The sequence below is a fragment of the Pongo abelii genome, chromosome 11 (assembly GCF_028885655.2).
Source record: "Pongo abelii isolate AG06213 chromosome 11, NHGRI_mPonAbe1-v2.0_pri, whole genome shotgun sequence".
Classification (NCBI taxonomy): domain Eukaryota; kingdom Metazoa; phylum Chordata; class Mammalia; order Primates; family Hominidae; genus Pongo; species Pongo abelii.
In genome coordinates, this window is record NC_071996.2 from 29,896,240 (window position 1) to 29,968,328 (window position 72,089).

The 72,089-nt window shown below is 42.1% G+C and overlaps 1 long non-coding RNA gene across 3 annotated transcripts; it reads right to left on the minus strand.

Annotated features, from left to right (window-relative positions):
- Nucleotides 1-25,960: 25,960 nt before the first annotated feature.
- Nucleotides 25,961-41,053, minus strand: LOC129057961 (uncharacterized). Of its 3 annotated transcripts, none has more exons than XR_008522732.1 (4): nt 40,633-41,053; nt 36,416-36,630; nt 34,857-34,986; nt 25,961-26,836 (listed from the first exon to the last, which is right to left on the minus strand). It is a non-coding gene; the product is annotated as an uncharacterized LOC129057961 (long non-coding RNA). The 3 variants fall into 3 exon arrangements; XR_008522734.1 differs by having other exon boundaries at nt 34,857-35,209; XR_008522733.2 differs by lacking the exon at nt 36,416-36,630 and having other exon boundaries at nt 25,962-26,836.
- Between the last annotated feature and the right edge of the window lie 31,036 nt (nt 41,054-72,089).

Genomic DNA, 72,089 nt, shown 5'->3' on the forward strand with positions numbered 1-72,089 from the left:
ACCCCACCCACCAACTGTCCCCTAGGAGTCAGACACTGAATGTGCTTATAATGACCCTAAAATCACTGGCTGCAGCCCCAGGAGCTCAGGACTCTAACACTATAATAATCCTGGACCTGTGACTTCCGACCATGATGCTGACTACTGTAAGCTTCTGGCCATGCAACTGGTTTTTGGTAACATCCCAAGATTCAGATCAGCGGGGCTTTTGAAAACCCTAAGTTTTATTCCAAAACCTGTTTGGAGACCTTTCCTGGCCTTTCTTTTTCACTCCGTTCCTTCGCTGGTTGAATTCTACTATCTCCTTCTCTAAATGTGAGACAAACATTTTTACTCTAGGGATACCACTTAGCTTGTAAGGAACAAAAATAAGCTTGCTGCTTTTCTCACCAGCCATTTGCCTCATATTACAGTAAATGCTTTTGAGAATTAGTCAAGATAACAGTTTTCCTTCAGCAATAGCGTTTCCATAGCAGGCCATGCATGAGGTGTGCTCAGCCTTGTGAATTTTCGATCAGTTCTGGGAGTTACACATTTTAACCCAAATAAATATATTTGACTCAGTATCAAATGAAAAAAACATCATCCTTAAGCTTTTCTTCCTTTTCTCTTTTTCTGCAGGAGCAAATTAACTCCACATACATGCCCCATAAATTGGGGCATCAGCTAGAAGCAAAACTCCCAATTCCCTATACCCTAGGTGAATTTAATCTCAGTGAACTCAAATAATTAAACATAAATGGAGGTATTAACTTTGAGGCAAGTAGGAAGTTCAAAAGTATTTAGCCAATCTGGGGATTGCAGATGCAACCTGCACCTGACACCAAGCTGCATAATGTCCCCAAAACCGATTCACTGTGCTCTTCCAATGGGCTGCCCTAAAGCCTGCCTGTCTTTTCCTACCAAGGGTTACAGTGGGCTTCATGGTACCAATGGGCTTAGGGCAAACCCATCCTTGGGACAAGACAAACAAGTCAAAAATCACATCTTTCTTGGAAAGCCCAATTAAGTGAAACTATATTTAGAAACAAATATGCGTTTTCTTCCTCTCACACTTTCAGTTGCTTCTTTACAGCATCAACTACCAGATGATCCTGGATACCACTCACCCATCCATCCTGGCAAGTCCCTGCTAAAAAAGCCTTCAGGATGTCCCAAAACGTATATAGTCAGTCTAGACTAAGATCTTAGCCTGGAATTTGAGCCTTTAGCTGATAATCAACCTTAACACTATAATAAAAGTAGCTGGCACTTACTAAAGCATCTCCTGTGCCAGGCACTTTATGAATATTATCTTATGCAATGTTAACCTTATAGAACCTCAGGAGGAAGGTTTTTTTTGCTCTTTGTTTTCCCAAGGGAGAAACAAATCTAATGCGGTAAATAACCTGACCTGGTGAGTGGCGGGGGCTGAACTTAAACCCAGGCTATCTGACTCCTGAATCTTCCCTCATCACCTTTCGGCTGTTCAGTTGGAGCTTACCGAGGGATAGTTCAGGCTCCAGGCGGAGGAGCGAGAATCAGGACATTCTTTCTTCTCCATCAGCCATGAGTGAGCACAATGCAAGTGAAATGTAGCCTTTCATTTTATCATGCAATGAGCATAATTAGGAAACAATGAGGAATGACAACTAATAATGAACCTCTTTTCTTCCTAATTAAAATTTAACGACTGTATTTCTTCCATTATTGCCCAGAGCAGCAGTGTATGTTGTGTGTTAACAAGATCCTTGCTGGGCTCAAATGGCGGCCTGAGTTCTCATATGGCTTGGCACAGTCCTGCCCACACATGCCAAGAATGTACTTGCTTTGCAGGTGGCTGCCATTCTGCCCTCATGTCCCGGCGGCAAGAGGGAAAATAAACCTGGATGGGTTGAATGGGGTCAGATTGAGGAGAGTTTTCCTGGGAGAAACGATGGGTAAGTATGATAATTCCACAGACACAGGGGGAAAGGACAGGCTTCGGGGACAAAGTTGGGTTCAAATTTCAACTCAGCCAACTGCTTGCCATGTGACCTTGGACAAGCTCATTTGCCTCTAGGAGTCAGTTTCTTCATTGGTGAGTGGGAAGAAAGTGCCCCCAGTGGCACTGTTGCTAGCCTTCAATGATGAGACGTGGGCATCAGACACTCAGCACGGTGAGCAGGGGAGTGTTGTACACATCTGTCATCTGTGGTTGTGCAAAACCTCTGGAACACTCCCTTTGCATTTGGATTGTTCCCTGAATGTGAAACCTACCTCCCCATCAGAGATTCCCCAGAACCATTTTCCAGCTTCCATTGCCATTAGAAGGCAAATGTGATTTAATTTTACTGATCAGATGCCCCTGCGGTAAGCTTTGATTTGGAGCAGTTGTAGGATGGACAAGGTGGGGTGTGGCCCTCTGTTTTGCTGGCAGAGGGTGGCAGCGTGGCTGGAGAGGGGACAGCTAAGGTGCCAACTTCCTGGTGGCTGCAGAGGAGGCAGCTGCTTGGTGGGCCAGTTCTGCAGTGGGCACTGGGAGTTCCTCCTGAACACCCTGCCTAGAATCTATTTCTTCTGTCCTCCCAGTAGTTCTGTGCATTTTCTCTACCCGTAAATATATCACTTTCTGCTAAAACTGGCTAGAGTGTCCTGTGTTACCTGCCATATAGAGCCTGACCCATAGAGGGAGCGAACTGGCCACTTCATCTAAGTGCTGGCAGAGGTAAGTGTTGACACGATGACTGTCAAGAGGCTACTATGATAACCCAAGTAGGAAGGACGAGACCAGGGAACTCCAACAGGTACTTATTTCTAGGAGTCTACAACCTACATGTCCCCTGAATCTCCCTCTACTCTCCATCCTATTGGCAACCCCTTGGGCTGCATCCATAGTCCTTCCCCAAGACGGCCACAGTAGCTCTCGGCGAATCTGTCTGCCTCAGGATCACATCCTCACCAGCAGATGGGGTGAGCTTTCAAAAGCAGCAGTTATCTCACATCCGCTGCTTAAACATTTCCTGGAGTTTCCTTTGTCTTTAGGACAAAGTCAGAATTTCTTATCATGGCCTACTGGAAGCTTCATGATCTGCAGCCTCCTCCCCTCCGTCTCCCCCATCCACCTCCCCTTCTGACACAGTGCCTTAATCCATGCTTCACTTCTAGAAGATCCTTCCCTTCCCCTACCCCACAGGCTTTGAAGATCCTCAGCCAGTACCTCTGCCTTTCCTCTTTTTGTGCCTGGTGAACTCCACTTTGCTTCCTTGGGCAGCCTCCACTGTCCCTGGGCTCGGCTAGGCCTGCCCAAGCACTCAATTCTCCCCTTTCATAGTTCCCAAGCTCCTTTTAGGGAGTGCTTATTCGGCATCTGTCCACAGAAGACTAGCACTCCCTGTCCATTGTGTATGTTGTTCCTGACATGCCCTCAGTCTGGAGGGGAACATGACTCAGTTAGTGCACGTAACGTGATGAGTGCCACTTCAGAGCTAAAATAGTTTGGAAGTGAACGAAACTTCTCCATGCTCATCCTGTACCCATCTACCAATGGAAGGAAAGGACGAGCAACCCTGGGAGTGGCAAAGCTCCAGGTGGAAGAAGCTTGGCTCCCTGAATGCCTGTTTTGAAGCCTGCCTGTCAAATACCTACACTGAATTGATAGGACATAAGCCAAGAATAAACTTGTATTATATTAAAACACTGAGTATTTGGGTAGCCAGCTTTACTCTATCTAACACAGCCCTGCTAGAGTCTTGAGGAGAACATGGAGCCTGTCCTCTGTACAGCTGCATTCTCAGCACTGAGCGCACTTCCTGACCCAGAGTAATGGCCCCATAAGCATGGGTTGCATGAATGACAGAGAAAGAAATCTATAGGCCAAGAGAACAGATAGTACTATAGCTGGGGGATGCAGGCATGGCAGAAACCAAACTAAGTCAAATACCAGGAGGGTTTAAGAAGAGAAAGGGGCACGTCTATTAGTGGGGCCCATCAAAGACAGTGAGAGGACAGCCGTGCTGGTGCATGAAATACAGGGCCAGAGAGGAGACAAGTTATCGCATTTTTCATACAGCCACCACTCACATGTCAAACTCTCATTTCTTTCTCCCAACACAAGTTATATATCCAGGTGGAGTTCCTGGCATGATCCTCCAGAGAGAGAAAAACAGTGCATGTATTTTTCTCTCCATCATAAATACCTGAATGCCTTGATGGCTCAATTGAAAGCACTGAAGTGTAGGGACAATTTCCTCTTTCAATGCCTGTATATACATCTGCTTATGTGTGTATTTATAGTGTGCATATGTATGTGTAGAATGAAGCTCGGCTCAGTAAAACTAAACTGATCTCAAATATACAATGTGATCACGTTTCCTGGAAGGGAAATAATAAACCCTTCTCAGGATTATAAAATTTTGGAGCTGGAAGGAATCTTAGAAACTATCCAGTTCAGACCACTCATTTTACAGTTGGAGAAACTGAGCCCAGGAAAGCCAAAAGCCTTGCTCCAGACTTAGCAGTTGCCTGGTACAGAGTCAGAGCTGGTCTCCAGCTCCCCACTCCAGTGCCCTTTCCACTTTCTTAGGGTGTAAGATTTTATCTGTAGGTAGGGAGGATTAATAAGGCTAGTATTCTTCTGCCTACTGTCGAAGGCATTAGATTTTAAAGGATGGCTCACAAGTGGCCTCAGGACCTGGCCATATAAGGGTCTGTCTCTACTGGTCAGCAGGATGTCCAGCAGCCACTGGTCTTGATCTTGTGTCCATGTCCCAAGTGCCTTTGTTCTAGGTCCTTTCCCTCTGTCCCTCTAAATTGTGCTTAACCCCACTGGTAACTCTCATGGAAGATAATGGTTACCATTTCTTAAGCCCTGTGGTGTGTTCCAGAAACTGTGGCAAGTACTTTACATAAATTGTTGCCCACAGTCCTAACCACAACACTAGCAGGTAGGTGTGCTGTGCCTGGTTCTACAGGTGAGAATACGGAGGCTCAGAGAGTCTAAGTAATTTACACAAGATCACACAGTCAAGTGGACATAGCCAGGATTTGAACTCTGGTATGTCCGGTGGCAGGGCCCATATTTCTACCTTGCCACAGTGACACTGCCTCTCCAATAGAAGAACTGAGAATAAAACGAGGTTGAAAGGATAGATGCAAAAGTCATCCAGGAGATGCCAAGACTAGGAGGTGTGCATTTTGGTGAGATGTCCTCATTCAATGCTGACGACATCAGACACTCACTTCTGCACGTCCCTCCCCAGGTGGTGCATAAGCTCCAGTAGCTGCCTCTCCTACTTTCCTTCCATGTCTCCATCCTGGTGGGACTCTACCATTGGCAGATCCACCAGCCCAGGCTAGCCGCAGAGACCATAATGTTTCCATGTGAAATGCTGAAACTGGGAATTTTTACACGGAGTTTACGGTCAGCAGTTTTCCCTAGAAACCATCTATACATCTGCACCTTCCACTCAGGCCTTTTCTTCTCATCCTTCATGCTACCTGAATGTGAAACGAGGTTGACTCATTTTAATTTCCTGCTACAGAATGCATAGCACAGTGTCTAGGAAGCAAAGAGAGAGTGGCATATACATATACGTCGTACATATATATGAATGTAGATGTAATGTTTTCTCCCTATATATATGTCATCTATATGAAATGAATAATATATATTTAATTATTTATTTCAATGTTGTCCAGAAAAAAAATAATTTTCAAAATACCAGTAGGCTGGAGAAGTCCTTGTTCTCTTCCCACCATGATTTTTAGTCCCAGGCAGCAGGAAATCTTGGGTCAAGTAGGAGCTTTGTCTTCCCAAGGCCCATAAGGCTTACAATTCTGAAGCTTTGGTCTCTTGAGGAATGCTTCCTCTCCTGTGGGCTCCCCATAAACCCAGTGCCTTTGATTAAAGCTGACCTCCTCATCCAGCCTTCTGTACTCCCAACTGACCCAACTTCTCTGGTTTTCCAGATTTTCGATGAGTGATGTTTGCATCTTGCAATCATCTGCACACATGGACTGAGATGTTGGCAGTCTTCCAAATAGCTTTTAGAGATCAGTAGGTTGCAAAAATATCATTTGGCTGGTAAACTGCTCACAGAACAAGCTACATTTCCCAGAGTCCTCTCCTTCAACCCTACTCATCATTATCCACCCCTGCCTCCTTTTCTTTTCTCCACCTCACTAGACACAATGACACCTAGCACCGGCCTGAAGAATGCATCTTTTTCTGCATGAGTATGCAATATACACATACACACACACACACACACACACACACACACACACGCTGATTTCCATGCATTTCTAAGCAGAGGGAGAAGAGCAGAGGCCGCATTCATTTCTGTCTCCTGACCCTCATAGCTTTATTCAGGCCCAGGGAAAACAAAAGAGAGAACATTCAGGAATTTTTTTTAACACTAGTCAAGTGTTTGTGGACTCCACAGCTGCACATGTCACTGGTGAGAACACGCATTGGGATCCTCAGAAGGTTGTTAGGAAGAATGAATGAACGATCACATAGAAAGCAGCCAGCACACATGGTGCTGCCTAGATGCTTGCTCCTCCAGGCATGCTGCTGATGCACAACAAGCGGGCTCTGGACCCTAAGTCTGACTTGCCCAGAAAGCACATAATACAGGCAGATTATCCCCATGCAGGAGAAATATCTCAGTGACAGGAGCTCCACAGCTCATACCCAGAAAGCACCTTTAATGCCTCATGCTTATACAAACAGCCACCATTTATTAAGTGATATCCACTCATGCAAGTTAAGGTGCCAGGAGCTTTGTGCGCATTATTTCTCAGCTTCCCAACCCTCTAAAGTTGCATTATTGTCCTTATATCATATTAGTAGTGAGGAAACTCAGGCTCAAAGAGGTTAAAAAAACTAAGTAGTCAGGATCTTGAAGGTGGGATTCAAATCTAGGTGATTGGGCTCCCAAATCCCATTCTTTCCCTTACACCATGTACATCACTGCCCTCCCCTCAATGACAATGCTGAACATCATAGCTGAAATCTAACCACTAATAAGGTTAACTACTCTCATTATCTAAAACTAGAGAGAAAAGCCATTCTTTTATGTATTCAACCAATACTGGTTGGACTCTATGGGAATTTAAAGAAAAAGAAGTCCTTTCCCATAAAAAGAGCATCATCATTGAAAAGCATTGTCTGAAATATATGAAAACTAAATAGCCAGTGCTATCATGCCATGGATTGTCATGCTTTCCTAGACTTACATGGGCCCTTACAGCTTATCTCCAAGACCCTGGTTGTAAAGACGAAGAAATTGGGGTCCTGTGTGGGCAAACATTTGCCCTGTTGTGCAGTGTTAAAGCCAGGTTCAAACCATAACTTTGGTATCTAATACTCTATCCCTAGCTCTCTCCAAAGATTTTAAGAAAGGTAGCCTCATAAAGCAGTGGTAGGTGAGTAAGCAGTTCTCCTGCTGAGGGGTAAGTGGCCAGCTAGCTCTGGTTTTTAAGATGGACTGAGGTCCGCTGGCTGCTGTGAGCAGGAGTGCACAATGAGGGCAGAGAGTAGAGTATAGGGTCACACATACCTTATTGACCATAGCACATCCTACTGATGTGGTCAGAGGGGAACCTAGAGGAAAATAAATATTGCTATGTTAGAGAAAAAATTATAAAAACCAGACACCCTACTCACATTATAAATGTCATATCATGTTGGTGCCTAATTAACACTTTGAAGCATTAGCATTGTTTTAATCATTCTTCTATTGGAGAACAAATGTTGCATATATAATTACACTGCTGTATTGTACTGTACAAATAACCATGTAATGACATCGTTGGAATTTCTTGGTTCTTCATGGTAATGCCAAGTATAATTACCATGTAATCTGCCGAGAGCAAACAAGGTTGTAATTACTCCATAATCCAATCTAATTATGGGGCAACTGGATTGTTGTTTGTGTTCAGGAGGAAAATATACATGCAAAGAGGAGAAAAGGAAATACATTCTCCCCAATCGAGGGTATAGTAAGTCAAGGGCTTGAAGATGGTTTTTTAGTAATGCTATCATCTGCTTAGATGATAAAATATTTGCTTATTGGACCGTCAGTGTTTGAGGCCCATCATCTTTAATGCTGACTCTGGATTCACTGGGTGAAGGGCTGCAAGAGCAAGTCAGAGAGGGAACAGAGGTGACAGATGTGGAGAGAGCTTCTGGAGTCAAGTACCTATCCATTGGAATCAGGAGGATGGAGAGAGGCCGGCCCTCATGAAAACCTCTCTTCCACAAGACTGCCCTGTGCCTCTGACACATACCTGGGACAGCAACAGAAAAATGAATATGTTCCTACTCAACTCAGCTAAATTAACCAACCATGCCTTGTTTCTCCTGCTATAGGCCTTTGATGGTGGATACAAGACTGGGTCTGGGCCTTGCAGAAGCAAAGAAGACAGAGAGGAAGAGAATGCAGGAAAATGGGAGCAGGCGTCGGCAAGATGTGCGCTGTGTGTAGGTTGGTGGGAATTTCATTAGTTTCCTAGGGTTGCTGTAACAAAGTGCCACAAACTGGGTGAGTTGAAACAACAGAAGTGTATTGTCACACAGTTCTGGAAGCTACAAATCCAAACTTAAGGCATCTGCAGAGCCACTCTCCCTAAGGAAGCTCTAGTTAAGATATTTCCCTCCCTCTAGCTCGCTTCTGGTGTTTGCTGGCAATTTTTGGCCTTCCTTAACTTGCAGCTGCCTCAGTCCAATCTCGGTCTCTGTCTTCCCATGGCATTCTTCCTGTGTCTCTGTCTCTTCACATGGCATTCTTTTTATAAGGACATAAGTCAGTTTGGATTAGGGGCCCACTGTACTCCAGTATGACCTCATCTTAACTAATAACATCTGCAATGACCCTATTTCCAAATAAGATCACGTTCTGAGGTACGGGGGTTAGAACTTCAACTTATCTTTTAGGAGAGAAGACACAACTCAATGCATAATAGGGACCATTTATTTATACACGTGTTCGGCACGCAGTTATTAAACTTCTGCTATGTGACTTGTATATGATTATTGCCTTGCTTTTCTTTCCTCAATTGAACACTTACTAAATGTGTCACAAGCAGTATCTCATTTAAGTCTTTTACAATTTTATGATGTTGGTGCTACTGTTGTTTTCATTTTACATATAAGGAGGCTGAGGCTTAGACAGGTCTGATAACTGAAGATGTGGCTGGGATCTTAGTCCAGGCTTTCAGACTCTAAGAACTGCACTCTGGCTTCATGCTCAGCTTTGCTGACCCTATGTGTTAGCAGGACACATAGAGACAGGAGCCAGCGGGCCTGAAGAGAGCCCTCTGACTGAGGTCAGTGGAAGGCCACCATCCCAGAGCAGTCCGTAATAGGGCTCAGAAGGGACCACTGTAATGTGGACAAGGAGGTCTCTGAAACTGGGCATCCAGGCAGGAGTTAAGATGGGAAGACGGAGAGTGTGGGTAAGTGTTAGGATGGAAGGACAGGGGATAGGCATAGTTTTAACACGAGGGAGCCCATCCCACCAAATGCTTCCAGGACCATTTGTTGGCTTGCTCCCACCGATGGCAGCTTTCACTGTGCACCATCTTGCAAAGGCTCCTCTACAGATGGGGCACACCATGTCCTTGTCCCTCCACAGATGTGATGCCCAACTGTGGCCCCCTTCTAAGGCAGTCAGGGAGGGGAGGGTCCACCCACCTCACTACCTTTCCCTTCTCACTTTAGGGCCTGCCTGTGAGCCATATGGTCACCTGGCCTCAGAAACTTGCTTCCTTTCTCAAGGTACTGAAAGCTTTCAGAGAAAATTACAGTTACGCAGTCTTAAAACAGACAGTAAATTCTTTATTTAGGGACTAATCTTGTCAGGCTCGTGGACCCTGGTGTTGGCTGCTTTTCTAACCTGACATCAGTTAATCCCCACTGGCCAGAAGTTAATCCCTTCGAGAATGAGATGAAAAGTGGTTTTGGTAGGCAATATTTAAAGGCCTACACACAATAACACACCTCTGCCCTTGCAGTTCCAGAGCTGCCTCTGCATTTCTATTTCTGGAAAGGGTTCAAAAACCTGTTTGTGCGAATGGATGTGAAGGACTTTTTATGGCTGTTCTTGCGAGATAATACTGTTTGTGAATAATGTAGCAGTGTTTATACTTTAAGGCAGAAGGCACAAGGCCTAAGTATGTGTGTTTATCAAATATGGCACAGACGAAGGGCAGACTGCAACCAGTGTGGGGAGTTTGGAGGCTGCAGAAATGCCACAGAGATTCTCTAGTTGTCAAATGTCAGGGGAAGGGGTGAAAACAAGCCTTCATGGGAATCCTCCAGAAAAACTGATATTTGTAATCATCAGTTACTACATTCTGGGCATTGGACCCATTTGAACTGCACTGTGAGGTTTGATGAGAAATATATCCTCTCACCTTCCTCACCCTCATAACAACCCACCATGATATTAACAGCATTATTTCACAGAAAAAGAAACTGAAGCTCAGAGAGGTTAAGTAACTTACTAAAAGTCACACAGTTACTAAATCATAGAGGCTGAGGTGAAAAACCACATGTGATTCTCAGGCACAGGGTCTTCCCTTGGAAACCACAGACTTATAAAGCAAAGACAAATAACTATATATGTCCCAGGCCTGGGATTACTGTCTTTTATTGCCAGGTGGCCTGTGTTTCTTTCACCTGCCAGTGTTTAGCTCAGACCCCTCTGCTTTCAGGAAGATTTTCTGGACTACATAAGACAAAAGAAAAGGCATATAGAATTAAAACGTCAGAGCTCACACAAATCTTATGGCTTATCTTGGTCACTGGTTTCAACTGCGTTTTGAGAAGTCCTAGAGGTTCACTCTGGAGCCACTAGGGAAGGGGGCTAGGAATGAATGAAGGCATACCCAGGGGGTGGGAATTCACACTCCCACACAATGCTACAGCACTTTACATGTTACTTGCTACATATTTACACTTTACATGTTAGACTTCTTTTATTACCTTTTATTTGAAAGAGGGCACTGTAGCTAAGATAAAAATAATGATAATGATAATATACTAAAGCTGGACATGCTCCCTTATTGTACATTATTCTCTTTTTATAGATAGGGAAATAGAAATACAGAGAAGGTAAGTTCCTTACTGAAGGTCACAGAACTAGAACTGGAACCTAGGTCTCTGAGATCTAATCCAATATTATTGCTAATAATCCATTTTTCTTCCTGACTCTTAGATCCAACCAGGTCCTGACACTGTAAAACATTAGCAGATATATGCACATGTATATAGGTATATGACATGAAAAATACATAAGTATGTTGTAGAGTTGTATATATTTAACCAGCTCCTGTGAACTAGACTGTAAATTCATTGAGGGCTTGAACCATATCATTTTTAGAGCTCACGACTCTCATTTTCCATGACTCCTTAGCTATTCTCAAGCGAGAACCATCTCTTGTGAGATGATGAGATGGTGACATTCCTAATGCCTAGCAGAATGCTTGGCATATAATAGATCCTTAATAAATGTTTAGAGACTGAGTAAACAACCCTGAGAACCAGTTTTAAGTCTCTACTTCAGTACCTCCAATGACAATAAACTTATTACCTGTGGAAAAACCCATGCTGTCCTTGAGTACCTCCAGGTGTTACATTGAGTCAAAATTTATCCCCCAGTATATTCAACACTGGTTGGGTCTGGTCTACTGCTTTGGATCCAAGCTGAATTCCCTTCCACTAAAAGCATGGCATGTATTTTGAAAGAGGTATCATGTACCTTCCACACTTAATCCTTTCTCTCTCTCTCTCTCTCACACACACACACACACGTGTGTATGTAACTTATAAATCCTTTATTTGTTTCTCCTTCTGTCATTCTTCATATAGCCATTAGTGTAATGACTAAGTACTCTGTCTATATTCAGATTATCTGGATTCAAATCCCCTTGGATCATGCATGTGCACACACACACACACACACACACACACACACACACCTCCTATTCCTGTTTGTTTCCCCTGGTGAGTTCTGTGATTTGCCCACCCCAAGATTCTGTTTTGCTTAGAGATCCTGTTAAATCCCTAATTCAGGAATATCACAGTAGGTCCTAAAAGAGGCAGTATTTTTCCTGCTTAATGACAACTTCAGAAGTAAGTGATGGAAACATAGCCAGAGTTAATGCACAAATTTTAAAAGATATGATAATATTATCAACTAATTTATGCCAATATATTTGAACAATTGAATAAATGAACACATTTCTAGAAAAATAGGATGTTCCAAATCTAACATATGCAGCATGCTTGAGTAGCCTGATAAAAAGTATAGATATCAAAGCAATGATTAACTACTTCACACACAGTTCCCCACACAGAGAACATCAAAGAGTTTTACTACTATTTACCATGTAAATGCAAAAAAAAAATTATTCTAATGATATACAAGGTCTCCTAGAGAATTTCTCAATTCATTCTATGAGACCACTATTGCCTTGATATAAGGAAAAGGATAATATGAGAAAGAAAAATTACAAGTTTAATTTATAAATATCAATACAAGTATGTTTTTAAAGTATAAACATACCAAATATAATGCTGTATAAAACTGATATGTGGGAGAACATTAGAAACATCCCCTTTAAAATTAGGAACAATACAAGGGTGCCCACTACTAAGTCTATTTCATTTTGATGAAAGACACAGAGAGAGCATATTATAGGACTTGAAATACATTAAGGTTGTGAATAAAAGTGTAAAACTGTCTTTATTTAAAGACATGATTAACTACATAGAAAAATCCTAAGGAATTGGTGCAAAACCTGGAATTAACAAATTAACTTAGGAAGGTTGTGGGAAATAAAGCCAATACACAAAACCAAGTTACATTTCTATATACAATGAACATTTGGAAAATAAAAATTTAAAAATAATACCACTTAAATAGCATAAAAACATACTTAGAAATAAAATCAATAAAAAAGCAAGACCTTTAGACTAAAAACAATTTCTTTTATTGCTGAAAGAAATAAAAGAAGAATATACTATGTTCATGGATTGGACATCTCAATAATGTTAATGTTTTCATTCTCCCTGAATTGATCTATAATGCCAAATGCAAATCAAAATCCCAGCAGGCTTATTTTTAGAAATTGATAAGCTGACTATAAAATTTGTATAAAAATATGAAGGAGCTAGAAATGCCAAAACAATTTTGAAAAAAAGACAAACATTCTATTTTTAATGGACAAAATATTTAAACAGATACTTCCAAAGAAAATACAGAAATGTCCAATGAGTGCATAAAAAGATAATCAACATCATTAGCCATAAGGGAAAAGAAAATTAAAATCATAATTAGACACCATTTCGCATTCACTGGAATGACTAGAAGTAAAAAAGCAAATAAAAGGCAAAAGTAATCTGTAGTGACAGAAAGCAAAATAGTAATTTTAAAGCACTAGGGGTGAGAAGATTGACTTTAAAGGGTCATATAACAACTTTTGGGATGATGAAAATGCTCTATACCCTGATTATGATGGGTAGTTACATGGGTAGTTACCCATCTGTGAAAACTCATCAAACTGTCCACTTAAAGGGATGCATTTTATTGTTTGTAAACTACACTGAATGGTTTAAAAAATGACCATACCAAGAATTGAAGAGGATGTATTATAACTGAAACACTTCATATGTTGCTGGTGGAAATGCAAAATGCCATAACAACTTTGGAAAACCATTTAGTTTATTGTTTGGTTGTTTTTTGTAAAGTTAAACACAGACTTAATTCTCTGATCCAGCAATGCCATTCCCAAGTATTTTCCCACAAGAGTTGAAGATAAATGTCCTCAAAAATATTTACTCCAAATTAGAAACAATCCAAATGATTGTCAACAGATGTACACACAAATTGTAATATATTCATTCAATGGGATACTTCTCAGCAATAAAAATGTGCAAACAGCAAATACACAGAATCATGATTTAATCTCACAATGCTGAGTGAAAGAAGCCAAAAACAAAAGAGTGCATATTATATGATTCCATTTATGTAAAGTTTTAGAACTGGCCAAATATTTATGGTGATAAAAATCAGATTAGTGAATGCCTTAGGCAGGAGCAAAGGATTATTAGATGCAAATGAGCAGGAAACTTCCCAGGGTGATAGGGAATATTCTATATCTTGATTGGAGTGGTGATTATACAGGTATGTTCATTTGTCAAAACTATACATATAAAAGGTGTATGTTATTGTGTGTGAGGTATACCTCAAAGAAAGTTGAATAAAAGTATATTGAAAAGTAGAAAAAATACTATCATTATTTGAAAGTATTAAAAAGAGATCTATGGGCAAATAATTAGAAATAATATAAAATATTTTCAAGTTGACTGGATATTAGATGAGTTTTCAAAAGTTAATTTCATTTCTATACATCAGCAACAAATAATTAAAAAATATAGGGTTTTTTTAAGAAGACCTTTTACAATAACAATGAGACCTTTAAAGTGCCTGGGATTTATCTTTTTTTTTAATTATTATTATTATTATACTTTAAGTTTTAGGGTACATGTGCACAATGTGCAGGTTAGTTACATATGTATACATGTGCCATGCTGGTGTGCTGCACCCATTAACTCGTCATTTAGCATTAGGTATATCTCCTAATGCTATCCCTCCCCCCTTCCCCCACCCCACAACAGTCCCCAGAGTGTGATGTTCCCCCTTCCTGTGTCCATGTGTTCTCATTGTTCAATTCCCATCTATGAGTGAGAACATGCAGTGTTTGGTTTTTTGTCTTTGTGATAGTTTACTGAGAATGATGATTTCCAATTTTATCCATGTCCCTACAAAGGACATGAACTCATCATTTTTTATGGCTGCATAGTATTCCATGGTGTATATGTGCCACATTGTCTTAATCCAGTCTATCATTGTTGGACATTTGGGTTGGTTCCAAGTCTTTGCTATTGTGAATAGTGCCACAATAAACATACGTGTGCATGTGTCTTTATAGCAGCATGATTTATAGTGCTTTGGGTATATACCCAGTAATGGGATGGCTGGGTCAAATGGTATTTCTAGTTCTAGATCCCTGAGGAATCGCCACACTGACTTCCACAATGGTTGAACTAGTTTACAGTCCCACCAACAGTGTGAAAGTGTTCCTATTTCTCTACATCCTCTCCAGCACCTGTTGTTTCCTGACTTTTTAATGATTGCCATTCTAACTGGTGTGAGATGGTATCTCATTGTGGTTTTGATTTGCATTTCTCTGATGGCCAGTGATGATGAGCATTTTTTCATGTGTCTTTTGGCTGCATAAATGTCTTCTTTCGAGAAGTGTCTGTTCATATCCTTCACCCACTTTTTGATGGGGTTGTTTGTTTTTTTCTTGTAAATTTGTTTGAGTTCATTGTAGATTCTGGATATTAGCCCTTTGTCAGATGAGTAGGTTGCGAAAATTTTCTCCCATTTTGTAGGTTGCCTGTTCCCTCTGATGGTAGTTTCTTTTGCTGTGCAGAAGCTCTTTAGTTTAATTAGATCCCATTTGTCAATTTTGGCTTTTGTTGCCATTGCTTTTGGTGTTTTAGACATGAAGTCCTTGCCCATGCCTATGTCCTGAATGGTAATGCCTAGGTTTTCTTCTAGGGTTTTTATGGTTTTAGGTCTAACGTTTAAGTCTTTAATCCATCTTGAATTAATTTTTGTATAAGGTGTAAGAAAGGGATCCAGTTTCAGCTTTCTACATATGGCTAGCCAGTTTTTGCCTGGGATTTATCTTAATGAAAGATGTGCAAGACCTATACACACAAAATTATCAAACGTTACAGCAAGGAGACATTAAAGAAGATGTAAATAAATGGAGAGCAATTTCATGTTTGTGAACAGGAAGACTTAACACTGTGAAAATGTCAAATCTTCCCCAATTGATCAATAATTTAATGTAATTCCAATCAAATTCCCAACAGGTTTTTTTTTTATGGAACATGATGAGGTGGTTCTAAAATAAAAGTACACTAGGACAAAAACAAGAATAAGAGGGAGGAGGTACTTACTGTAATAAATATCAAAGCATGATATAAAGCCAGGGTAATCAAGATAGCATGGTATTGGAAGAGGACAGACTGACCAAAGGGATAGAAAAGAGATCCCTGTAAGATCTAGCATGGAAAGGCGGGAATGGAGGGATCATCCAATGATTGGAACTTGGCAACGTGGTCATCCTTACTATGAGGAAACAAATTGAATCTCTACCCCATACCACTCACAAAAATTGCCTTGAGATGATCTACAGACTTAAATGACAAAATAAATGATTTAAAAGTTTTAGATAGGTGAATATCCTCTTGAACTTGGGAGTAGAGGAAGGATTTCTTAGACAAGACCCGGAAATTATAAACTTCAAAAAGGAAACAAATAAATTTGACTACATTCAAAGAAAACATCTCAATTCATCAGCCCAACCTGCTGATGCCTTGATCGCTGACTTCCACCCTCTAGGGCTGTGAGAAAATAAATGTTGGTTGTCGAAGCTGTCCACTCTGTGGCATTTATTATGGCATCCTGAGCTGATTAGGACTGGAATCATTGTGAATTTGTAGTGGGGCATCCTTGTCCCATCCCACCTCAACTGCTGGGTGGAATCCAGCTCACATGAATACTCCTACCTTCTCATCTTTAGCCTCTCATTCCCTGAGTGCCTCCATTTGCTTGGTCTTAGTGCTCTTTCCCCACCTTACATCACCTGCAAGGCACACAATATTCAGGCATTAGACCCGCCTCCAGTTTCTCTCTTGAACTGGGCTGGCTCCCTGGATGGCTTCATCACAGAGCCCTGCCCCCAGGGTCAGTCTTGCACCAGCCTTGCTCACCTCCCACTGTGGGGTGTAGACCCACCATTGCTTACCCTACTATCCAACACACTAATGCTGCCCCTAAAGAGGAATTAAAGGCTGGTAGAGAGGAAAGGGCCAAGAGGAAAAGACCAGATAAGGTCTCAATTATCTCCCCTGACAAATGAGTATCTCCCATTTTCCCAAGGCCAGATTTATGCCAAACCTTTGTTCTCCACCTGCAGCCATGTGTTTACCCACCAGAGTAGAGAAAAATGTGGTGTGACAGTCAGAGCCTTGCCTTATGCCTGGAAAATAAGCGCCTTTCCAATGGCAGCTTGCCTGGTTCCCTGTGCCCATTGGGTTTAAAGGATTAGAGGGTTCTGACACCCCTGTCCTCAGAGCTAAACTCTCCACAAATGACAATTTCAGCACAAAGCAGGGAGAAAGCAATGATGAGAGAGAGGAAAGCAATGGGTTGCCTCTGTATTCTCTTGATCTGAATTGCTTTTCAGGCCCTCATGCTGAGATTACTCTTTTGTTTTTGAGCCTTTGGGTTTGAATGGAGCTCTCTCAAATCTCACCAGGGACTGGAGAGGGAAGAATGAAGCAAACGTCAATGGCAGGGTTGATAATCCTACAACCATTGACTTGAAGAGCCGGCCAACAGGACCACGGCTGCCTAATCTGCTGTGTCAATGCATATTATTAGCAGCCCTTAATTGATGGATTATTGACAGAGAGAGCAGGGTGAGTGCTGAGAGTCTGCAGCATGTGGGCCTATTTGAGGAGACTTAATCTGCAAACGATAGACAGGGTGGAATGTGATGGCTCCTCCAAAGCCCTTATCTGGCATTGGGTCAGGCCCAGGAGAACCAGCCTCAGGAGGATGAGCCCCAGCCCCGGCTTTCTCCCTGACCAATTGGTCAAGGCCTTTCAAAGGCAAGCATCTGCAGGCTCCTCCCAGGTCTGTCCTTGGGCTTGCTGCCCAGGCTGCAGCCTAAACTGTGGCTCACAGGATTTTATGTCTGAAATTATACCATATACTGGGGGGAGTGAGAGGAGGAAGAGGTGGTGGAGAGAAAATCTTACCACTGAGATAATAATTACTATTTGTTAATCTGCTGAGGCCTAGGAGCTGGTCCCCAGCCAAGGGCCAAGAGCAGCAGCCTACCTGCTGGGTAAGACCAGCCCTCCACATTTACATGGCCTGGCTGTGGGAACCTGGGAAGACCAAGAAAGAGGAGGAGGCACATTCTGAAGGAAGAGACACAGCAAAGAGCCCCACTTAGCGACAGATGGGAGAATATGCCTCAGAGAACCTCTGGGTGCCAGTCACAGATGAAAACTCCAAAGAGGATGGGCTGATGGGATAATGTGACACATTTATAAGTGGACATAGGAATAAGAAAGAGTAAATTCTGTGTAATTTTTTAAATGGCCTGGAGCCCAGCCTTTGTTTAATTCTGGCTTCAGGGTGATTTTTGGTTTAGATACTCAGGTCTTCCTCCTCCCTTCCTAAACTGCAAATGGGCAGACATCTGACACTTCTGTGTCCCTCAGATTATAGTTTATCAGGAACCAGGGTCCACAGAAGCACTGACACCTCATGAGGGGCTAATTTTCTAGCGACAGGGGTCAGCAAAGCAGACTCCTCCTCCAGCTCGACGGATCTTCACAGAGATGGATTAAATCATAAATAAGCTTGAAGGAGCTCCATTCAAACCCAAAGACCCCTCGTCCTCTTGAGACCCAGGGGGAAGGAAGGCAGAAAAACTGGAGCCAAGAATGGTGTAAGGGTCAGTTCCTTCCCACTGTAGTTGGAGCAGGCCTCATGCTGACAATGACATCTGAGAATATCTCAGTCCCTGAATAAGAACATGCCCTTCTTTCCATCTCCAGTGGTCCCAGGCAGCCAGAACAGAGTTAGAAGCATGGCCTGCTTCTCTGGGAATGAACTGAAGGGACAGGGTTTGAGTCTCCCTCAACCACATCAAGGTGGTTAGACATTTGGGAGTTAGGGGGTCCTCATGAAAACAACATATCAATCTTTTAAAAATACGCAACTAAAACCCACTTGCATTTCGAACATTGGCACCTAAAGTCAGTCTACTCTACTGTGTGGCTTTGCATTGGCCAATTTGTATCTAGGGACTGTGGCCTTTCACTACTCTGAGAGGACAGTGTAGTGTGTGGTGGCCAAAGAGGGTCTTGTTAGAAAATCATGCTCACTTAGAAAGGACAAAGATGGGGACAACTCCAGCCATATGCAACTGGGGACACATTAGCCTACAAGGAGGTCCTTGCTGAGCTGTGTGACTCTGTTGGGATTAATAGTAAGAAACCAGCATGCCAGCCCTTGGTCTTATGATAAGCTCTGGAACGTGCAATAATTTTCCAGTTTAGGGCAAAGTCACTCTGAGAGATGGAGACTGAGAGTCAACTATTGTGCAACTTAAGGTAACACTTAACCTCATATTTCCTGTCTAATAAATTGGGAATACATTCACAGGGTTGTTAAGAGGGTAGTTCATCAATGGTTAATAAGTTGTAAAGTGTTTTATAAATAGTAAGGATATTTCTTATGGTGAAACTTTAGGACTCTAACAAACACATGTAGGAAAAGGAAAGAACAATGAAGGCTTCATAAAGGCAGGTGACATTTCTGGTTTTCTCCCTATGGTATCTCTAGTGTCTGGTACAGAAAAGGTATGCAATAAACTTTTTGTTGAATGAATGAGTAAATTCAGCAGCAGCAGCAGCAGCAGCAGTAACTGGCCCACAGTACATGGACTACCTTCTCATTTGCTGTCTTTGGTGCCAGATGTTTTTCTTTTCCTTTCCCTCTGTCAATCAGGCTACATTTAGTCCCTGAAGATTTGTCTGCTGCCAGTGTCCTTCTGGAAACTTCCATTACAAACAAATGGTTCCTCTAAATGCCACCATTTTTCTGAAGACTGTGGAGTTTCAGGAAGATAAGAGACAAACCTGGAAGGTTGGTTTTTGGCAGGAACAAACCCAATACTCTTGCAGGAAATGTAGCAGACAATTTCCTGTGGCTATTGCCCTTGCCTGAGCCAAGTGTGAAGTTCCTGCCTTGGTCTCCCTCCCTGTCTGCTGTACCAACCCCAAGGGCACCCTATCTTAACCTTACCACTGGTATTCTGTAAATAATCAGAGCAGACTTAAAGGAAGAGGGCTTGGCTCACGCCTGTAATCCCTGCACTTTGGGAGGCCAAGGCAGGCAGATTACAAGGTCAGGAGTTCAAGACCATCCTGGCTAACATGGTGAAACCCCGTCTCTACTAAAAATACAAAACATTAGCCGGGTGTGGTGGCACGCACCTGTAATCCCAACTACTCAGGAGGCTGAGGCAAGAGCATCACTTGAACCTGGGAGGCGGAGGTTGCAGTGAGCCGAGATCATGCCATTGTACTCCAGCGTGGGTGACAGAGCAAGACTCCATCTCAAAAAGAAAAAAAAAGAAGAGGGCTAAGCAAAGCCACTGCAACACACAGCTGGACCTGGCTTCTGCAGTTCTCAGCTCAGAGCTCCATCTGAACACTCAAACCCTGCCCCCTCGATTCCTTTCCAGGTGAGGCCTGGCCTTTAGCTCTGGTCTGGCTGCTAAAGAAGACTGGAGGTTGAAAGAAACGTATGTTATTATACAGGGACTGAAATACTCTGAAAAGCACTTAGGGACAAAAGTTCAGCAAAGAACAGCTGCTAAGAGAAAACCAACATTATTTCCCAGAAAAAAACCTAATGGAAGTTCCAGAGTTGAGGCACAGTTAGCATGGGACCCAAACAGATAATTTAAGGAGTTGGGAATGCTTCTGATTAGAAGGAGGCTCTGAGGGGTGGAAGATCAAGGGATAGAGGGCTGAATTCAGTCACCTGGGAAAATATGGGCTGGATGAGAAATGCTTCCCTGTAAAGCTAGAGTCAGTCAATCAAATCATGCTATAGGAGTTCATGGAAATAGATCTGAATTGGGAGTCAGGATTCTCGATTCTAGTCCATTCTAAAATCAATTAGCAAATCATTTAAGAATTAAGCAAATCATTTCACTTCTAATGTGCAAAATTAAGGGGAAAAATTAGGTAACCTTGGTAGTGCCTTAAACTTCTATTATTCATGCCTAAGGAAAAAAAAATGAGATTAATTGCTACATGGTGAGAGCGAAGCAAACTAATGTCAACCTGGCACCTCTTGTTCTGGGGTTTTTTCTATCCAGTTGCTTTACAGAATTCAATTCTACAAAAACTCTAAGAAGTTGACACAGTTCTTCCCATTGAACAGATGAGATAGCCAAGTCTTAAATAAGTCAAGCAGTGTATCCTAGGCTAGAGAGCTGGAGGGTGGTAAGATAAAGATTCAGATTCCAGATGCTGTTTCCAAAACTTCCCATTTCCCCACGGTACTGTGCTCCCTCACAAGCCACATAAAGAACATCAGTATTGTTTCTTTGTAGTTGTATAATGCTATTCCTCATAGAAAGCACCATACTAGACAATGCTACTTGTATGCCAAAAGCCATGCAAGACACATAAGGGATGCCAACACATACAATCTATGCCCTTGCCCTCCAGCTTAGGTGGCAGACTGGCTCAGTGACATCTACTGAAAGTGACGGCTGGGATAAGAGTGATAGGTCACCCTGACATTTTCCATGTCCCACTTTTCTTTCTTCAAGATGCCATCTCCAGCCAAGAGAGTCCAGGGGCTTTGCACTGTATCATTAAAATACTTGTGGCCCTCCCATAACCCTCACTTTTCATCATCTCTTCTCTTTCATCCCTGTAAATTCAATTCTGGCTGGAGATTGGGTGTTGGAGTGGAATTAAAACCCTTCCATGTCTGCCTGCTGAAGTCCAATGCAAAAATAATTAAATCTCCAACCATTTATCTTCCATCTCCAATTCCAATCCATTGTTCTGAGAACGATTTGAATGGTGTGCTTCCCCACGCTGTGTAATTTAAAATTGAGTTCACACTTAGCTAACTTTTTACTGTTAGGAATGTTTCTGTGGCACGCAGTTCAGCCTTCTCACAAGCACAGTTCTAATTTGGAGCTCAAACAGAGAGAGGAAGCTGGTATTACAGGAATGTCAGTCTAGTCACTGGTTTAATGGCTGCATGGTGGCTGAGTAGTTGCAGATGTCAGCAGTTCAGTCTAAGCAACAGTGCCCAGACATGAAGGCCTCAAAGCCCTGGCACCTCAGAGTGGGCATACGTAAACAAAATTGTGACACAGAATTTCTTGTCTGATGCTACTTTTTGATGTCAAAGCCTCTACTTAAAACATAATATGGTAGTTCTAATGAATCTATTCAATCTAATCTTCATAATCGTGGCATCTCTAAGGTAGAAAATTAATTGGATGAAGTTAAATATCCCCTTTTTATGTCAACAAAATTGGTTTTTCTAGGGATTAAAGGATTAACGTGGTGCTAAGTCCCTAAAGAGGTTAAAATACTTTATTATTCATTACAAAACACAAAGATTGGGCTGTTATTTTTTTTCTTATGTGACTGCCACTCATTTCATTGAAGTGGAGCACCGAGGAGAACTGTTAATGACAATTTCAGAAGCTCTTAATGCTCTTCAAAATTCATGTCTTCCCTGCTTACAAACTTTTTTTGGGTGAAATAGCCTGAAATATATCAAACTGAAACCTTTTACAGCCTATTCTCAGAACCAAATGACCAGTGGGCGGGGATGAACTTTCAGTTAAGTCATCGAAGCTGCAAAATGTGGCATTTCATATTGATGATCTCCCTGTTTTTTTACCAAAACAGCACAATTCCAGTCAACAAGTGAAAATGTATTTCCAGTCTGGATCAAAGGACAGAGAAAGCTGGACTATGTCATGTGAACATGGGGCAGACACTTTTTAAATCAGGATTTGCACATTGTACCCAAAAAAAAATGAGTGATTTCAACTGTTTTCATCCTAGTTTGCACAATTCTGAGTTGGAAAAAACCCTTAATTCAAGGCTGACATTTTGCAACTAGGGAAACAAAGGTGAAGATCTATGATGTGACTCAACAGGAAGTGACAGGGTGGCACTGGAATCCTGGTTTCCTGACCTCTTCTCTCCTGTACTGTGGGCCCTCTGCATTTTCCTACAGATGATGGCTTTGTGACCAAGGGCCTGCACTTGAAAGATGAACGTTGGGACCCAGACTGAGACCAGGACTCCTGGCCAAGATCACTGGGTCATACGGTGACCATGCACGACCTCGGCCTGATGAAGTCCAGGCTCTGAGCTCACTGACACCGTGTACCAGGCTCAGCAAGCCTGGCTCCACTTTCCCTTCAAATCCATCCTGCGCAGCTCCTGGTCCTCTTTAGGGGGACATATGGGCAAAGCAGTTAATTCAGGCAGCATCAGGGCAGATATATAAAGCTCTATGCTGAGAAAAGGATACTGAATAAAACATAAGATTGAAGATATTGAGATAATGACATCAATAAACTATAAAAAAAGCAGAGTGAGACAAGGCAAAGAACCACGGGAGGCAAGACTATGTACAATATACCACCAGGAGTCAATAAAGGAAGCTCTCTTCAAGTTGGGCAATCCAGAAATGACTCTTGGATGAGGAGGTGGTTTGAATGAGTCCTGAACAAACAATAAATTTCAGAAAGTGTAGATATGCCAGGGACATTCAATCCAGAAGAAAACACATGAACAAGAAGGCAGAGAGTGCTACTTGGGAGGTGGTGAGTGCTGATTTCTTCAGGATTCTTCCAGGAAGCCTTCCCAGATTGCTCTGGGCTGGTTAACTACCCCTCCTCATACTCCCCCAGCACCCTAGGCATTCACCCCCCACGGCACTTAGCACAGAATATTGTTGTCCCATGTCTGCCCCACTAAACCCTGAACAACGTGAAGGCAGTTCAGGCCATTTTAAAACTGTTTCTGTATGCGATCCCACCACAATGCCTAACATATGGTAAGTTCCTCAAAATATTTGTTAAATGAGTCAAGGGTTCAGTTTGGGTCACTGGAGAGAAAGCACGGAGAGAAGGCGTGAAAAGAAGTTTGCGGCCTCCTGGGGAAAGGCTGTTTCTGGGGTGTGAGCTTGTGCCTTATTCAGCATGTGACAGGGAAGGTTCTGGGGCAGGAATGGACTGGAGCAGAGCTGCACTTTGAGAAGAGGATGTTGATTAGGGAGTGTAGGATGGATGTGAGTGGGGAGAATGAGAGTTAGAGAAGTAAGTTAGGAGAGCATGAGGCAGGAAGTGCCTGGAGCTGACAGGGGCAGTAGGGGGTTGGCAGGATGAGGGCAGAGGTTGCAAGGAATGGTGGGGCTGCTTTTCCGCCCATAACTCTGTGTTCCTTGGTTGGCAAGAATGGGGAGGCAGCGCCTTCTAACATTTATTTCTTGCAGGGATGGCCCATAAAATGCCTACTGCCTGTAAAGCAATTTTAATTTGTCAGGTGCAGTAACCATAAGAAGAGGAAAGAAGTGTTACTTCTGTATCTTCTCTGGAGAAAGCAAAGACACACAGAGGTGGAGGGGTTGGTCCGGAGAGACACAGGAAATCAAACTCACAAATAAAATATTGGCAAATCACCATTAATACAAAGTCTGAGTTTTAGATGTTGCCCATTTTCACAAGATTGTGAGGGCGCATACACAATAGCGTCCCTTCTGCAACTAACATTCAATTCGTTTGTCACAGCAGGCAACATTTTCAATTAGATGCTAATGTGTCTTCTACCCTTCTACCATCTCTTGTAAATGCTGTGTTTTTCACATTGGCCTCCAAGAGAGGGAACCGCCACACTGTTTAAAGCTGTGGGAAGGTCCCTGGGCCTCAGTGGATGAGACAACAAGAGCTGAAGGCTCAGGGTGGTCTTGAATATGCCCATGGCCACTCCAGCAGATTTTTTTTTAACATTGTTTCGTTAAGCATTGTCTGTCCAATCTAATGGTGCACACGTGACCTTTAGGAGTTCCCAGCCTAAGTCAGAGGCTTGGCTCTTAAATGAGTCAAGGGTTTAGTTTGGGTCACTGGAGAGAAAGCACAAAGAAGAACTGAAAGGAAGTTTGGGGCCTCTCTGGGGAAAGGCTTAGCTTCTGGGGTGTGAGCTTGTGCCTTATTCAGTATGTGACAGGGAGGGTTCTGGGGCAGGAATGGACTCAAGAAACTTGACAATCAAATTGAAAAGTCATCACATGTACACAGGCACATTCACACACACACACGCACACACATCCCTTGGCACAACCATCCCACCACCAAATAACAGCATTAGCAATAAAGAAAATCATAATCTATTGTTACAGAATTGCAAGAATCAGTGGGAAACAGTAAAGAACAGTAGCTAAAAGAGGAGTCTCCAGGTCAGAATTACGGCTCACACACAACTAGCTAAATGGCTTTGGGCAAATTATCCAAACCACTCTGACTCTCAGTACCTTCACCTGTATAAAACAGAGATGATAACAGTACATACCTCAGTGAGTTCTTTCTGAAAATTGAATAAGAAATTATACTGTATAATTTATAATATATAGTGATATACATGCTATATGTGTAATACATTATGTAGTATTATATATTTATATATAGGACATATAATACAGATATAAAATAATATATAGTATAGATAGAGTATATTATACATGATTATGTATATAACATACATATTATATTATATAATATAGTATATTATGTTATATACTATATATGATATACTATGGTTATAGCATATTATTATAATATGTTCCTTTAAGTGGTGCATGTAAAAGAGAATATCTTGTCTACTGAAATGGAAAAGAGAGCTGAGCGGAGCTGGACAAGTGGGATTTCTCTGGCAGCAGCAGGGAGCTGGGCAGTGTCTATGCGGCAGAAGAATGGAAGGAAGGAGCTTTGACCTCTAATACACATGGAAGCAGTAGCAAGCTACCTAGAGAGAAGCAGGGGGTCAGATGACTTGTGTGGTGTGTGCTTAAGTGTGGGTGTCTGACAAATCATGTATGAAAGTCTAGAAAGGCACAACGGGAAGGACAGTGGAAGACGGCATTGGCTGATGGAGGCTACTGAGGAGGAAAGGTAGGATATGCTTGCATTGCTTGGAGTGGATTTCCATGGTAAGCCTGGCATTATTGACACTGGTAACTCTGGACACCAGAGCAGATTAATTTCACAGATGATATTCGAAAATCAATAATTATTATATTAACCATCACATCAACTTACATTTCTATGTAGACCTTTTTTACTTTCTCAGTGCATTTTTATACTGTGGTCTTTCTTGTTCTCTCACCTCAGTTCAGTAAAGCTGCAGATGTATTACTTTTCCTTCTTTACAAAGATGAGCAACCTGAGAGCAGAGGGGTTCTATGATTTTTCCAAAGCCACATATGTAACCTGAGGCATGCCTCTCAGCCCTGGTAACTGGGGCATCTTTTTATTGAGTTGTATCATTTCAGATATTATCCAGCCTTTCTCTAAACCCTCTGAATAATCCTAAAAGTCCAGGTCCATCCCGTTTATTTCCTTTGCATTCTTCATGCTCCTTCTCTTCCCAGTTCCCCTCTTCACAATACACTGAAGCACCTCGAGATGCTTTACCCAATATGTGCTCAATGAATCCTCATGGAATGCTGGACCTTCACGCTGGGGACACTGGCTTCAACTATTCACAAACCCAGCTGGCCTTCAGGGCTGACCTAAGTTTTCAAAGTTTTGCCGTGAGCACGGGATGAATTCTGGGAACCAGTCCAGCTGATGCTCTGACACACTGACACAGTGGAGCGGCCAGCCAGAATGAGGTGGATGCCAACCTGGAAACTGGCCATGCCCTGGGCCAGCCCCACTGACAGCAAGCCACGGTGGTGAGGAAATGTGTCAGCCTTGGACGTGGTAACTTGAGACACTGTTCTCCAAAGGGCTCACAAGTCATTCTGTGTTCAGGGGAAGGAGGTCATCATGTAAATTCTTTTTAAGCTGAAGGATCCTGATGCAGTGTTTCAGCTCCTTGCTTTAGAAATGGACAGAGGGCAAGGTGACCAAGTCTACAGGTCTCTTACTCCTGGAATAGAACAAGTTGTGAATTGATAACAATGTATTTTTGAGTTGGAGAGATCTTCCTTGTATGGAGATTAAAGTCCCCTGACCCAAAGGCTCTCTGGAGACAACTGAAATTTGAAAGATAGAGCCTAATAGCCAGCTAACCAGCCCTTCCTCTAAGTACTCTGGGCTCGCTCCCTATTCTGAGTCTGATCATCTGAATTTAATGTGGCTGGACGTTATTATCTTAGTTTGCCACAGAAAAGCCTGAGCTGAAATAAGATTTAATGTTATGCCCTTGGCCTTTATAGAGTATCGATAGGAGAAACATTTGAGGAGCATTCCTTTGCCTTTGCAGAAGTGCAGTGAAGACTGTGTCCATTATGCTACCTGGTATCCTGACTTAGTCCTGACACAATAAATCCTCTTTTTACACAATGCCAGGTAATGTCCATTTCTTCCAATTTGTATTCCTTTTCTCTTCAATTGTTATGGACTAGGTAACCCAGTGTGCATCTTTTTTTTTTTTCTTTTTGCCTTCATTTCTAATATTCGAATAAACTCAGCATTAAATGCAACACTCAGCTACAATAACTGGTTATTGCAATAATCAATAACAATTATTCAGTCACCATCACTATCAACATGTTTTTCTATATTTTTTCATCTGTTTTTATCTTTTCTTTTTCTTTTTCTTTTTTTTTTTTTTTTTGAGACGGAGTCTCTCTCTGTCGCCCAGGCTGGAGTGCAGTGGCGTGAACTTGGCTCACTGCAAGCTCCGCTTCCCGGATTCACGCTATTCTCCTGCCTCAGCCTCCCAAGTAACTGGGACTACAGGCACCCGCCATCACACCTGGCTAATTTTTTTTGTATTTCTTTATTAGAGACGGGGTTTCACCGTGTTAGCCAGGATGGTCTCGATCTCCTGACCTCATGATCCACCCGCCTCGGACTCCCAAAGTGCTGGGATTACAGCAGTGAGCCACCGCACCTGGCCTGTTTTTATCTTTTAATTGTCATTTTATATATGGCTAATTTTGCAGACTGCTCAAATTCTGCCTTCCATTTAATAAAACAAGAGGTAATAGATGGTTGATAAGTAGAGATAGATGAATGATAGATCAATAGGTAGGTATAACAAGCTAGCTTTGGGTGAATGGATGGAGGGATGGGTGGATGGGTAGACTGACCTATTTTATCATTGTGTCCAAGCAATTAACCACAAAATGGAATCAGAAGTCCAGAGTCAGCCCTACTGTTGGCTCAAGATTTCCATTCAATCCAATTTCACTGAAATGTGTTGAATATCTGTAACCTGAACACAAATTTCTCCAGGATATAGTTCATGTTTTATTCATTTTTATGTTCAACGCAATGCTGCCATATAGTAGGTGCTCACAAAATGTTTGAGACAAATTGAACTTACTCAAACTAGAAACTTACCAGGTGCAATACGCAACACCCAGAGCCCACCATATCCTTAGGGAGATATAATTCCCAGAACTGAACAGATAGCAATGGCCATATAATCAATAGACCCCTCCTAGGCCATTCGGGCTGATTGCTGTAGGCCATTCAGGCTGCCTATTCCTGCTGTAGGCTTTTCTCATGCTACTTCCCCATTGACATTGCTGTCCCTCACCCCCATCCATTTAACCAGCTCCTACCAGCCTTTGAGACTTAAATCAAGTCTACCACTATAAAACTTGTTTCCAATTCCAGCCTGCCCACATTTCCCCTTCTCTGATCATCCACTGCACATGAGGCTTCTCTGATATCTTCAACTGCCTGTGACTCAGCCACCCAAACATCCCATAGGCACCTCAGTTTCCGCCTGTCTAAAGTGGACCCTCACCTGACTGCTGTGTAATCTGAGTAATAAAATGTGCAGGTCCTGTGGTTAAACAGCCTGAGATCAGATCTTTGTTACAGCACTGCATCAGTATCAGTCATCAGTCAGGATTCACTCACAGAAGCAGAGCCACTAAGGGATGGATGGATAGATAGATAGATGGATAGATAGATAGATAGATAGATAGATAGATAGATAGATAGATAGATAGGCATATACGTATATGCTTGTGTGTATGCTTCAAGTATGTGTGTGATACACACACATCATAGATATAGATACAGATATAGATATAGGTATAGATATAGGTATAGATAAATATAGATACAGATACATATATAGATGCAGATTTGATATAGATAATTTGGATATATAAAGGAACTTTTTTTTTTGCAAGGATTTGACCTTACACAATTGTGGGAGCTGGTCTCTGTAAGACATGTCTTTGCATCACATGCTGGAACTTGAAGTGTGCAGGGCAGGCTGTTGGGAAGGGTAGTTGGGGAGCAAGAGCCAGCTGGCTCCTATGAGTACAAGCTAGGGCCCATGAAGACGGACTAAGACCCAGGTCAGTCCTCTTGCCTCTGACCCTTGTAATGTGGGTCTCCTGAAGAAGCCAAAATCTTTGTTTTGGACTTAAACACACACCTGGCCCAGGAGTCGGGAAAGCTGAAGGAGGATTCAGGGAAAAGGTGAAGCAGGTCCAACCGCTGCCTCACACCAACGAGGCAAGCCAGCAGATTAGCAGCACCAGGAGAGCCACATCCATGCGTGGGAGCTGCAAAACAGTGACTGCCTCCCCTGTGCCCTCCAAATCTCCCACAGGAATCACTCCGTGGCCCATCATAACCAAAAACACACAAGAAAGGGAGTTTTGAGAAATTCTCTTAGCCTAGCCACACTGACACAGTTCAAAGCCACCACAACCATGTGTATTTTTTGCGACTTTGGACAAGTGATTTAACTTTTCAAAGTGGCTTCACTTTTCAAAGCGGCTTCACTTTTCAAAGCCTCAGTTTTACTATCTGTAAAATAACAAAAACATAGCAAAGCATTCCTATGAAAATTAAATATAGTTATCCCTGTTGAGGTGTTAGCACTCAACTACGTGTTTGGCACATAGTTGTTGCTCAATAAATGTTAGCTGTTATAATTAATGTGGCCTCTCCTCTTATTCTCATATCTCAGTTGGTGGCCTTAAAATCCACCCTTTCATTCAAGCTGGCAACGTTGGAGTCAGATTCCTCATAGCCCACCACAAAGGCCATGTTCCTTAGCACATCCCTAGGGACTCTCCATGACCTAGACCCTGCTTCTTGTCCAGCCTCAACGCATGGAACTCAGTTAATCACAATCTTTGGTTTACGTCACAATTTCAGAATTGGTCCATGTATGACCTCTTTCTGTTTTCATTTATTTGTGTTTATTGCAAACTCACCACCCATGCAAGAACTAACACTGGCAATACTGTGTCTATGTGCTCCTTTCCATTACTCTTCCTGCTTCCCCCAAGCACAAGTGACCACCCATGAAGTCACTTGGAAAGCCTGATTCTAGATCTTTGTATAAAAGGGCTTGATAAGCCTCCCTGCCCACTCTACTTCCCACCTCTTGTGTTTTGAGGAACAGCCAACCAGAGGGAGAGTTTGGAATTGCCAAAGACACACACCCACACCCAGAATGGCTACCTCAGACTGCCAAGTGTGCAAAGAGAAGGAAGAGGTCAAATGCCCATTGCTCCAGCCTTTCAATAAATTAGCTCCACTCAACAAGAAACACTGATGGGTGGAAATCCTCCACTAGTCAGGTGATTCATTCCTCTCACATGGGTCAGAGCAGAAGACCACTACTATTTTAATGCCAAGGTCTTTGACCATAGGGAGTAATCTCTGGAAAAGACTCTATTGATGGACTTCAGATAAATAAATAATCTTGCCATTTCATGCAAGCTAATGTGGGAATGTGCCTTTGTGAGTGATGGGGAAGGTTAAAAGCTTTCATCAGATTCTTGATGGGATTCATGACCCAAACATATTTTAGAGCCACCCTACATGGAAACATGAGGGTCTGTTGCCCCCTGATACTTGCCCAGGAGTGAGGGGTAGAGGATGAAAGGCCAGAGAGCCCAGCTCTGCCTCTCAATTCTGCAGAAGGCGGGACACATACTGTGGCTGACAGCTAATGTCTTGTGAGCCCACAGTGCCCTGTGCAGCCCTGCTAGAGTGCATAACTCTCCAGAAGGAGCATGGGCTAGATTACAGCATTCATTATCCCCCAGCTGGACAGCATGTCCAGTGAACGACCTGCTCCATGGTACATAGTAGCCCTGGGAAGCTGCAGTTCCACTGCCAACCTAACCAAAAAGAGGACACTTCTCTTCCAGGATGTGGTCTCAGACAGTCAGGCCACCCTCTGTATGCCTCATGACTCATGTTCCACCACATGGCACTTCTTATACTGTTGTTTCTATGATAGAATAGCTCTTCTAGTGCCTGTGTTCCTTTGGAGAAAAAGGTATCAAATTTCTCTATCCATTGCCCCAAGGTGTTTAGCATACCAGAGGTATTGAGGGTCTGCTTGTCAAGTATTACATGGCCCTCGGGCTGGAGCTTCTGCACCTTTGTCCAGGCACAGCACATTGGTGAACATGCAGGACACACGCATTGTGTTCTTCCCAGCAGCAGCATGTATAACTGGATAGAATCCAGGCAGCCCTTCGCTCTCCCCCATAACCCATACTTTTTTCATTCACATAACAATCACATCCTCAGTAGGGAGAAGAGGAAGGCTGAAAAGGTGGGCGAGAAGGTGTATTTTCAGTGAGGGGGTAAGAGGAGAGAAAGGGGAGTTCCAGTGACTGGGAGAGGCAGTTCAAGAAGGAGCAAAGCAGGGGGTTATTCCTATACTGAGCAGTGGCCCAAAGGCACCCCTAAACCCTGTTTACTCTAGACTTTGAACACTTAACTTGCTGGGCACTGTGCCGGGTGCTATGGATAAAATTTAGTCCTTGCCTTGTGAAGCTCACTATAGGCTCACCTCACAGAGCTCAGGAGACTTGTTCCAGGTTGGGAGGTGAGCAAGAGCCAAGCCAGACTCACTCACGTCCTAGGTCTGCTAATTTTTAGCCCCATTTCTTTAAAACAACAGCCACTGCATAACATGATTGAAAACTTAACAAATTACCACCCACCCTCCATGGCCCCAGGGCAGGTGTTCTAGGGCCCAAACACTTGTCAACTTCATCAGTATCTCATAGCCATTTGTAGGTCATTTTAGCTGTCAACCCAGCATTCCAGCAAGACACATTGAAGTACCTGAGAGACTTCTCTCCTGAATTAGCTTGGGCTCCTGTGACGCCTCAGGAACCTCTGTTACATGCCCTGTCCCTACAGGAAGGCAACCATGAAGCAATTCTAAGGACTTTTCTCTACGAAGCAAATATATAAGATTTTGTGAGTTTGGCCTATCAGGTTGAGGATGCAGTGGCTCATGAGCATATTCAGACCAGGCATCCTTCCTGCCTTTACACACATCACGTCCGCAATGCTTAGCAGTACCTATGCCAGGTCACTCCAGATGGAGGGAGGCTGGACAGCACTGCAGCGAGAGCGACACATGGGCATCAGACCCAAGTTCCAGCACACACTGAGGCAGCAGGAGTTGAACAACTTGGGTGAGACACTGCCTGTTGAGTCTCCCTGTGTCCACTGGGTGAGACATTTCCCGCTGAGTCTCCCTGTGTCCACTGGGTGAGACACTTCCCTCTGAGTCTCTCTGTGTCTATTGGGCAAGAGACTTCCTGCTGAGTCTCACTGTCTCCATTTGCAACATGAAGGTGTTCAATAAGATCAGTGGCTATCAAGCTGTTCTTTTAGTCTCAGAACATTTTCTGCAAAAGGAAACCATCCCAAGAAGGACAACAAATAAAGCCAAAAGCAGCAGAGTTCCTCTGGTTGAAAGGGGCCATGGGCTATGAAAGAGGTCTAAAATTCTACCCCACACAGCTAGGTAACCCTTAAGGCAGCTCCAATGGGACCCCACCGGACTCCACAGAACAGAGTTTACACAATGTTGTGCCAGACAATCCCTAACAACCCTTTCCTCCTTGATGTTCTAAAGTCAGATCGTGAAGCCTTGTGGTCACTAATCTTTCTCACCATTTGCCAAAAACCCTTCCCCAAATTGGACTCCTCATTTAAACTTCCCAAATTTTGCTGATTTTAATAATGAAATGAGCTCGCTAAAGTCAGTAGTTTATTTTCTAACAAGTATCAAAACAAAGTTTGCCATTCTCTACTGACCTTGAAAACACAAGTACCTACAAGAGTCAGGCAAATTCAAAACAAACAACCAAATAACATGAAAACAGATGACTTGGCCCCATCCCTCTGAGTACACTCTGAGTCAGTAGGTTGGGCTGGGCCTTAATTTCTATATTTTTAACAAGCTCCCAAAATGATTATAAAACACACCAAGATTTGAGAATCCCAATAATATAATAAGAGTCCAGCTTAAGTGTGACCTCCTTCGGGGAGACTTTCTGACCTTCCTCTCCCACCAATCCTCCCCAGTACTCCTCCATGATCCCAAAGTGCCTTCTGTTTACCTCTGTCTCAGTACAAATCACACTGCACTGTAATTAACAGTCCACCTGTCTCCTTCCTTCCCCCAGAAAATCAAAAGCTCCTGGAGGATAAAAGTGTTCATCCCTGTAACCTCAATGCCTTAGTCTCAGCCTTAAAATGTGCTAAAATCCCTTCACTCAAAGAGTTTGCAACATAGAAATTAAGACCTAAAGAGGTTTAAATAATAGTACTAAATAAGGGTCAATCCATCATACAAATACCATGTAAGTTGTAAACAGCATGTGATTAATTAGAAAAATAAAAATAATAACTATAATTTATGGAGACTCTGGAAGGTTAAGTAATTTGCCCAAGGTCACACAGCCTGGGAAGGAACATAGTTTGAACTTGAACCCAAATATCTGCCCAAAGGCTAGAGCTCTAACAACCATTCCTCTCTGTGTATTAGCAACAATCAGTGCCATGGAAGATTAGAGAAAAGACAGGCTAATAAAGCCCTGGAAGGAAGAACTGGAGCTATGTCTGGAAAGATAACTTAGAGGGAGTGGAGGTGTGTAAGAAAGAATTTGGATTTGCCCAGTGAGAGATCTGGCTATGTCCCTAGCTCCTAGGAGGTAACCCATAAACTCTTTGCTCTTCAAGGAGACCCCTTGGATCACACCTGGTAGTTTCTGCTAATGAAGTGACTCATGTGTTCCTTGGGCCATATGATATCAGCCGGACATCTGGGGAAGGAGGGCTGGAGATTTAGTTCAACCACAAAGGCAAATAATCATTCACACTTGTATCATGAAACCTTAATAAATACTCTGGACACTGAGGCAGGGGTCATCTTCCCAAGTTGTCAATACTCTGTGTGAATTGCCACATGGATGCTGGGAGAGTGTCCTGAAGACAAGAGAGCTTTGCATTTGTATCCCTCCTAGAGCCTGCCCTATGCATATATTCCTTTGGCTGCCTTTAAACTGTGCCCATTCCCTGTAATAGACTGCAACCAGGAGTATAACAGCATTTCTGTGAATGCTATGAGTGTTTCTAGTAGATCAAACCTAAGGATGGTTTTGGGAAACCCCTGAACTTGAAGTTGATATCAGAAGTGAGAGTGGGCTGAGCACAATGGCTTATGCCTATAATCCCAACATTTTGGGAAGCTGAGGTGGGAAGATTGTTTGAGCCCAGGAGTTCAAGACCAGCCTGAACAATATAGTGAGAGCCCGTCTCTACAAAAAGTCAAAAAATTAGCAGACGTGGTGGCATGCACCTACGGTACCAGCTACTCGAGAGGCTGAAGTGGGAGGATTGCTTGAGTCCACGAGTTCAAGGCTTCAGTGAGCCACAATCACGCCACTGCACTCCAGCCTTTGACAGAGAGACTCTATCACACACACACACACACACACACACACACACACACACACACACAAAGAAATGAGTGTGGTCTTGTGTGGACTCTTCCTTCCAACTTTATAAGTTGGATCCTTGCAGCTCTTAGCCCCCGAGGTCTCATAAACTGGGGTTGTGAGACTTCTCCAACATTGACAATCAGGCTTACAGTTGGTACAAATAATAACACTAACACAAATGCTAGTTGAGATAATAAATACCTGGCATTTAGATGTTTCCCTTCATGGCCCAGTTGTCATATCATTAAGACAACACTTTGTCCTCATTTCATCCTTTTTACTTCCCAGAGCATTCTTTCATCTGTGACCTCATTTTTCCCTCACTGCATGCCTGGGAAAGGATAGACAGGATTATTATCCTGACTGGTGAGGTGGGAGGCATAATGTGATCTGCTCAGGGTCACACACACAGTCAGAGTGACAGCTAGCACTGAACCCAGAACTCTCAGCCCAGGGTTCCTTTGAAGACTCCAACCAGCCAAGAAGAAAGCCCAAAATTCCTCATTCCATTTCTCCATAGGTGTTTTTGAGGCCATCCATACCTCTTAGAAATCCTGCAGAATTGTTGAGAAAGCAAGAGAAAAATGAGACAATGTCAAACCATCTCCATATTTGCAATAACTATCTTGTGTGCTTTGATGGCCCAAGAAGCCTCCCTCTCCCTTTGTACTGGACACTGTAAGTAGCTCTGCCTAGATCCTCTTGTACCCTTTTTTTCTGTGCACCCTTTTCCTGAGCTTCAGTGTACTTTTCTAACTTCCTGTACCTATGGCTTTTCTTCAGAGGACTATCCTGGGTATCAGAGCCACACTGCCTGAGCATCAGAGAGCTGAAAGTGTCCCCTTGGGGGCAGCCTTTAGCCAGTGACTGACAGGTGCAGAGACTGAAAACTCAGAACCCTGGCCTCTGTTTGGAATGACTTTGAGGTCCAATATACTCCAGATGTCCCCTGTGGGATCAGGCTGCAGCTACCCTTTGCAGAATTTTCTGAAATCATACCCTTGCTAAATTTCTCCCCCTCCCCTGTCCTGCTTCCCAAAACTCCCTTCCCAGTTTCTCCTGGGAGCACTTCTTTAACCGATTACTAACAATCAAATCTCAGGGTCTGCCTCTTGGGAACCCAACCCAAGACACTTCCTAACTCATGCCTAACATATAAAGAGTCAGAATCACAGGTCGTTGAAGTCAACAGGGCATCCAGGTTCATCCCTCCAGGGAAGGTATCACCAAATACCAAGGGGTCTGATAGAAAAATCTGGGTGTGAAATGAGAGTTTAAACTCTTACTAGCCATGTGACCTTAGGAAGGTTATTGAACTTCTCCAAGACTCAACTGTCTCATCCAAAATTGGTGTGGGGAAAGGGCCAGAAAGGGCAGGAATAGTAATATCTCCCTTGCAAGTTCATTGTGAGGCTTGGGCAGGCATAACGTGTTTATAGTCAGGGCTGGTACATAGTGGGAGCTCAGTAGGTGATGAATACCTAACTCTTAAAACACTGCATTTCTTATATAACTTATCACGTTGGATTCTTGATATATTTATCTGTGTGTGCCTGCACATTTTTCCTACACTGGAATGTAAGCTTCTTGAGGGCAGGAACTTTAAAAATTTTAAAAATCTTCATATCCACAGTACCTAGCACAGAACCTAACATATGATAAATTCTTGTAGAGTAAGTGAAGGAATGAATGACCCCATATCTTTACGACTGAGAAAACTAAGGCTGGAGAAATGAAGTGATTGGGCCAAGGGCACTTACGTGGTCAGGTGAGCACTGACTTCCTGTCCAGTGGTCACCTCTCTGTTTACTGTATCTCTTGGCACAAATGGCAGGAATATTCAGAAAGAAAAGCTTATTTCACAGGAAGTGGCTGCTGTCACCTCCAGTTCTCTGTCCCTCTGCTGAGGCCCAGATGTCACTTCTTTTCTGGGTTCTGTAAACATGGAGCCTCTTCTGGGCCCCACTGAAGACAGCTAAATAAAAGCAGGTACAATAATTGCCCTCCAGCAGCTTATGATCAAGCCAAAGAAACCCGTATCAGTCACTCCAACAGCCACTAGTATCATTCTGGTAAAGCAAACATCTTGCAGGTACCTAGTGCCAGGCTGTCCATCCCTGGTCCCCTGGAGCACAAGGCTGCTCCAGAAAATGTGCTCTCTCACCTTCCCCTCAGGTTCAAGTCTTTAAGGAAGTGATGGCAGGAGAAAAGTCCTATAGAGTAGCCAGGGAATGAGAATTGTCATTTGGAAATGATTCCTGACATGGGGCTAGGGCAGAGGTTACATTCTGACAGCATGCACTCCAAATCATTTGTAAAGAGTCCTCATCATTTAGAGATACCTGCTAAACTATTATAGATGGAACACAATTTCTGGAATTTGCTTCAAAATAATTCAAGGGAAGTGGATGGGGACACAGATGAGTCAATGCAGGTACATGTTCGTTGACACAGCTAAGTGATGGGTACGTGGAGGTTCATGATAGCGCTTTCTTTTTGTGTGTATGTGTTGGAAGTATTTCTTAATAAAAAGCTTACAATTTTTTATTTAGTAACTGTGCAAAGAGTTGACATAGAAAGCCTGAAACTGCTCTCCTTAGAAAGGTCTACTTGCAAGGGTGGCCCTCGACTGGCATCTTGAAACTTGGCTGGTAAACAGTTCCGTACATGGAAGTAAAACATTCTCTAACTGATAAGAGTGGCTCACTGTGACATTCTTATCACAATGGGGTTTATGCTGGACATCTGCTTTCCTCCTGGGAGTCTGGAATTTCAGTACATGCTGGCAGAGTGGCCAGCCCCCAATAAAAAGCTTGGGCAAGGAATCTAATGGACTTCATTGGGCTGAAATATCACACACATGTTGCTGCATTTTTGCTGCTTGGGGAAAAGTGGGCAGTGTGTGAGCCCTCTAGGAAGGAGTGAACATAAGGAAGCCCATGCATGGATTCCCCCAGGCTCTGCCTATGTCTTTCCCCCTGTGATCTGCCTGTGTACCCCTACCTCATTGTACTAAAACTTAGAAGTGGTGTTGTGGGGTGGGGGGAGGGGGGAGGGATAGCATTGGGAGATATACCTAATGCTAGATGACGAGTTGGTGGGTGCAGCGCACCAGCATGGCACATGTATACATATGTGACTTACCTGCACATTGCGCACATGTACCATAAAACCTAAAGTATAATAATAATAATAATAATAAAAGAAAAAAAAAAAAAGAAGTGGTGACAAATAAATGCTGAGTTCTGTGAGACCTTCTAGTGGATCTCCAAACATGGAGGTGGTCTTGTCAACACCCAACATAGTAACTGTATTAGTCCATTTTATGTTGCTATAAAGGAATACCTGAGACTAGGTAATTTACAAATAAAAGAGGGCTCATGGCTTTGCAGGCTGTACATGAAGCATAGCACCAGCATCCACTTCTGGTGAGGCCTGAGGAAGCATTTAATCATGGTGGAAGGGAAGGGGAGCCAGTGCGTCATTTGGTGAGAGAAGGAGCAAGAGAGAGAGGGGGAAGGTACCAGCCTTTTTTTTAACAATCAGTTCTCATGTGAACTGATTGAGCAAGAATTCACTCATTGCTGAAGGGAGGGCACCGAGCCATTCATGAGGGATCTGCCCCCATGACCAAAACACCTCTCATTAGGCTCCTCCTCCAACATTGGAAGTCACATTTCAACATAAGATTTGGAGGGAACAAACATCCAAAATATGTCAGTAACCAACATTTTAAAATTAGAAGATTTTATATAAAAGTCTGGATTTCCAATTTCTCTTGAAAAAGTAAGAGTTCTGGCAACCCTAGGTCTTTACCTGGAGTTGAACATGGCCTTTCCAGTTCAACAGCTCCCACTCAAACAGCTTCAGCTGTTTATATTATCTGTCTAGCCCCTTCAAGCTTATGAGTTTTAGACCCTTTAACAAGAGGAGGAGGTCTTGACAGGTGCTTCAGAAACACAGGTTCCTGAGGCTGTGTTCATTAAGAGGAATTGACCTGCCATCCATTATAGGTCCCTTGAGCCCTTCAAGTCTAACAGATTCAGCAAGTATTTACAAACAATGTTTACCAGGCCTTGGGCTCATAATATTAGTGACAATAATAGTACTTATCATTTACTTGCTCTTGCCAGGCTTTACCCACATGGTTACTAATCCTGGCGACATCTTATGATCACCAGTTCCCAAGGTGATTCAGTCTACTATCACTAGGTGTCTATGCCAGGTGCAGGCAAAGTCCTAGGTAGTGGGAACACAAGGACAAATAAGACAAAGCCCCTGCCTCATGACCTTACATTTTTGTCAACAAATACAGACAAGAAATTAATCATCAAAGGAATAAATATGATATATGTCAGGCAATAAGTGCTGTGAAGTGAAATCAAGCTTGCAGAGGGCCCAGAGAGGGACCTGAGGATGTGTGGCCAGGAAGACAGTATTTCAGAAGATAACATTTGAGCAAGGAACTTAATGAGGTAAGAGTGGGAGCCATGCAAAGGTCTGGAGAAATAGCTTCCCTGGATCAGAAAGAGCATGTGCAAAGGTCCTGGGGCAGAAATGAGCTTTGCTGGGCTGGGTTGTGAGAGCTTGTGAACAAAACAACAAAGAGATCAGCAGCAGCCAGATCATGAGGGTCCTACAGGCTGTGATGAGGCCTTGCAGATGTTATTCTGGGTGAGAAGGAAAAGTATTAGAGGATTTTGAGAAGGATGTGGAAGCATAGGTAGAAACTGAAGCTCTGAGACAGTAAATAACATTGTCCATAAGTGGCAGAATTGGAATTCAGTCCCATGTCCATCTGAGTCCAAAGAGAGTCCAGGGTCCATGCCATTGCAAAGGCATAACATGGGAACATTTCCCTTCTTTTAAAATGTTTCTTCTTTTAAGAAATTTCCTAACCAAATTCTCAGTTTCCCTTCACTTTGGAACCCACTCTTATAACATCACGGTGCATGGGAATTTCCTAGCCCGAGAAGAGGACATCTATCAGGTTCAGCTTTCTGGCCAAGATCAAATGTAGGTGGATGCTCCTTAATGATCATTAAAAATTGTTAACACAGTTGCATGTACCACATGAACCCATACATGACAACTTGTGTGTAAATGTAGTTCTTATCAGTTAAATCACATGAAAGTCACTGATATGATTGCTACCTAAAAGAATCTAAAAGAAAGCCTTAGTTAAGGGGGGAAAAAAAAAACACAAAAACCCATCTTGGAACACAAATAATGACAAACCATTCTTCTTTCTTCTTCCAGAAGTATGGTTTCTGTACCTCAGGTTTTCTTAAAGCAGTGGATGCCTGATCTATTCTTGTCAGCATCACTGCAATATATCACTATTATTAAGATAGACAACATTAGATATGGCATGATAAGGTTTACATATGATTAAATCCCCCCTCTTGGTGGAGAAGTGTCTACAACACAGAATGGAACTGGCTCATCAAATCTCGAGAGTTTACACAACCTCTTTAGAATTTCAATTCTCTCCTCGCTGTCATATTAAAACAGTCCCCAGGGAAACTGGGACACTGGGATTTTTTAGTCCTGCATTTGAATTGTATCTGGCCAAACAGAACCAGCCTTGAATTCCCCAGAGGACTCCCACAGGAAGCAAATGTAGGTGTGTCCTGTGCGTGCTGATGATCAAAGAGAGAAACCAACTTTTGTGCCAGCAACTCTTGATTATTCAGGGGCGGATGATCCAATTTGTGGATTAGCTGGGCCTCTCGGCCTTTCCTGATTTCACTGATCATTAGCCCATGGCCCCCTCGGGCCAGGAAGATAAAAGGAGCACCAGGCAAAGCGGTCCAGTGGCTTCTTGGCCGCTCTGGTAAAAGGGGGCAGGGCAGAGGCAGTCGTATGCAGTAGGGAAAATGAGGTTTGGGGATTATCCGGATTTCAATGAGCTCACTTCTCCATAGCCCCCTCGCCCCCAACCTGAGCCCCTATCGCTGGGTAATGAACAGTTTACCTTGGATGGAGTGGGCCCTAGAAACAGCCCAGTGGATTTTGAATGTGATATTTCAAGTGCCTTGGGTGCAGGAGTGTGAAGTTGCCCTTTACAGGGTGGGAGACCCTGGAGAATCAATCTCTTCATCGCTTCTTTGCTGAGTGTGTCAGGGCAGGCATGGGGATGGGAGACACTGCCTTTTACAAGAACCTCTCTGCCTTACACAACTGCCAGGCTCTTAGCCCTAGAATGGGGATAGTCCATCCTCTTACAGGGCATTTCCTGGGGTTCCAAGAGCTACTGAGGAAAGGGTAAGAGGGAGAGAGAGAAGGAGGAGAAGGAGAGAAAGGAGAAGAGGAAGGAAGAGGGAGGGAAGAAGGGAGGCTTCAGTTCCACCTGAATAGGCTTTTGATTCCAAGACAGTTCTAGAATAGTCCTTCTCAATATTCTGATCCGACTGATGAATAAGCGCTATGGAGATCATAAATCTAGATCCTCAGGGAAGTAAAGCCATCAGGAAAGAGCGCCAGAGGGATTCTGGCAGAAGTAGAGAAGCAGGTCTTCAAAGGCAAGATCTGCCATTTATCCGCTGGGACTTTGGGCAAGTTATTCTCAAAGCCTCCATTTCCTCATAGGAACAGTCAGGATAACAAGAGTGAAGATTTCTTCACGCTGCTGAGGGAAAGAACTGAGATTCCCAAGTACAGGACCAGCCCAATACGGGACTCATGGAAAGCATGGTAGGGATGAGTAGAGTCCAGAAGGAGCAGGCAAGTCCCAGCCACGCCCACATTCCCTGCACTCCAACCCTGGCCCCTGAGTGGCCGGCTGGCTCCACCACTACTTGATGTTTCAGCCATTCTCGGCAGTGAGGCATCGGAACACCCTGGGCTCATCTGTGACCTTTCCCAGACCCATAGTGTAGCAACAAGGAATTGCTCTAGGGATTTTGAAACCCAGGTCCCAAATGGCACTGGCTTACTCCATGATGTTGAGAGGTCCTTTCTTAACCTGTGTTCCTTTTCTTTAAATGGGAGCAAGAGCTCCTCTTTGAGCAGTGTGAATTGAACATTGAAAAGTGTCATAAATTAAAGGACAAACAGAAGGGGTTGGGGGATCTAAATTTTGTTAATTACCCCCCCAAAAACTTCAGAATTGTCAAAGTTTTCAGCAAATATATATTCAGGAGCTGTGTGTCTAGCCATGAGCCTGGCAAGTGGATTACATAGAGCCTGATGCCCAGGGTGGGTGGGGGTGACCCCTGGAGCCTCTCCTTGTCCTCAAGGCTAAAGAGGTATAGGTTGATCTCTTTCAATGCCTTTAGCGGGCCGTGCTCAGTGCTGGAAGCCAGAGTGCGGAGGGAAGGTCAACACTTTCCCTAGCCAGAGACAGAAGGATCAAGAGCTGCAGTTCTCAAATGTTTTGGTCTCAGAATCCCTTTACACTATTAAAAATTATGTGGTTTATATCTACCTATAATACATATAAAAATATATAAATATATTATTTTATATAAATATATAAATATACTATATTATACAATATAATTATATGTTTACATATATAAATATATAATATATAAACATATAATACATAAAATATAATATGTTTATATATAAAATATGTTATATATTATATAAAAAAACTATATACTTATATAAATATATAATATATTAAATATATATTATATGTTTATATGCAAATGTATAAATACATAATATATAGACATATATAAATATAAATATATATATAGAGAGAGAGTTTATTTGTTTGAGACAGGGTCTTGCTCAGTCGCCCAGGCTGGAGTGCAGCGACATGATCTTGACTCACTGCGACTCCTCCTCCCAGGCTCAAGCAATCCTCCCACCTCAGCTTCCCAAGTCGCTGGGACTACAGGCACATGCCACAATGCCTAGCTAATTTTTGTAATCTTTGTAGAGACGGGGCTTCGTCATGTTGCCCAGGCTGGTCTTGAACTCCTGGGCTGAAGTGATTTGCTAGCCTTGACCCCCCAAAGTGCTGGGATTACAGGCGTGAGCCACCACACTTGGCCATATGTCTATTTGTATTTATTTATCATTAATTTTTTTGAAACAGGGTCTCGCTCTGTCTCCCAGGCTGGAGTACAGTGGCACGATCATGGCTCACTGCAGCCTCAACCTCCCAGCTCAAGCAATTCTCCCACCTCAGCCTCCCAAGTAGCTTGCACTACAGTTATACATCCCCATGTCCGGCTAATTTTTGAATTTTTTTGTAGAGACAGAGTTTCACCATTTTCCCCAGGCTGGTTTTGAACTTCTAAATTCCAGTGATCCACTTGTTTGGCCTCCCAAAGTACTGGGTTTACAGGTGTGAATAACTGCACCCGGCTATATTTATCACAGCAGAAATTAGTATGTTAGTATGGAAATTGTTTGACCTTTCCAATCCCCTGAAGGGGTCTCAGAGACCTTCAGCATCTCCCGGACCACACTCAGAGAACTGCTGCTCTGGCATGGTGCTGCCCAGACTTTGCTGTGCCCACATGCCACCTGGGATCATATTAAAATGCAGGTTCTAGTTCAGTAGCTCTGAGGTACATAGTAAGACCACACTGCTGACAAGTTTCCAAGGGATGCTGATGATGCTGGCGCTTGGGCCCCACTTTGAATAGCAAGGCCACAGAGATCGGTGGACAAAAAGTTCATCTTTGGCTAGTGTGCTCTTACATCCGGCCTTACAAATTGGGCAATTTAATTTAAAATGGTGGACATTGGTAGAAAGGCCATGCTGAGTGGCGAAGATGGCATAAGCAAAGGTAAAATGCAACTTTAGCCAAAGTGCAGGTTCATAAAATCCCCAAGCTGCCCACTGCTCCAACCACTAGGCTATGTGTAGCTTCTAGTCCAGGCAGAGAAGCCACTAGTCTCAGCATCTCAGGGCAAGGGGTATCAGACCTATCCCCATCCAATACCATGATCAACAAACATCTATGAGTACCAGCAAGAAACAAGGAACTCCAGTGGACCTCAGCTAGCCTTAATTTTCCATCATCCATCCTCACTTCAATTTTCCACTGGGAGTCATCATTTTCCCACATTCAGTCTAAGTAGTTTGGGTGGAGTTGACCCAAGGTAAGAACAAGGTAAGAACAAAATAAGAATCAAAGCACAACTCCCTCTGGCCACAGTGATGGGTTCAAGAATGGGCACAGGACTCAAAGGAAGGCACTGAGAGCCTTCCTGGGCCTTCTCATGGTTTTAGAGAGAGACCACATGAGGAGGCCACCTAGAGAGACATGCCCAAGGGGTCCCAGATGTCTGAGTCTTCCCAGCCCAGGCTCCAGACACATGAGTGAAGAAACTTCCTAGATGACCTTAGCCCCAGAACCACCTGACTACAAGTGTCTGAGGAACCCTAAGCAAGAACTGCCTCATGGAGCCCAGTTGACCCTCAGATTCAAAAGCAGAATAAATGTGTGTTGCTTCAAGCCACTGTTTTGAGCCATTATTAGTATGCAATAATAGCCAGAACTGGGTCTGTTTGGCTTACCTATTAATTCCAGGGCTAAAATACCAGGAAACACATCAAAGGCCAGGACAAAGAAGCCACTGCACAAAGAACAAGTCCCCCTGCTGTCTTTGCTTTGGACCAGCATGTTGGTTGTAGACTTTGTCAACAGGCTCTCACTGTGTAGCAGCCATCAAATAAGCTTTTCATGATAATTAAGCCAAACAGTCCAGGCTCCAGTGGGAGCAGAATGAGCTTTCCATAAAGTTTGGTGGTCTCCATGATAACACAGGACACTGCTAGTTCACTGATCTTGTACTCGCTCAATTAGTTTCTTCATCTCAGATTGTAAAATCCGGATGGAAGGAGACATTTCTAATACTTCTTCAGGGTTCCAAAGCCTGGGGTAGACTGTAAGACACATACTGGGTGCTTGATAGACATCTGTCAACAGCTTGCCTGATTTAAACCTGGGCCTTATATTTCACATGGAGAGGCCATGGAAGGCCACAAAGCAAATGGAGGCTCACATTGGCCGACAGTTTTCTCTGATGATACAGAGGTAAATGTCCACAAAAACTATTGGGTAGCAGAGGAAGACAGTTGACAACCCTTGCATAACCTCCAAAGGTCTTAGAGAGCATAGAGGTGGAATTGATAGACCAGGATTGAAATCCTGACTCAGCCATCAGGGAGCTGGAGGCATTCGGTGAGGCCCAGCCCCTACAAGTCTCAGCTTCCTTATCTGTAAAGTGGGAGTAACAGTACCTACAAGATTGTGGTGATTAAGTGAGACATTCAATATAAGGCATATGTTGACATGTGGCAGGCACTCTGTAAACAGAAATCATCATTGTTATCATTAGCTGCACGTTTGGGAATAAAACTCCTGGCTTACTTACTTTACACGGCAGTTTTGTGGATCAAGGGAGAATAGACAGAAGGATACTTTAAAAATATTAATAAAGTTCAATGTCAATAAAGTTATTAAAAACCAGAGTAAGGTCTAAATCATCTGACATAAATATCCTTTCTGTTTGCACATGCAAAGCAGAATGCAGAATGTAAGAAAAAAGAGTTGGGGAAAATCCAAAGAAAGAGGCACATCACTGATCCACTCACACAGAGCTGGAAAGAACCTTTAAAATCACCCAACTCAGCCCGTTTTTCAGGAAGGGAGCTAGGCCAGAGAGTGCCACTGCATGAATGAGGCCACACAAGCTAGTAGGCAGGACCAGGAAGGGAACTCCCAACCCACATGCCCAGTCTGGTGCCCTTTTCAGTATTTATCACCTTTCTGGCTTGCATTTGCTGTGTGATAATCTAGGTATCTGCCCATCAGAACATTCTTAAGCAGACACTGGATGCAACCGAAAAGTAAACAAACGCCAGGTCGGTTTCATCGTTGGAACATTTCCTCACTTCCTGGCAGTTGCAGAGAAAATGCCTCTGGGGTATCTTTCTCTAATTTTCTTTCTCAATAATGGTATTAAAATGGTAACAAATGCTAAGGAGGAGTAATGTGTCTTGGGGAAAATATAGCTTCTACAAGCTGGTTTTCTGTCCACCCTACAAAGTCACTGAGCTCTGGGATGCTGGCTTTCTAAGTCTGGCTGAAGCTCAACCATGAGGCCAAGTGCCCAGCTTTGACAAAGAAAGCTCTTCAACATTGGAAGAAAGATCGTCAATGTTGGTGTCTGAGTTTCTCTGTTATAATGAAGTGTTCAATGTTTTAAACACTGCTGCAATGAATGTAATGGTATATTTAAAAGCTTTTTTTTTTTTTTTTTTAATTGAGATGGAGTGTTGCTCTGTTGCCCAGGCTGGTGTGCAGTGGTGCAATCTTGGCTCACTGTAACCTCTGCCTCCTGGGTTCAAGTGATTCTTCTGCCTCAGCCTCCTGAGTAGCTGGGACTACAGGAACGTGCCACCACACCCGGCTAATTTTTTGTATTTTTTTTAGTAGAGATGAGATTTCACTGTGTTAGCCAGGATGATCTCAATCTCCTGACCTCGTAATTCACCTGCCTTGGCCTCCCAAAGTGCTAGGATTACAGGCATGAGCCACCGCGCCTGGCCTTAAACGCTATTTTAATTTCTTGCATATAACGAGGCTGTCTTTTATTCTCTGGTTACCCAGGTTTGAAGGCCCAGTCACCTCTGCCCTGCCTCTCTGCTTTGAGCTCCATGTGCTTTGGCCATCAAATCTTACCAAATCATTCTTTCTCTTCATCCCCATGACACTGGCCTGTAGCAGCCCTCACTCCTCATGACCACCATAGCCTCCCACTGGGATCTCAGAATCCAGGCCTTCTGTACAACCCCAAATCCTTCCTGGGCACAGCCCCTGATTCACCTTTTACAAACGCCCCCTAGGTCTGTCACTCCGGGGCTCCCCTCATCCACAGGCAAGTTTTAGCCTGCCTTTATCTCTCTCCTCTTTCATTCCTGCTCTATCTCCCTCCATCCCCGGAAAAAAACACTAATTTGTTGTTCCCTCTGGATTGCATGCTGTTCCCTGCATTTGAATGCCTTTCTCCCACCTCAACTCATCGAAATCTCAACCAACCTTCAACTCCTAGGCAAATGCTACTGCTTCTTCCTTGAATTCTCTGCTCCTTACTCCAGCCAGACATTGCGTGTCCTTGTTCCCTTGTCAGGCTTCCCTCCCATAACCTCAGATCAAGCCACCACATTGCTGTAACCATGCATTTCCTGGTATCTATGTCTTTGCTTGTAACAGTGCCCCTCCCAGAAGACATATTCTCTTAGGGCAAGGACGATATTTCATTCTCTCCCCCCTGCAAAACAAAGCATTTTGTTTTCCACGTTCCATAAGCTCAATAATTATCTGTCAATTGAATGAAAAGAAAAAACATAATACAACTACTCACCTGTTTTTTGGGGCTTTTTTTGTTTTTAACGGAGTGCCTTCCAAGAGCTGAGGATTGGATTTATTAATTCTGATTTTTTACTGGATATCAATTTGAAAATTCAAAGGCTGTCCCCATGCCTCAGTTTCCTCATCTGTGACCACAGGTCAAGAATAATTATTCCTAACCTACTTTACCAGGCTACTTATTTTCACCTAAAAGGTGGCAATATTATGCTTGTTTTGTTTTGTATTGTGTTCTACTTTTAAGCAGGCTAAGTAAATAGAGACCTGGAGGATTCTGTTTGGAAGGGAAAGACCATGGGCCCCTTACTTGGAGTTCATTGCCAACCCACAGAAGAGAGACGGGTTCTCTCACCAACCAGAAAAGAAACAGCTGTGGTGACAGATGTTGGTGGTGCTGATTATTCCAAGGCTGTTTGCATTCAGATTTCCCAGGCATTCTCGGTTTTCTGAAGTCAGTCTCTTTTGATGGGTTTCCCCAGGTCTTGGGGGTGAAAACAAACCGCTCCTCTTGTCCCACGCATTTCATTTATTTCCTCTCTCTACTCCAGAAACACACAGATACAGGACACCCACCCAGCACACGCATTCCCCACACCCACGTGACCTCACGTTTCGTTTTGAACATAAATGGCTTGGGGGAGAGAAACCTTTTCACTCCTCCTTAAGTTGCTTTTTGGTTTTGTAGGTATGTGTGTTGGAGAGGTGGGGGGAGATGTCTGGCCAAAGTACATCCAAGGCCGGTTTCTCCAAAAGATGTGGAAACTTCTGATCTCACCCAGGGACTTCAACAGAATACCAAAAAGGGGCGTCTTTGTTTCCTCCAAATGGAGTATTTTGAGCTGGTAAAATGAATTGATGAAAAGAAAGGACACCTTCAGCTTCTGGGGAAGGGGTGATAAGTAAAATCAGAGGAGGGGATTCCTTCTTACCCTTACTCCCCAAAATCAAGGGGAGGATGGAGAATGGTGAGAGAGGGAGGATCCCATAGGGTATTCAAAAATAGACCCTGCTAGAAAACAGGCTGGTCTTTTCTGGGATTAAAAGTTGCCTCAATACTGTAAGGCCCATGTATATGCAAGCAGTTGGGAGTTATTACGGGCCTAAAATAGGAAACCATTCGCTTGATCTTTCGCTTCAATCCTATTAGGGGCCCCCTGGAGCTCGAGAGAGATACCAGCCTGTCATGTCCCTGTTGCTGTGACGACCCTGTCTTTATAGAACAAGAAAGAGAAATGGTAGTGATTGGCAGACCTTGCTTGCCCCGTATGTAACACAAAGGGCGACAAAACGAAGAGGAAGTGAGGCCCTTCTCCGAGGTCTGACGCTTCTTAACCCTACACTACCTTCCACCTGGTCCCAGTCGCCCCCACCCCGACCTCCTCCAGAGGGAAAGCAGAGGCCACTAGCCGTTAAGTGCTAATACCCAAAGATCACGAATGACTTTTTTGGGTCTAATTGCGAGTAATTTTTAAAGTCTGTCTTTGATCAACTTCGACTGGAGAAAATATACGGGAGGGGCTGGAAGCGAAGATGGGGGCTGCTAAGGCGACGTTGTCAACCGGGCACTGTTTGCGTGACGCTGGGTGGGGCCGCCCGGGAGGCGGCCGGGCCTGACAAACCCCACCATATGGTGCCAGACTCCAACTCGCCGGTCATAAATAACCGCCTCCCTTTTCGGGCTTTCTTGCCCGGCTCCTCCGATTCCCGCTAAAGTGGGAAAAGTGTAAAATGCTGTTTGTGTCCTTTTTTCTCCGCTGTGTGCGCGGGAAGGAGGAGAGCGGCCTGCAGTGGCGGACGCGGGGCCGGGCCACTCGCCAAAACCTGGCGCCCGGCGGGGCGGCTCGCAGAACCAGCCGACAAAGGCCGCGCCCCGGGCCGAGCTCTCCGCCCGGCGCCCGGTCCCATTAGGGGCGGTTTATTGCAAAGTAAAACCAACCTATCGCAGCAGCGAAGGCACTTTGTCTCTGCCGGGTCCCTTTCGGAAAACTGGTGACCCGGCGGCCCCACGCGTCCCAGGGCGAGGGCAGCTCCTGTGCGCGGCGGAGGCGCCCGGCAGCACGGGGCGCACGGCTCTTTCCAAACGTTTTGCTGGGGACAAGTGCCTTTCTCTGAGGTTTACAACTCGCCCTGGCTCTGCTCAGGCGCCCACGGTAGCCAAAACTAGGTTGCAGCCTCCCCAAATCACACTAAATTCGAGCCGTTGCGAGGCCCCGGGTTGCCCAAAGATTGACAACGATCAGGAGCTAAGTCTGCTTTCCGGGGACCTCGTGGGGAGCTCTGTGCCCAGCACTTTTCTCTCGGACTCTTTGCTGGGGGGAAGAAAGAAAAGAAAAAAAAAAAAGAAAAAGAAAAGTTTCTTTCGGGGGAAGCAGTGAAACAGGAAATGAAGATTCGCTCTGTAGTTTAGCTGAAAGGAAACGCTGTCTAATCCTGACATGTATCGCATTTAAAATAAAATTCTTTTATCTTCATGCGTGCCAAGCCCCCAAACATTGTTCGGACTCCTACGGGGGAAAAGACGTCATAAAATGAGAATTTGTTTCATTGTGGGTCGCTCTGCCAACACCGGGCTTTAAAGGAACGCCAAACAAAGCGGGCGCCAGGAGGGGGGCTTCCCAGGTGAGCCCGAGACGGGATCGAAACTCCTCTCCAGTCCACGAAAACGCCCAAGAATAAGTTGTTGAATAAAACCCACCCGTCCTCCTTGTAAACCCCCCAATTTCCTTTCCAAAACCCCATCCGTCTCCCAAATAAATCACGAGCGGCTCTCTTCCCATGCCAAGCGCCCTTGGCTTCACAAAAAGCCCGGAAGATTTTAAGCAAAGATGTTGAGGTTTGGGAACAGGGAGCGCGGGGCGTGGGATTCGCTGCTGCCCTGGGTTCAGTGTTTTTGGTTCTTTCCCGCCAGGCGTGATAAAGCAAAATATTTTAACTGCAACCTACAAGCTTGTTTTTTATCTTTTTTTTCCCCTAACTTTTTTTTTTTTCCTTCCAAGAAACAGATCAAGAAAAACTAATTACAAGGCACGGCACCAAAGTTAAATGAAAATGTAATCCGGCAATACAGAGAGAAAATTAATTTTTTAAAAGATAGATTTTAGTTAGAAACAAAAATACATTGTTCTCCCTGGTAACGTTTGTTAAACCTATGCTCGATTTCGGGCTGAAAAATCAGTAGTAACCCAGAACTCTGAGGTCACTCTCTGGATGCGTTTTCTTTAGAAATTCTAATTCGAAAATGTTCAAGCCTTCATTTGGATGGACCTTTGTTTTGTTTTCTATATAAAAAGGTTTGGGTTGTTTTGCTTCTGTTTGTTTTGTTTTCTTTTTATTCAAAAATACTCCTCTGTTTAGATATAATAGAGTGGTCTTGGAGATTAAGAGAATTTAGGAAAATATTTTTGATGGTGCCCTCAATTGATATGTTACTGAAATAATAAATTGTTTTTTAAAACTTTCTTCTTTTTAGGTAGATGTCCCATCTCTAAAAATGTTCTTTACTATTGGAAACGTGGGCACCAGTACACACAACTGATGAGCTGCTCTAAGCCAGGGCTTGCTTCCAGCAACTCCCCTCACACCAAATGAAGAGGGTTTTGTTATTTTGGTTGTTGTTAGTGGAAGGTTTCTGTTTTGTTTTTTGTTTTGTTTTTGTTTGTTTTTAAACACTTTTGTTGGGTCTTCTACATCCTATATTATCTTCCTAGGAGAAGGGTTAATTTTCATTTCAAAAATGCATGTGCCACTGCACAAAAGTCATAGTGCTTCATCCTAAAGATTTTTTTATGTCCAAATATTAAAATACTATAATGATTCTTTAATGGAATAAAATGTTTGTCCAATTAACCACTTCTTTGCTATTTGTTAGAATCTCTAGGAACATAGGCCAGTTCCTTAATGTAGTGTTTGTCCTAAGCCATTAAATACTCCATCTTAATTTTATTACATTAAGATATTCAAAATTATCTTCTTCAAATCTTTGTGTCATGTTTCTTTATTAGTTTGACTCACATCAACTGAGTCTCAGCAAGAAATAAGTTGACAGATGTTAGACAACTTGAAGGGGAGTTATTTGTTTTTAAAAAGATTAAATATTCCTAATTTATTTTTAAATCTCTCTCTCTCTCTCTTACTGTACTTGGACAGGGTAGGGCTGGAAAAGAAAGCCACGTCCTCCTTTGCTGTATCAGCAGTGAATTTGCACCACCTTCTGGTAGGTTAGAGAATGACGAAAACACCCGCTGCTTCCATAAAAGAATTCTTTTATTCACTGTGGTCTGTTGTCCGATTTGTAGCTGAACTCAGAGCACCACTTAGCTTCTCAGAACTCACAGCTGATCTCTCCTATAGCCTGGTTTTATACAGATTCTTTGAACTGGGAAGTCTTTTCTTTATCATATCCTTGAGAAGGCTCACAAAATCCCCAACCGGTCCCCGCCTGTTAATTTACTGAAATGCCTGGCAGGGAAGTAAAGGATGGCTGGAGAATAGTCATTTCCTATTCCGTTTTGGCTGTCCTCTGTACAGTGCTTGAAAACAAATCGGAGGCTATAACTGTAGCAGCAGAAAAACAAACGCTTCTCTTTCTTGGTTTCATAAGACCCTCATTACCCACAATTAATCATAATGACATGCTGTATTCAGGCTCCTTGCTGGGGTCTGCGAGGAACACACAGATGTGGCTTTCTGTAGATTTCAATCCCTTCTGCAGTTTGGATTTCAGGATACAAAGCTTGTTAGTACACATTACTAGCCCCTGGATCTGCTGTTTCTCTCAAAAGTGCTGGTCAGCACTAGAGTGTGGAGGCTTTCCCAGACTTCAAATGAGGAACGTTTTTTCATGGCCTTCCTGCCTGGTGATAAAGACCACAAGGTGCAAAGGTTGATACTTCTTTCTCAAAGCCAAGCTAGATTTTAAAAAATGGAATATATAACCAGTAAAATGCAGTATGCATATATGTGTGTGTTCCATCTATCTTATGTGAAGGTCTCTTATTCAAGGAGACAATAAACTTGATGGTGTGCACTACAGAATATGAGGAAAAATGAAGACCATGTTCTAGTAACATAGAGCCCCAAATGCTTTGCCTGCACAACTGAGCTGAGAGAGAGAATGATGCTCAATTGGGTTAAATTAGTGAAATCATTTGCTGAATTATTAATCTTACGTTAACCAACTGAGCCCCTGATAGGTGCCAGGTCTGTGAAGCTGAAACAGCCATGCTGGCTGTCGTGGGCTAGTTGCAATTGTCTACACCTGAATCAGCAGGGGCTTTCCAGCTAATTGTGTTAAAGGGATCTACCTACACAAGGCTGTTTGTTACTTGCACGACGTTAAGGCAACCCGAACAAGAAAGATCAGTAATTATTTTGTCATCACCTTACTCAAAAGTCTTTATTACAAACTTAAGAAGATTGTGAAGAAAGTACGTGGATAAACCTACATACTTTCTTGATGAATATTCCAAGATAAGATTCAAATAAAGGTGAAAAAGACTGTGTTCTTAAATGCAGAGACTTAATGTTGTGAAGACATCAATTCTCAAATTTACATACAGACGGCCTTCCATATCCACGGATTCCACATTCGTGCATTCAACCAACCTCAGATGAAAAATAATCAGAAAAAAAGTTGAGTCTGTACTGAACATGTACAAACTTTTTTCTTGTCATCATTTCCTAAACAGTACATTATAACAACTATTTGCATGGCATTTACACTATATTTGGAATTATAATTAATTTAGAGATCATTTAAAGTATACAGGAAGAAATGTGCATGTTATATGCAAGTACTGCACTATTTTATATCAGGTACTTGAGTATTTGAGGATTTTGGTATCTGAGCGAGGTCCTGGGACCAATCCCCCACAGATACTGAGGGATGACTATGTATATAAATGAAATCAATAGGATGAGTGAGTTAGAACGATAGAATAGAAGGGAATTTGGCAAAGTAATTCTAAAGTTCACTTAACAGAATAATGCAATAAAAACAGCAAAGACATATTTGGAAAAAGAATAAAATTTGACCTAATGATAATAAATAATAATAATAATAAATAATTATTTATTATTTATATATTATATATTATTATTAAATAATAATAAAATTTGACCTGATGACCTATAAAACTACAACTTTAACAGGATGCTACTGGTATGAAAATCAGACCAAGCAATTAAACAAATAAAGAGTACAGAAAGGATGTATTTTATTAAAGGACATATTTTATGTATTTATAAAAATTCAGTGTAAGATAAAGTTGACATCTCAAATCAACGGCCCAAATTGCAGATTGTTTACTAAACATTGTTGGAAAAATGTACTACCTATTTGTTAAAAGTAATACATACCTTAACCAAAAATAAATTTCATATTGCTGAAGAGTTACCTTCAAATATTACATTGTAAAAAGAAAATCAACAATAGTCACAATTGTCATCTGACAGCAGAAAAAAAAAAACCAAGCCAATAAATATAAGAATAGATTGGGGACATGGTAACCAAGAACATAGTGAGGCACCATTTAATATCCAGTACCCATACACATGCTATTTTAGAGACCATAACACTATTCAACTGACAAAAATTTAAAAAATCTAGCAATACCAAGTGTCGGAGAGGATGTGGTCCCCTGGGATCTTTTTAAACAAGGTTTCTGGAAAGGAAAGATATATAATCCCTTGGAAAACAGTTTGGCACATACCATATAACCCAGCAATTCTATTCCTGAGTATAGACCCAACAGAAATCTTTTCACCTGCACACCAGAAAAAAAAAATATGTAACTGCATTCAGAACAGTAATAGGCATAACAGTGACCTGAATGTCTATAAATGGGGCAGTGTATGAAAAACTGTGGTATATGGACACAACTGAATATGTGCAGCAGTGAAATATGGTAGGATACAGGTAAATAGCAATTAGCCTGAGCAGAATAATATTAAGTGGAGCAAAAGCTAGTGCCAGAAGATTACATGCAGCATGATAGGCTTTTTATACAAATAAAAACAACTTGAACAAAATATGTACTTCCTAGGAAAGCATATAGATAAGATGAAACTATATATCTAAAAGAAAAAGATAAACACAGACTTCTGAATATTTTTCTCAAGTAGAAGGAGGCAGGAGTATAGGAGGTGTACAGATCACATGGAAGAATATAAATTATTTCAAGATCCTAGTTATTCTATTAATGATGGGTTCATGGATGCTTACCACATTTTAAAATCATGAGATTGACTACACATGGACCATGTGTGCACCAGTGGTGACAGTGTGTCACAAATAAGCAATTCTTTGCACCCAAGATTCAGTAAAAATTAAATAATATAAAACACGAAAAATATAAAGGTGGTCAATTTTCCAATGAGGAAGGTTGTTATGAACAAAACAACAATTGCAAAAAGCATAAAGATATTATTGTCGCCTAAAATATGACTACCTAAAACTTTTAAACTTTTCATATCAAAAAACATAATTTAAAGTGTTAAAAGCTGAACAAATTAATAGAAATATTTTTAATCTGGGTGTAGTGGCACTTAGGGAGGCTGAGGCAGGAGGATCACTTTAGGCTAGGAGTTCAAGACCAGCATAGGCAACATAGGAAACCCTGTCTCTACAAAAAGTAAAAAAAAAAAAAAAATTAACTGGATGTGACGGTGTGTTCTTGCAGTCCCAACCACTTGAGAGGCTGAGATGGGAGTACTGCTTAAGCCCAGGAGTTCAAGGCTGCAGTGAGCTATGATCACACCACTGCACTCTAGCCTGGGTGACAGAGTGAGATCCTGTCTCTAAAATATGCATATATATACACGTGTGTGTGTATATATATATGTATATAATATACACACATACATGTATATATATATTCACTATAAGTGCAAAAGAGTTAATTACTTTACTATATAAAAATTCCTGGCGGGGCACGGTGGCTCATGCCTGTAATCGCAGCACTGTGGGAGGCCAAGGCAGGCGGATCATGACGTCAGGAGATCAAGACCATCCTGCCTAACACAGTGAAACCCCGTCTCCACTAAAAAAAATACAAAAAATTAGCCGGGCATGGTGGCGGGCGCCTGTAGTCCCAGCTACTTGGGAGGCTGAGGCAGGAGAATGGCATGAACCGGGGAGGCAGAGGTTGCAGTGAGCCGAGATCGCGCCACTGCACTCCAGCCTGGGTGACAGAGCGAGACTCCGTTTCAAAAAAAAAAATTCCTTCGAAGCAACAAAGACATCCTAAGTGAGAAATGGACAAGAAATATAAACAGGCAAGGCACAAAAGAATATATATAAATGGCCAATAAATACATGAAAAATGTGTTCCAATTCATTATTTTATTTTATTTTAAAAAGGAACAAATTTCTTTAAAAATAGAGATGAGGTCTCACTATGTTGCCCAAGCTGGTCTCGAACTCCTGAGCTCAAATGATCCTACCTCCTCAGTCTCCTGAAGTGCTGGGATTACGGGCATAAGTCATCACACCCAGCCCCATTCACTATTAATCTAAGAAATGAAAACTAAAATAACAATAAAACATAGCAAAGATAGAAATGGTTGGTAATGCATAGTGTTGGCAAGGGAATGAGGCAATGGTTTTTCTCCTATAGGCCAGTGTCGATTATTGCGATATTTTTGGATTTCAATCATAATCAAAATCATAATAGTAGCTAACATTTATTGAGACTTTATAATGTACTAAGTTTTCCTCCAAGTGCTTTAAATGTATTTAATCCGCACAACAACTTCAGAAGGCAGGAATTCGTATTATCTACATTTTTCAAATGGATAAAACATTGAAACATGTATTTAAAGCCTTCAAATTGTGCTTATTATGCCACATTAGCAACCTCTTATGCCTAAATTGTTCAAGATAAATTCAGGGAGGGCTGTCATCTTTTAAAAATTTTCTTCTTGTTCATATATTGAATTGTCCCATAAATACAATGCTTCCAAATATTGAATCTTTCTATACCTTGGGCTCAAAGGGGTCTGAAAAATGTGAAAAAATATATAAGCCGTTGACCAGCTATTCAATTTCTAGGGATGTTTACAAGGAAGTGAAAGAATATATGTCAAAATTTAGCTACAAGGACAGTCATCCCTGTGATTGCTGAAATAAGAAAAGTATAATAACTCAAATGTCCAAACAATAAGAAATTGGTTGAAGAAGTATATTCATAGGAGGCAATTGTCTGCAATCTTTTTTTAAGCTCATCAAATTGTTTTTGTTGTTGTTGTTGTTTTTATTTATTCATCCTAGAGTCTACTTCCAGATCAAACTTTTTAATCAAACATTTATTTTGAGACATTTATAGATGCATGAGCAGTTGTAAGAAATAATACAGACAGAGCTCATGTACTCTTTACCCAGTTTCCCTCAATGATAATATCTTGGAAAACTATGGAACAATATCACAAGATTCAGAAAGTTTCCAACACCACCAGGATGTTTTATAAAAGGTGTTGCCTTTTTATAACCATACCCACTTGCCTCCTACTTTCTCTCTCTCCTTAACTTCTAGTGACCACTAATCTTTTTCTTCATTTCTATAATTGTATCATTTCAAGAATGTCATATAAGTGAAATTATACAGTATGCAACTGTTTGGCTTTTTTTTTTTTTTTTTTTTTTTTTTAACTCAGCATAATTCTCTGGATATTTATGCAGGTCACTGCTTTTTATTGCTGAATAGTATTCCATGGTATGGAAGTACCACATTTGTTTAACCATTCAGCTACTGAAGGACAGCCAGATTCTATTCACTTTGAGAGCAATTACAAATAAAGCTACTATAATCATTCCTTTGCAGGATTTGTGGGAACATAGGTCTCATTTCTCTGGGATAAATGCGCAGGAGTGAATTGCCGGTTGTATGGTGGTTTCGTGTTTAGTTTTTTAGGAACGGCCAGCTTGTATCCAGAGTGGCTGTACCATTCTACATTCTCACCAGCAATATATGAATGCTCCATTTTCTCTGCATTCTCATCAGAATTTGGTGTTGACACCAATTTTTATTTCAGCTATTCTGATAGTGAGTAGTCCTATGTCACGTGGTTTTAATTTGCATTCCTTGATGGCTAATGAAGTTGAACACCTTTAATGTTCTTCTTTGCCATCTGTATAACTTCTCTGGTGAAATGTCTTTTTATGTCTTTTGTTCATTTTCTAATTGGGTCATTTCCTTGTTGAGTTTTGAGAGTTTTTATACATTCTACATATTAGCCCTCTGTCAGATGTGTGACTTGTAAATATTTTCTTTCACTCTGTAACTTGTCTCTTTTTTTTTATTAACAGAGTCACACAGAACAGAAGTTTTTAATTTTGAACCACAATTTATTTTTTATTTTATGAATTAAGTTTTTGGTGTCAAGTCTAAGAGTATTTCACCTAGCCCTAGACCCAGAAAAACTATCCTGTTTTTTGTGTTTGTGTTTATTTTTTGAGGCAGAGTCTTGCTCCATCAACCAGGCTGGAGCGCAATGGTGCAATCTCAGCTCACTGCAACCTCCACCTCCCGGGTTCGAGTGATTCTCCTGCCTCAGCCTCCCAAGTAGCTGGGATTACAGGCACACATCACCACGCCCAACTAATTAATTATTTATATTTTATTTTATTTTATTTTAATTAGTAGAGACAGGGTTTCACCATGTTGGCCAGGCTGATCTCAAACTCCTGACCTCAGGTGATCCACCCGCCTCAGCCTCCCAATATCCTTCTTGTTTGTTTGTTTTTTGTTGTTTTTTGAGATAGAGTCTCACTCTGTTGCCCAGGCTGGAGTTCAGGGGTGCAATCTTAGCTCACTGGAAGCTCTGCTGCCCAGGTTCAAGCAATTCTCCTGCTTCAGCCTCCCGAGTAGCTGGGATTACAGGCACCTGCCACCATTCCTGGCTAATTTTTGTAGTTTTTAGTAGAGTTGGGGTTTCGTCATCTTGGCCGGGCTGGTGTTGAATTCTTGACCTGGTGATCTACCCACCTCAGCCTCCCAAAGTGCTGGGATTATACGCATGAGCCACCACGCCCGGCCTATCCTGTTTTTTAAACAAAAGTTTTATGGTTTTATGTTTTACATATAAGTCCATAATTAATTTTGAGTTAATTTTTGCATAAGATGTAAGACATAGGTCAAAGTTCATTTTGTGGCCATTGTTCCAGCACTGCTTATTGAAGTGGCTATTCTTCTTCCATTGAATTACCTTTGCATCCTTCTCAAATATCAGATGAGCATATTGGATCTGATTTTTGAGTTCTTTATTCTGTCCCATTGATCAACATGTCTGCCCCTCCACCAATACTACACAGCCTTGAAATCTGTAGAATTCTTATATAATAAGTCTCGAAATTACATAGACTGATTTCTCCAACTTTATTTTCTTTTCCAAGATTGTCTTAGTCATTCTAGTTCCTTTGCCCTTCCAGCTAAATTTTAAAATAATTTTGTCTATATATACAAAAAAAAAAAAATCCTTGCTAGGATTTTATAGGAATTGCATAAAACCTGTATATCAATTTAGGGAGAACTGACACTTTTACTATGATGAATCTCCCAATCCATGAACATAGTATGTCTCTCTCTTTATTTGGAATTTTGTAAACTTTCATTATCATTGTGTAGTCTTTAGCATGTAATACACATGTTTTCTTAGATTTATATCTAAGCATTTGTGTTTTTTGAGTGATTGTAAATGGTATTGTATTTTACATTTCCATTTCAACATGCTTATTGCTAATATATGGAAATGCAATTGATTTGTGTTGATTTGCACTCAGTAACCTCGCTGAACTCACTTATTAGTTACAAGCAAAATAGTTTTGATCTGTTTTGTACGTGTATTTCTTGAAATTTTCTGCATAGACAATTACGTCATCTGCAAACAGGGACAGTTTTATTTGTTCCTTTCTAATTTGTATGTCTTTTCCTCTTCTTGTCTCATTGCAATTAACTAGAACTTTCAGCACTACTTGGAATAAAAGTGGTGAGAGTTGACATCCTTATTCTAGTCCCAATTTTAGAGAGCAGGCATTAAGTCTTTCACAACTCAGCAGAATTTTAACTCTAGGGGTTTAAAAATAAATGTTTTTATTAAGTTGAAATTTCCTCTATTTCTACTTTTCTATAAGTTTTGTCATAAATGGGTGCTGAATTTTCTCAAATGATTCTCTGTATCAATTGATATGTTAATGTAATTTTCTTATTTAGTTTGTAAAATGGTGGATTACATTGATTGATTTTTGAATATTGAACCAATCTTTCATTGCTGGAACAAAGGTCACTTGACCATGTTGGTATAAATCTTTGTATGTTTTTCTAAATTCTATTTTCTAATATTTTGTTAAGGATTTTTGTATCTACATTCGTAAGAGTCTATACTGTTCTTTTTTTGTATTGTCTTTGGTTTTGGTGTCAAAGTAATATCAGCCTCATAAAATAAATTAGAAAGCGGTCCCTCTTCTGTCTTCTCAGAGAGATTATGTAAAATTGGTACTAATTTTTCTTTAAATATTTGGTAGAATTCTCTAGTGAAACCATATGGGCCGAGAGATTTTTATGGGAGTTTTAAAATTATGAATTCCATTTTCTTAACAGCCATAGGCCTATTGAAATTATCTATTTCATACTGGATGAGTTGTGATAGTTTGTATTTTTCAAGAATGCCAGTCACTTCATCTTCTTGTAAAATGTACGTGTGTAGAGTTGCTCATAGTACTCTCTTATTATGGTTTGAATGCCTTCAGGGTTTGTAGTGATATCTCCTGATACTGGTAATGTGTCATTTTTTTTCTTGCCACAGATTTATCCATTTTATTGATCTTTTCAAAGAACCAACTCTTTGTTTCATTGTTTTTTTCCATTTTCTGTTTCTATCTCATTGATTTCTATTCTTATTATTTTTATTTCCTTCTTTTTGCCTGCTTGGTTTTAAGTTTGCTCTTCTTTTATAGATTCTTGAGGTGGGAGCTTATATTATTGATTTGAGACTTTTCCTCTTTTCTAATATATGGATTTAGTAATATAAATTTCCCTCTCAACAAGGATTTCTCAGTATCCCACAAATTGTGATATGATATAATTTTATTTTCATTCAGTTCAATGTACTGTTTATTACTCTTGAGACTTTGATCCATGGATTATTCAGAATAATTGTGTTGTTTAGTTTCCAAGTGCTTAGAGATGTTTATATTACCTTTATGCTATTGATTTCTAGCTTGATTTCATAGTGGTTGGAGAACACACTTTGCAGGATTTCAGTTTTTTTAAATGTGTTGAGGTTTGTTCCATGACCCACAGTATAATCTATTTTGATGGCTGTTCCAAGGGCACTTAGAAAGAGTATCTGTTCCACTGTTGTTGAGTGGAGTGCTCTATAAATGTTCACTTCATTCTTTTGGTTGATAGTGCTGAGTCTTCTATATTGTTGCTATTTTCTATCAATTGTTCTATCAATTGTTTAGAGAAAGATGAAATCTTCACCTATTTATGAATTTGTCTATTTCTCCTTTAATTGCTATCAGTTTTGGCTTTGCATATTTTCAGATCTGTTGTTTGTTATACATTTAGAATTGTTATATTTTGTTAGATTTATCCTTTCATCATTGTATAATGTCCCTGTCTATCAATTTTCTTTATTCTGAATTCTACTTTATCTGAAATTAATATAGCCACTTTGGTCTTCCTTTGATTGATAAATGTATCATATATCTTTTTCAATTTTTTTTACTTCCAACTTGCCAATAACATATTTGAAGTGAATTGTTTTTAGTTAGCAGTCACCTGGGCCATGCTTTTTCATCCACTCTGTCAGTTACTGTCTTTTACTTAATATTTTATGATCCTTTACATTGAATTTATACATTAATATATTAGAGCTTAAGTCTACCATATAATTTTTTGTTTTCAGCTTGTTCTGTTTTCACTGTCATTTTCTCTTTTCTGCCTTCCTGTGGATTACTTGAACACTATAGAATTCCACTTTGATTTATCTATGTTTCTGAGTATATTTCCTTGTATAGATTTGTACTGATTGCTGTATTATATATCCATAACTTATCACAGTCTACTAGTGATAACATTTTACCAGTTTGGGCGAAATATAAAAATCTTACCTTCACTTAACCTCTATACCCTCCACCCATTTATAAAATAATTATCTTGAATATTTTTCCACGACATTTAGAACCACATCAGATAGTGTTACAATTTTTCTTCCATCATCAAACATAATTTGGAAAACTCAATAGAAAGAAAACCTATTGTATTTACCTCTATTTTTGCTTATCCTATTCTTTCTTCTTTCCTAATGTTCTGAGGTTCCTTCTTTTATCATGACCTTTCTGTTTGCAGCATTTCCTTTAGCTACTCTTTTAGGGTAGATCTGCTGGCACGAGTTCACTTAGCTTTCCTTCATCTCGAATGTCTTGATTTCTTCTTGCAGCACGTGAAATATACCGTGCCACTTTCTTCTGGCCTTCAAGGTTTCTGATGAGAAATCTGTTGCCATTCTAATTGTTTTCTTCTTGGAAGCAAGGCATCCTTTTATTTTCTTTTTTTATGGCTGCTTGCAAGATTTTTTCTTTGTTTTTAGTTTTTAGAAGCTTAATTATGACATGCCTTGGTGTAGATTTCTTTGGTTTATCCTGTTGGAGATTTGCTCCACTTGAATCTGTTGGTTTCTGTTTCTTGCCAAAGCTTGGAAATTTTTAGCCATTATTTTTTCAAGTACTTTTTCAGCCCCACCCTTTTTTTCTTCCTTCAAGATTTTAGTAACACAACATTAGATCTTTTGTTACAGTTCATGGTCTCTGAGTCTCTATTCATTTTTTTTCAGTCTATTTTCTTTCTGCTGCTTAAATTTGGTAAAATTGCAATTGTTCTTTCTTTGACTTCACTGATTCTTTCCTTTGTTTCCTCCATTCTGCTGTGGAGCTCATCCACTGAGCTTCTTATTCTGGTTATTGTATTTTTCAGTTCTAAAACTCTCATTTGGTTCTTCTTCATATCCTCTATTTCTTTGCTGAGATCTCCTGTTTTCTTTTCCGAGGCTTGCTATTTTTAAATTGGCTTCCAGGGTGTTCATAATTGCTCATGGAAGCATTTTTATGAAGACTGCTTTAAAATGCTTGTCAAATTATTCTTACATCTCTGCCATTTCTGTGTTCACCTCTATTGATGGTCTTTTCATTAGTTTGAGACCTACCTGGTTCTTGGTATGACAAGTGATCTTTGTTGGAAACCTGCACATTTTTATATCGTTAAGAACCTCTAGATCTTATTTAAGTCTTCTATTATAGTTAGCTTTGTCTGACATCACTCCAGCAGGAAGAGGAGAGATACTATTTCATTATTTCCCGTGATGGTAGAAGTCCAAGTTCCCCACTCAGCCACTCCCCATGGAAGGAATCTCATCCTTACTGCTGGGCAGGGTGAGTTTTTGCTCCCCACTAACATCGTGATGTTGGGGTGCAAGAAGAACTTGATATCAGGCAGAACTGAGAGTCTTGGCTCCCTATTTGGCCTTCTCTAACACTGCTCCTGTGTGTGGGTGTTGAAGCACCTCATGACAGGCTTTGCTAGCATATGTAAGACTGGTCCACAGTTTATCCTGTGGTGTTTGGCCAGAGTGTAATAATTATCGTGTAAATATATTCTACCTTGCTAGGCTGCCCCTTTCCTGGAATTACTAGAAAGTCTTTATTTATTTATTTATTTATTTATTTTTCGGTCTGTGCCTCTTGGAGTTTCCAGGTTGTCAGCTTCTTCAGCTCTAACATTGGGATATATAAGGTTAAAACAACAACAACAACAGAATAACCAGGAAACTCACCAGTGAGTCATTGTTTAGGTCCTGAAGCCTCTATCCAGTCTGCCTTTTTCTATCCATTTTTCAGTCTTCTTATACGTGTTTTACATATAATGTTCAAGGTTTCTAGTTGTATTCAGAGGAAGGAATAAGGAAAATTTTATCTACTCCATCTCCCCAGAAGTGGGAGAGTCTGCAGTTCTTTTAAATGATATAAAATATAATTATTGATGTGGAAATTTTCTCATAATATGTTGCTAAGTCAAGTTGTAAAACACTGTAATTATATCTTTACAGTAGAATGTGTATACGAAAGTCTAGAAGAGTGTCCGGAGTTGGTATCAGTGATTAACTTCCAGATATGGGGATCATAACTGATTTTTATTTTCTTTTAATCAGTATTTTCTGATTTTTGACTTGAAAAGCACTTGCATAATTTTAAAAAAGCATTTAAAAATATAAATGAAATGAAGTATTTGTATATATTAGAAATAATAACTATAATATTAGCTACTGTTTATTGAGCAGCAGCTATTTTGGGTCAGATGAAATACTGAGTAGTTTATATGCACTATTTCATTTAATCTTCACAGAGGTAAGATAGGCTTTATGCACCCCATTTTACAGGTGGAGAGACAAGTTTGGCGAAGTTAAGTCACTTGACTATGTTTACAGAGTTAGTAAGAGCTGGGATATTAACTGAGGCTTGCTGACTTCCTGCTACCTCCTACCAATCACTGACATATTTGTGGTGCTTTATAGTTTACAAAGCATGTTTTACACATGCTCACATTTAGTTCTCCTGATAACCTAGAGGTGAAGTTGAAGGGGACGCCAAAACCTGACTTCCAGAATTCGGTTTCCATCTAGACCTTCAGTGAGATTCAGATTGTCACAAAATGAGAGTGGACTAGATGAAGTCTCTCCAACTCATTGTATCCAACTTGCCCTCGGGGATGCTCTCTGGAATCTTACCATCCACAAGGCTACCTACAGGGACCTAAATATCCTGTGTCCACAGAGCCTCCCATGAAGAACAAAGAGCCAGTTCAGCAGACGGATAGAGAAAACACTCCCCAAGGGTCATTGGACAGCAGTGCTACCACAAAGGAGACAGGGGCCTGGGTCCCCTCCCTACCCCTGAGTAGAAACACATGACTCATAATCCAGATTCATCTGTGAGCCCCTTGTTCTTTATTTCCTCCTACCTCAAGCTCCAGAGGGAGAAATTCTGCAGCATCCCTAGGAGGGAGAGGTGGAGTAAGTAGGCAACATCTTTGGAAGTAGCCATGTTGGTCTTCCAAGGCCTCCCACTTTCTTTTTATTACCTACCACCTATTATACTCAGGAAGTGTCCTCTCCCTACCCTACTAACCTCCAGGGCCCAGGAAGGACTTCTTTCCCATCTAGAATTTGTTCACTCACATGCCATTTGGTCTTCATACACGTTTTCTTTGGCTCATATGATACTAGTTGGTTTTTAGTTGGCCAGTTAGTTTGATGTGAAGTAATTGACATATAAAAATCAAAAAAAAATTCATAGAATTCAGTGACTGGATTATCTCAAAAAGCTGGAAGATCTGGCACTAGGGGTCATATGGCTTCATGGTGCCAAGGTGCCAGAGCTGAGTGGCACCCACTCCCTCACTGAGGCCCATTCTCTCCAGTTTGCTACAGTCCCCACTGCTCTCTCTTATGAATAGTCACAGTTCACTGATTACCTAACAAAAGATACACTTTTGTGTATCCTGCTATCAATTAATTCCTCCCCTTTTCTCTGCCTCCATAAAACACTGTTTTCCTCTCAGATTTATCAAAGGTCTTCAAAAGGAAGCAATCTGATCAAACTTATTGCCACCACAGACACTTGCTACTGAAGTCTGCTCCCAGACCAGCAGCCTGGCATCACCCGGGAGCTTGCTATGAATGCAGACTCTCAGGCCCCACCCCAGACTTCCTGTATCAGAATGTGCATGTTAGCAAGACCCCCATTCGTGTGCATGTCAGCATTTGAGAAGTGCTGTCCCATGCAGCTCTTTGCCCGTTATCCCACCCAGGGGTATATGTGTGCTCAAAGAGAAAATTTATGACACTAATCAGTGAGATTTTAATGTGAATAAGTGAAGCTGAAGACATGTCATAGATTTTAAGGGAGATCTATTCAGATTCACTGACTTTACAGTCTACAAGAGACTGGCAATATGCTCATGATTGGTAGCCCAGCTCTTACTTTGTGGCTAAAAACTTGGAAGCTTGGAGAGGGGAGCTGTCTTGTCCAAACTCAAAATCTAGTAGTAGAGCTAAGAGGAAAGAGAGGGGAGGCTGCCTTGCAATGTTGTCAGAGGAAGAGAAATGACACTACTCCTAGATTACTGATCTCAGATTATTTGGGATGGTTTCCAAGCAACTGATATTTACTGTTGGTCCTGCTTTGTCTACATAGGTGGCTCTCAACTTGAGTGTGCAGCAGAATCACCTGCAGAGCTTGGTCAGCTGATTGCTGGACATTACGCACAAGTATGTGGATGCCTCGGGCCTCAGGCCAAGCTGCTTCTGCCCCTCCCATATACACCTATGCCAATGCTTCAGCTGACTAGTGAGCCTTGGGAAGGATGGTCCACAAAAGAGGTCCATGCAGGTCCTGATTGAGGGCTGGAAGCCATTCAAGAAGGGAATCTCAGGGTCCCAGAACCCAGAGTGTTGGCAAGAAGGTGGAGGGCATGGCCTCCATATGGGCACTACCCTTTCACCCTCAAGACTCCTCACCCCATCAGCAGGGCACAGCCAGAAGCAGCCAGAGCTGGGTCTCTAAGCCTTGCTATTCAAAATGCAGCTGGGCTCCAGCAGTATCTGCATCACTCTGGAGCTCGTTAGAAAGGCAAAATCTCAGACCCCACCCCAGGCCTCCTAAATCAGAATCAGCACTTTAACAAGATCCCTGGGACATCTGGGTGCACACAAAGTCTAAGCAGTGCTGGCCGGCGTACAGGACCAGGTGGGGCCCTCTTACCTGAATCCGGGGGCGGTACTAGTTATGGAGAAAAGGAAGAATGCTTTATTGTGTCATTGGGCCCACACAGAATCTGCTAAACAGTCAGCAAACAATTAATATTGGTTAAATTTGATCAAGTTAATTGCAGAATAATATGAGTTATCTCTAATTTTATTTGAATTTATTCTCCCAAATGATCATTTCATAATGTAACATTGCTAGAACAAAATACTGTTTTTGAGGGTGTGGGGGAGAGAGAGAGAATGGTCACGCTGTTTATTGTGCTAGCCTGTTAGTTGCGCGGTACTGACTGGTTAGCCAAAGAGTAGCCCTAGACAGGAAAGGTCTCAAGCTGGTGTACTGTGGACCTAATGCAGCCCAGATGGTTTCCTTGGTATTAAAATTGGTATTTTCTAGCCTCTCTTATAAAATAGAATAATCTGTAAATATTGAATCCATACCCACAAATGCCCACAATTGCTGGAGCTGAGTCCTGCCCCTTTCAGCATGGATGAGCGCACTCCATGTCCTAGACGCCAGCCCTCTCAGTTCTTTCACCATCTTCCTTACTGATGTTTACTGGCTATGCTGCTGGCTTTTGTCGGCATTTATTTAGAATTCTTTGCTACAGAAAGCACCAAAATTTGGCTACTGTAACAGATAAAGCAAAACTCCTCAGAATAGGAAAATTTCAGCTGAAGCATGCATTCAAGTATTTCAATGCATACTTTAAGGACATGGTTGGTCCTGCTGTCTATGAGGCATGTAGAGCAAACATTTTATTTCAGTCCTCCTCAGGGTGACTGACTCATTGATGGGGTGCCCAGCCACAGTTTTAAACCTGGAGCTTTTGGTGAGGATGTCCCCTTTCCCATCCAGGCATTTTCCAGGAGGTACATCCAGCCTTCATCTATTTTGCCAATTAATGGGCCTAAGAATAAAAATCACAAAGGAAAACAAGGACAATTTCCCACACCCACATTAGTATTCTAAAATATTAGAATGGATTCTTCCTGCTTGCATCCCTCGTCTTTGGGTATTGGAAAACCAACATCTCTAAATTCTATTCTACATGGTGATTAACATTATGGGATGCATTATTTTGAAAAGGTCTACAAGAACACATACATGCACACACACGTGCATGCATAGATTAATATACATGTCTATATATGTGTGTAGATGTATGTATGTGTATATGTACATATATTGATATATATCTGTGTGTATAAAGAGTCCTATCAATCCATCTATCTATAGAAATTGATTAAACCATGTCAGTTCCCTAAGTACACGTTAGGATATTTGGGAATGTTCAGAGACACTATTAGGAAGGACATGCCCCCTCACAAAATATCCAGGGACACATTGGCTGGGTATCCCATGGGATGCTGACTGACAGCACCTCTTCCTTGGTGCTTTTTCCTAAGTTAGTTCTTACATTTTTTTCTGATACTGGTTCAGTGTAGAAGAAAAAGGTTAAACCTCCTAATCCCTTCCTAGGCAGAACTGAAAGGATTTGGGCCTCTGATCATCAGCACTGCAAACTTCTTTGGATTTATTGAACTGCATGATTACAACTAGGAAAAAAAAAATGTATGGAGTACTTGGGAGATGAGTAGTTTGAATGGAAAGTAAGACATGAATAATTAATGGGATTAAGAGAGAGAGTACCTACATTTATTTTAAGGTGCCCCTGACAGCTCAGAGGGGTTTTAAAAATCCTTAAGACTTTAAGGATGCCTCATCTCTGTGGAAAGTCACACCAGCTTTTCATGTATTAGTTCAACTCCAAAAGTCCTGAAATAACTGGGAATGTGTCTGAGTTCTAGGGTGAAAAATACAAGTGTAGAGCCTTTGTCTGACATCTTAGGTACCACTGTTGACGATACATTGCATAAAAGTATATCAGGGCCACAGGCCACCTCTGAGAAGAGGCTATTGCGGAAACCGCAGAGACCTGGAATGCAATCATGGCGTTGCTCCTAACTGGAGGGTAGCCATGGGCAAGTTCCTTCCCCTCTCCAGTCTTCACTTTCTTGCATCTACAGTAAGAAGATTGGCCCAGGAGACTCTCAGCTCCGTCCCTGCCCTTGACTCTGCCCAGCCATGATACAGTAGACTGAAAAATAATCCCCAAGGTTTCCTGGTGCTAATCCCAGATCTATGAATGTGACCTTATATGGCAAAAAGGACTTTGAAGATATGATTAAGGATTTTGAGAAGCGGTGATTATTCTAGAAAATCTGAATGGGCCCTAATTATGACCACAAGGGTCCTATAAGGGGAAGATACAGAGATATCTGACACAAAAGAGCAGAGACAGTGATGGCAGAGCAGAGACTGGAGTGATGTAGCTGTGGGTGAAGCAACACGGGTAGGCACCACAAGGTAGAAGAGGGAAAGAATAGACTCTGCCCTGGGATCTCAAGAAGAATCTAGCCCTGCTGACACCTTGATTTTAGCCCTGTAAGACTCAGATCAGACAGCTGGTCTTCAGAACTGTAGGAAAATACATTTCTGTTGTTAGCCATTATATTTGTGGTGATTTGTTATAGCAGCAAGAGGAACATGTCATACAGAGACACTGGCCTTCCAGAGGCTTCGTGGCTGTCTCCTATGTCTCCCACTTGGCCTGTTTCATGGAATGATGTTACCTGCCTGTTGATCCCTGAAGGCATTTGAGTTGGCAGTCCCTGTAACTCCTCGCTCAGCAGAACTCTGGTGCTAAAGTCACCCACTTATTTATTTACTCATTCATGTATTCAGCCAGTGTTCATTGAGTACCTGAAGGCCTCGCACTCTGCAAGTACTGAGGATGTAAGAATGGACAAGACATATCCCCTCCCTTCCATGGCCTTGGGTGACAAGACTGGGATAATAGAAAGACTGCCTCAGATGTGGAGAGACAGAGAGAAGGGATAGTGCCATCGTTAGCCACCACGAGGGGGTTCCCAGGGGGGCAGCAGGAAGGTCCTAGGTGCCAAAAAGGGCTCAAAATGGGAGGTGGAAATATGTCTGGGCATTGCCGACATTGCTGCTCATGGCCATGGAAGGGAAAACATCTGAGTACAGGCCCGGCCACCTCCTCACTGACCCCAGACACCATCCATTCCCTCCCATGCCTCTCCAAGGACAGAACCCTCAGGTGCACTCACCGGCCAGCACTTTCTCAGACTCCTGCCTCTTGATGGTTTCAATTAGTGTCTTTCACACTGAGAGCCGTGACTCTCATGCATTGGGAAATCAATTTAGTAGGTCACAACTAGCATTTTAAAAGCAGGATGGAATCCTGACAAAGGTCTGATATCCAGAGCCTACAAGGAACTTAATCAAATTTACAAGAAATAAATAAACAACCCTGTTAAAAATTGGGCAAAGGACATGAACAGACACTTCGCAAAAGAAGACATTTATGCGGCCAATGAACATAAAAAAAGCTCAACATCACTGAACATTAGATAAATGCAAATCAGAAAGATAACGAGATACTATTTCATGCTAGTCAGAATGATGATTATTAAAAAGTCAAGAAACAAAAGATGCTGGTGAGGCTGTGAAGAGATAGGAGCGCTTTTACATTGTTGGTGGGAATGTAAATTAGTTCAACCATTGTGGAAGACAGTGTGGTGATTCCTCAAAGACATAGAACCAGAAATACCATTTTACCCAGCAATCCCATTACTTGTCATTTACCCAGAGAACCATAAATCCTTCTATTATAAAGATACATGCACGCGTATGTTCGCTGTGGCACTATTCACAATAGCAAAGATGTGGAATCAACCCAAATGCCCATCAATGATAGACTGGATAAAGAAAATGTGGTACATGTTCACCATGGAATACTATTTAGCCATAAAAAGAAACAAGATCATGTCCTTTGCAGAGACATGGATGGAGCTGGAAGCCATTATCTCCAGCAAACTAACACAGGGACAGAATACCAAACACCACATGTTCTCATTCATAAGTGGGAGCTGAACAATGAGAACACATGGACACAGGGAGGGGAACAACACACACTGGGGCCTGTTGCGGGGTGGGGTGGTGTGCAGGGGGAGAGAAAGCATCAGGAAAAATAGCTAATGCATGCTGTGCTTAATACTTAGATGATGGGTCGATAGGTGCAGCAAACCACCATGGCACATGTTTACCTATGTAACAAACCTGCACATCCTGCACATGTACCCTGGAACTTAAAATAAAATTTAAAAAGAAATTAATAAAAGCAGAATGGAATTGAATAGAAAATATTAGTGTATTGTACATTGTTAGTGAAGACACTGCTTTGAAAAACTTTAGTTTCAGAAAAAGACGTATGTATGTGCGTGTGTGCGTGTGCGTGTGTGTGTTGGTGGATGAGCAGTGCCCCTCACTGCGGTGATGCAGGAACTCAGAGCCTCCACTCTGCCTCATCAAGTCCAGAAGTGTTGCCGATGGCAGGACGCTTGAGCTGACTCTGAAGATATGAGTTGAAATTTGCAAAGAAGACAGGAACAGAACGTATTAAGATTACGGAGTTGTGAAGGGGGCTGATGTGTCCAGAGAATGGGGAGAAGGTTTACAAGGTGGGTCTCAGGGGTGTAGACAAGACTGTTCTGTATAATTGTGCAGGTCCACCCTGCACAAGGATGCTCTGCTGAAGGCACCAGGGGAATCTAAAATTCAGCATGGTGCTGACGAAGCCTTGTGCCACGGCTTTTTCAATTCACACAAAGATGCCATCTGCTGGCCAACCTGTGTGCATATTTTTCTAACTTTAACTGAGGGTCCCTATGGGCTAGAGGAGGCTTATGTAGGCAGAACTAGCTGGGAAGGCAGATGGGATCCAGAAATCAAAGGAAATTTCTCTGGGCAGAAAAGTGAATGTTTCACCATCAATTTTTTTTTTTTTTTTTTTTTGAGATGGCGTTTCACTCTTATTGCCCAGGCTGGAGTGCAATGATACCATCTTAACTCACTGCAACCTCCACCTCCCAGGCTCAAGCCCTTCTCCTGCCTCAGTCTCCCAAGTAGTTGGGATTGCAGGTGCCCACCACCAAGCCCGGCTAATTTTTTAAATTTTTTTAGTAGAGATGGGCTTTCACCATGTTGGTCAGGCTGGTCTCGAACTCCTGACCTCAGGTGATCCACCCACCTCAGCCTCCCAAAGTGCTGGGATTACAGGTATGAGCCACCATGCCCGGCCATCAATTCTTCTTGGTCCGGACTTCTCCCCATTCCCAAGTTGGGCTCCCTACTGAGATTCTGAGGTATTGCTCCCTTCTTAGAGCACTCCTAACCATTCTTGTCTTCTAGCTATGGTCTGCTCCTTTGTCTCCTCCTCCAGACAGCCTCTCCAGAATCCCCCACAAGGATGAATTACTGCCCTCATTCAATCCTTCTCTTGGTCCAGGCAAGTCCGTGTTCATGCATGTGTCCTGCATGCAGGTGGCATGTGCATCCTTGCATTTCAGTCCCTTAGGTTTCTCATGTGTGCTCAGCCCATCATTCACATGGAAACACCTATGAAGGGCCACATAATCTGTCGCTTTGCAATTTCATATAGCTGCCAGTGACTAACGGACCACTAATGGTCCATTTGTGGTCCACTAATGAAGGAGATCAATGTATAGATGAGAAGTTGTAGGATGGGTGCCAATGAGCTGGGCATGAAGGAGCTCTATCCAGGGAGGATTTTCAGCCATGCAGGGGTATATATTACCCCCACTCGCACGCCAGCCTCCCCGACATCAGACATCAGAAACATCCATAGGGAAAAGCCTTTCAGGCCCTAATCAGAGACCAGACTGGGAAGGTGAAACCTTGTGGCTTCTTTTCTTATTGATGGATAGAAAATGGATAATGTCTTCTTTCTCAAGAGCATATTTAGATACAGGCCAGGGAGCATGAAGATGTGAAGTATCTGAGAAAGGACAGAGGAACCACTGATGGAAACAAGACTTAAAAAAGGAAAAAGAAAGAGCACACAGAGGTTCGAAGAGCCCCTCCCAGCCACTGTCACTCCACCATGCAGTTTCATGCTCCTCTACCATGAAGATTTTTTCTCCTTCCAGACATCAGCTACTCCTGATAGTCAACTTCCTCACTATCCATAAGCAACTTTAGACTTCAGCTGGGGGATGGGGAGGTTCTGGGAGACGACAGGATGGAAACTAGCAGGGTCCAGGCTTGAGAAAGGAGTTCAGGAGCAGAGGCTGGTGTGATGAAGGCCAGCTTGCCAGATCAGGAGCAGAGGTTGGGCATAAGGGAAAGAGCAAAGCCCTCCAGGGCAGATAGAGCCTGACTCCC